Source organism: Mixophyes fleayi, chromosome 1, assembly GCF_038048845.1.
Source record: "Mixophyes fleayi isolate aMixFle1 chromosome 1, aMixFle1.hap1, whole genome shotgun sequence".
NCBI classification, from domain to species: Eukaryota; Metazoa; Chordata; class Amphibia; order Anura; family Limnodynastidae; genus Mixophyes; species Mixophyes fleayi.
Genome location: NC_134402.1, coordinates 306,515,727 through 306,582,128, shown reverse-complemented (window position 1 = coordinate 306,582,128; position 66,402 = coordinate 306,515,727). Strand labels below are relative to the sequence as shown.

Below are 66,402 nucleotides of genomic sequence, written 5' to 3'. Positions count from 1 at the left end.
GGCAGCATCAGGTAATTGAACATCATCTCCTATTTCATCCATTTACTAGGTAAATACTTTAATGTTGAAGAGTTAGTAGTAGTCAGGCCAGTAACCACCGAAATCCAGAAGCCAGGAACCAGTCAGGAGCCAGTACCAATGGAAATGCAGAGCCATGGATCAGGAGTCAGAGGTCACTGTAATGCAAGAGCCAGGATTCAGGAGCCAGAAGTCACTGTAATGCAGAGCCAGGGGTCAGGAGCCAGAAGTCACTGTAATGCAGAGCCAAGGGTCAGGAGCCAGAAGTCACTGTAATGCAGAGCCAGGGGTCAGGAGTCAGAAGTCACTGTAATGCAAGAGCCAGGATTCAGGAGCCAGAAGTCACTGTAATGCAGAGCCAGGGGTCAGGAGCCAGAAGTCACTGTAATGCAGAGCCAAGGGTCAGGAGCCAGAAGTCACTGTAATGCAGAGCCAGGGGTCAGGAGTCAGAAGTCACTGTAATGCAAGAGCCAGGATTCAGGAGTCAGAGGTCACTGTAATGCAAGAGCCAGGATTCAGGAGCCAGAAGTCACTGTAATGCAGAGCCAGGGGTCAGGAGCCAGAAATCACCATAATGAAGAGCCAAGGGTCAGGAGCCAGAAGTCACTGTAATGGAGAGCCAGGGGTCAGAAGTGGAAGGTACAATAAAGGAAGCTAGTGTGTAAAGAATATAACCAACAATATGAAGCTGGACAGGTGAAGACCTACCTCAGAAAGACCCCTTGAAGGAAGAGGAAGGGAACACAACTACAACAGTAAATAATCTGCTGATTGTCCCCAGATATCAATAAGTGGCAACATAAATTTGCATGTAAATGGTAACTAAAATAAGCAAAAAAGAATAATTAATATATGGCGCTCCACTTCAGAGCTGCTTGTAGCTACCTCTGGGCAGAAAGCCCCAAGCATATAATATAACAACAAATAATGAGGAACTGACAAGCGCTCCTATACAACAAAGAGATCTAGGGCAAATTAATAAGCTGTATGGATATGTAAAAAAAAACATAGGCAAAAGGTATAGGCAGTGAGAACCACATAAAACCCACAAACAATATTGTCCTCCAATAAATAAAGCTTGTGAGTATAATCTCTTCAAACTATTAGTCAAAGATCTGACGGTAGAAAGCATAAAACATTGGCAGTATGAACCACATGTAATCCATATACAGTATAGTCCTCAAACAATATAGGGCTCTAGATCTCTTTGTTGTATAGGAGCGCTTGTCAGTTCTTCATTATTTGTTGGTATAAATTTGCATGTACCAAGCTGGGAAAAGGATAAACATGGTCACATGCAAAACAGCAATAGTCTACAGAATTTTTCCCTCCTTCTCACATTTGAGGTAGCATGGATGCGGGTTAAGAGAGGATTTCATTCATATTTGGTGGATGTATGACAAAAATTCCATATTGTGGAGGGACGTACGAACACTGCTTCCAAGCGTGGAATAAAGAATATCAGTAGTGTCGAAGTCAGCAAATTGGATAAAGTCATTTCAATTAATATCGAGCAAACTTGATTGTCTTTGTCTGAAATTATGCGTAGAGCACGCTACAGCGTAAAAGGGCGTATCCAGCTGCAACATGTGGCAATAAGCAGTTTCTACACTTTTACACACATTCGCACAAACATAAGCATTTGTAAATAGTACACATTAATTGTAGTTGCAACACATAGTCATTTATGTCGAAATATAGTAGAATTCATGTGTAATAAAGAAGGTATATGCATACTAGTGAATCCTACGGTTCAGGTTAAGGGAAATATGTCATGTCTGATATCATATTAATCCCCTTTACATCAGCAGCTGTCCGGTGCATTCAGCAAAGAGATCGCACATTGCATACTCTAGTAATTGATGTTAGGGAATAAACCTTTAATATGATATTGACTGTGAAATGCTAATGGACTGATTGTAATTGGAGTTCTGGCGGGAAGAACAGAGCTCATCCCCTGGAGAGATGACCCCCACCTTTGGATTCCTTATATTGAATCAACCTATGATGTGCAACTCCCTGGACCTTTCTGAAGCCTGGACCAATAGAAGCAAGCTATACCATCTGCATTGTTTCACTGTATCTCTGTTTGCATATAAGCAGTAGCTCTCATGTAGTGTTCAGTCACCTTGACCACAGACTTCAGACCTGAATGACTGTACAGTGGATCCAGAGCGCCTGCGATAAGTAACGGCTGTACTTATTATTATTTCGCTTGATTTATTCTGCTATTTTTTGAGAATAAATATTTGTGCGTTGGAAACACAAATCGAGATTCGACAATCGTTATTGGATAGCGACAAAACGCTCTTAACAGTAGTCAATATGATCAGTTTCTGTCACTGTTCTCCCTTTACACCTCTTCCCTCGGTGAACTCATCAGCTCCTTTGGTCTCAAGTACCACCTCTATGCGGATGACACCCAACTCTACCTTTCCTCTCCCGATCTCTCTCCCTCCCTCCTCTCCAGGGTGTCCGCCTGCCTCTCTGCCATCACCTCCTGGATGTCCTCTAGATTCCTCAAACTCAATCTCACAAAAACCGAACTTATTGTCTTTCCCCCCACTCACTCCCCCTGCCCTTCCGATCTTTCCATCACCGCTCTCAACCCCTCTATTTCCCCTGTTTCTCAACTTTGCTGCCTCGGCGTCACCCTGGACTCCTCTCTCTCTTTTGTCCCTCACATCCTCTCTCTCGCCAAATCCTGCCGCTTCCAGCTGCGCAACATCGCACGCATTCGGCCCTTCCTCTCCCAAGATGCCACCAAAGCCCTTGTCCACTCTCTTATTATCTCCCGCTTGGACTACTGTAACCTCCTCCTTACTGGCCTCCCCCGCTCTCATCTCGCTCCCCTTCGCTCCGTACTCAATGCAGCCGCTCGGCTCATTTTCCTTTCTCGCCGCTCCTCTTCTGTCTCCCCCCTCTACCAATCCCTCCACTGGCTCCCCATCCCCTACAGAATCGTGTTCAAGCTCCTCACTCTTACTTTTAAGGCCCTCTCCAACTCCACTGCTCCCTACATCTCCAACCTCATCTCCATTCACGCTCCATCCCACCCTCTTCGTTCGGCTAACGACCGCCGCCTCTCTTCCCCCCTGGTTACCTCCTCCCATGCTCGCATCCAAGACTTCTCCGGCGCTGCCCCCCTCCACTGGAACCAGCTCCCCCGCTCCATCAGAACTTCCCCCAACTTGTCCAGCTTCAAACGGGCCTTAAAAACCCACCTCTTCCTTAAAGCCTTTCAGTCCCCCACCCATTGACCTCCTCCCAGTCTCCCCCTATCCCCCTCCCTCTCCTGTCCCCCTCCTACTTCCCTCCTTTTCATTCTCCTCTCCCCCCCCCCTCCGTCCCTGTCTCCGTCATCCACATTCCCTCCTCCTACCATTGTGTCTCTGTCCGTCCTACCCTCCCCTTAGATTGTACGCTCCTCCGAGCAGGGCCTCCTCTCCTTCTGTTCTCCACCACCTTAACTCTGCTCTCCAGCTCCTTGTCTCCTCCGTGAGGTCCTCCGGCCCCTGTCTCTACCCCGCTGGGGGCTCTCACCTCTAATCTAGCTGTTCATTGAGCTTCTGAGTTACTGTGATTTCTGTTAACTGTACTGTGCTGTCTCACCCTGTATCGTGTTTCTGTCTGTCCCTGTACGGCGCTACGGATACCTAGTGGCGCCCTATAAATAAAAATTAATAATAATAATAATAATAATAATATCTAGAAGCTGGACCAGTATTGCTTGTAATAGACTGAAAACGCAAGGAACCTGTATGTGGAATATAGGTAAATTAAGTGTAAGTGTAACAGTGCCTCTATAGGAACCAGAAGGAAGCACCTTCACTAATTGCATCAGGTTTATAACCAAAAATGCCTCCCATGGGCCCTTCAGCTTGAGGCATGACACCTGCAGAACAAGGTGCCCATATCCATTGACCACCCTATTTTAAGACTCAAGCTGGTCCACCACTGCCTGTAAAGATAGAGATGATGACTGAAGTGTTACAGATGCAGCTACGTTTCAGCATCTCATGTACACCAAGATTCAACAATGTTGAAGGAACACAAAGCCAGCTATCACCAGCCGCTGATGCACTCCCAAGCCACACAACCATAGAGCCAGGAGGAAGTGACTTAGTAACAGCAGGCTCTGAAGCAGCAAAGTAATCCTTTGTTCTGGAAGATGACCTGAAAGGAGAAAGCTGCAAACAACATGCCAGACTCATTGCCCACCTATGAAAACTATTAACAAAATGCCTGTCTTATTTTAAAGACTTTTGAAAGCTTTCCTGCCACAAGTGGGGGCCTTCAGAATCTCTGGACTCCATCCAGGTGGAAGCCTGGCCTGCCTAGACTTTCGTGTCTACTGCTTTACTAAACTCTGTACCCTGATGTTTGCTTTCTCTGCACCATAATTGCTTGCATATCCACAAGGTGAAAAAGGGGTACTCCTGCCTCCACTACGATCTTTTACTGAAAAGATTGTTGGACGTTATACCATTATGGGATCATGCCACAGAAAATCCAGTTGACCTCAATGACTGCTTCCTGTAGCTGATGTCCCTGCTTCTGTGTGAAGCACCTGGAAAGAAAAACAAGAATAATGTCCAGCGGCAGAAGGCTCTTATTGCCTCCACATGGATGTCACTTAAGAGGAGGCAGACCACAGCCCTAATATATCTCTAGCAGAAGGATGTACCACTCTTACTCCTCTCTCTGCCATCCACAAACTCTCAACTATTCCTATGGGACTTCCCAATGTCTTGTGGGATATGCTAATAACTGGATGTCCTATGGGTCTGGCTCCCAGACGAGTGAGACTTCCCAACCCTAGCGGAAAGCAGTGAAGAGCCCAGGACAAGTTTCCCCACTGCACTTATGTCCTGCTCACCTAATGTTGCAAGTTTCTTACCTTCATATGAAAGTGTATTATGTGCATCTTATGTTGACATAAATTCATTTTTAAAGTTCAGCCTTTGCTTACTGGACACTGCAACAATATCTCACTAAGCAATGGGGTCATGGGTTTTATTGAAGCCAGGGTTGTATCTGTGTGGAGTTTGTATGTTCTCTCTGTGTTTTCGTGGGTTTCGTCTGTGCTCCGGTTTACTCCAATAAATATTGGTACGTTAACTGGCTTCTGACAAGTGTGTATGTGTGTGGTAGGGAATTTAGAATATAAGCTTCAATGGGGGAGGGACTGGTGTGAATGATCATATATTCTCTGTACAGCGCTGCATAATATTTGGCATGACATAGAAAATATTTTTATTATTATCAATAATTGTATCGTAAGGGCGAATGCAGTATAAAGTGGAAAACATTTTAAAATGGTTTCCAGGGACTGTCTGTTCCTAAGCTTTGCATCTAACATGTTTAATCATCATGTCTAATCATCATGTTGTTTTTACTGGTTTTGGTTATAGCATACGTTTTGCATTTTATGAACTGCTATTTAATAAATATTTACTTATAAAACCAGGGACAAATCTTTAAAACCTGGGACTGTCCCTGAAAATTAGGAACAGTTGACAACTATGTAAATACAGTGCCCTCTTTTTATACCACCACCCTTTATAATGCCACACCTAGATATACTTTCCAGACAAAAGTACATAAATTAATAAAATATATATATAAATTCCATTATATATGTCGCTCTCTTTATAATGGCCGCCCCCACGTTATAATGCCAGTTTTTACCTGTGTTTTTAGCTGGCGGTATAAAGAACAAGCACTATACAATTGTATTCTTTTACAAACACCTTAATCTGGTTATTTGTTTAAAAATTCCTATGTCTATGCAAGTAAATGTAAACAAAGTAACAAATAGCATGTTGTAATGGTCTTATTGCCAACAGTGTACTTAAGGGCAGCAACTATGGGTATGACTTTCACAGATAGTCTCCCTGCAGTTTGTTCTGAATAACATCTTAACCAGAGCTGTGCTGAAGTTCAAGGAAAGTTAGGACTATAGAAGTCCTCATTAGAGCAGATATGAAAATAGTGGTAGTACCAAATATGTCTGATATTCACCATGTCTCAGAGAACATTTCTGGGTGCATTTCACCTCCGCACTCCGGGTGTCGCTATGTCTCAGCTGCAGAGTCAAAGTGTCACTTCTTGGGAAAGAGGAAGTCAGAGAAACAGAAAGCACAAAACAAGTAAGTGGGGCGGATTGTTAGTGGTTACACAATAGAATATATCTAAGGGGTCGTCAGTGGACACAATGGTAGCTGTGGGTAAATAGGAGAAGTACAAGGACCCGGAAGCCGCAATGAGGGGCTCTGCAGTATGAAGCAGCCTCTGCTCTTCCAGCTGCTGTAGAACTACACGTCCCTGCATGGCCTGTCAGCCGGCTTGTTAAGGGACGAGTCATAACAACAACCTGCTGTACATCACAAGACAGCATTTAGACCATTCTATAACGAGGTGCCGCATTCTGTAAAAGGAATACTAACAAGATAAAACTTAAAAGATATATATATATATATATAAAGCTTTGTGATAGTATTTATCTTTAAGCTAGTTTGTACAAAAGTCCCATAGTGTAGAAGTAATATGCAAGTACCCCCTCACCCTGCATGTCTCTAGGTATTGCATATACACACACTGTTCATCCAGAGCTTCTTACAGGGTCCTTAAAGGGCTCTCCCTGAAGGTGCTCATACAGAAACTGGTAGCAACTTTCTGGAGATTGCCAGCAGTGACGCACTTTGTATATCTTAGGGTGAGGGAGGGGAAGGACAAGAAAGGAAAAGCAAAATAGGGTAGGGGGGAGGTAAGAATAAGGGGATATGACAGTAATATGGTTAAAGGTAGAGAAGGATAGAATGGAGGGATAAAAATTGAGAAGAGAGCGTCAGTGCTTTATTTGCTCATTATAGCTATTGATACATGTAGGAAAGACATCCAATCCCGGATCATTGAGTAATTTCATTGTGATTGAATTCCTTATCATCATCAACATTTATTTATATAGCGCCAGCAAATTCCGTAGCGCTTTACAATTGGGAACAAGCATTAATAAGACAATACTGGGTAATACATACAGAGAGGAACCCTGCTCGCAAGCTTACAAATTCCTCCATCTCTTTTATTAATAAGCTAGCTCATCTTTGAACCCCCTCACACTCTTCTATGTCTTTCTTATACACAGTTGCCTTAAAGTGCATCCCATATTCTAGAAATGATTTAACGATTGATTTATACAATAGCAAAATTACATGTGCTTTTATATGAACAGTTTTGGGCATCCCAGGATATTTTTAGCTCTTGGAGCGACTGCCTGACACCTCCGTGCTGCTATAGACTTATTATCTACTCCTATATCTAAGTTCTTTTCCATTTAGGATCTCTTCAGTTGTATCTAATTTAATATGTAGGTAGCACAATTATTACTATGGCCTAAATGCTTTGCCTTACAGCTTTCTATTTCATCTGAGATTTCTCTGCCAATTTTTTTCTGTAGTGACTTAATGTCGTACTTGCCTACTCTCCTGGAATGTCTGGGAGGCTCACAAATTTCGTTAAATCCTCCTGGACTCTCAGAAGAGCAGGCATTCGGATTCCAGATGGAAGCTGGGATTAATGACGCCATTTGTGTTATTATGCCCAGCCCCCACAGTACAATACAGCCATTCATGAGAAGGTACAGGGCAGGTGACAGGATGGCATTGTCACTCCCCCTCCCACACTAACCACCTGATCTCCCTGAAGGGAAACAAGAATAGTTGGTAAGTTTGCTCAATGTCCTCTATGTTAATAACCTCACACAACTTTGTGTCATCTGCAAATATGGACAGTTTACTTCCTAGATCTTCATCAAGATCATTATAGAAACAATGTAAAGGATTGTAACCAGTAATTATCCCTGAAGCACCAATCTAATAACTTTATCTGAATATGTTCCATTTATATATCTGTTTTCTGTTGTCGGACAGTTATCTACCCATGTAGCTATTTTACCCCTTGTTCCGGTGCTTTATATTATGTACCAATCTGTTAGGTGGAACTGTAACAAATGCTTTCACCCCACCATAAATTCATTACATTAACTGCATTGCCAAGATACAGTTAACAACATATTCCTCACAAGTTAACCCGTGCATGATACTCATGCATTCTAGTCAAATCAAGCTACTTAAGGTGTTAAAAAGGTTCTTGTCATGCATTTGGGCCATAGCCCAGGCCTCAACCACTCCCCACTGTCACCCCCGGTAACCACCAACCACTCCCAACTGTCACTTCTCCTTCAAGAAATATATATATATATTTTAAATCTTTATAAACACTTTTAACAATTAACAAATTAAAAACATCTTAGTATACCAAATTTCAGCCCTTTCTGAATTTTTTTTCCCACACACACTAAGAATTTAGTACGTAAGTGTATAACTCTGCTCAGCAGGTGGCGCTGCAGCTTGGTTTTATTTTTTCCACACAGACAGACAGACTAACACACGCCACTAGACATTTATATATTAGATACTAAATGATCAGGTTGGTTTGGCATGTCTGGCCCCTTAAAAAAAAAAAAAAAAGTTGAAACACTGTTATTAGTTTATCCTGAGTATATTTCTATTTTCTGTATATCTTATATCTTAGAATTACTTCAAATATTTTTCCCACCACTAGTTTTTATTTTTCTAACTGTTAAATATTGGGACCGCATCTGTTTTCAGCTGGTCTTATTGTACTGATCCCTTATGCAGCCCGTAAGTATAGTCTGGAATATCCTTTACTGTTTTTATAGTGTCTTCATATTAGGCAACGCTTTACAGAGAGTGTTTAGTCATTCACTGATCAGTCTCAGCCCTAATGGATGCTTCCAGTCTAGATTCTCTACCACATGAACATTAAGCTTACTTTCATCATAAGCCCATTAATGTTTTGGACTGTGGGAGGAAACTGGAAGACCCGGAGGACAAATATGTGAAGAACATACAAACTCCACATAGACAGTGCCTTGGTTGAAATAAAAAACATGGTCCTAGTCTAGTGGGATGAGACAGAAATGCTAACCACTGTGCCACTGTGTTGACCTTCAACACATGTTGGTGGATACCATCTGGACTAATGCTTTTATCTTAATCTTGTTTAGTTATAAATATAAAGTACCTCCTCATATATTAGACCACTAATGCATAAGGATGTGTAAGGGATATTGCAGCCGATTTTATTGGCTAAGTGGTTCGTCTCAAAGTCCCAGCTGAAAACTGGGGCTGTATAACACTTTGGCTTGAGGTGTGAGTAGAAGGACCTATCGGAAGCCTCAATTACTGTGACATCATGAAGATTGCGGCTTCTGGTTCATCATATTACTCGCGCACCCTCTGCAGCCATTTATAAGTGGTGAACAGAAATAACTCACACGGTCATCTTGGTGAGCAGATTTACATAATAACCTCTCTGTACCTTCTACTTTTACCAACACTATGCACTCTTTCACTTTTTAACTTTTGAAACTTTTTTATTTAGCCACATCTGTTCTTTTTATTTCTAGAGCTTTATACGGTATATATCAGGACAATATTTCTCAAGTTAGTCCCATTTTCTGTATGTGCTCTTCTGTGAAATTACAGAAGCCAATCAGTGAACTTCAATGGCTGTCTGAGCCCTTAAGGAAATGTCAGTTTCTAAAATTCATGGTAATGTCAGAAGAATACTGTCACATCCAAAAACATGTGTCATTAAATCTAGGATTGTGCGGTAAATATTGTTTACATATAATTATGTAAAAAATAAACAAGAGCAAATCAGTTATATAAATTATACAATATAGTGTTGTCTGTTATCAAAGAAATAGATGTATCTTATGTGGAGTTTTAAAATATGGGTTGTTGTGCTTGAACTTTTTTTCTGATTCATTAATACATGATTGTGCAATTGGGGGGCAGTATGTTGACTCTATGCTTTTCTGTGGTCACAGTCTGCCTGAGAACCGCCAGCTTGCGAACGGCAGGTACATTATAGTGAATTTCATTCTCATGAATATGGTTAAACACAAAAAGTGGCTGCCACCACTGTGTGTGTATGTAGCATTAACTCTTTAGTACACATTCAGCTAATTACACTTTTATTTAATGTGTTAAATATTTAAACGGTTCTTTGTCAAGTGAAAGTAAAGCAGTAATGTTTATTTTTCCAGGGCTATTGATGTTGGTGTTATTGTCCTAGGTATGGAGAAGGATAAGCTCAGGAATGTTCTGGAATTTGCTTTAATTCACCAACCAGACACTGTCACAAGTGAGCTACTTGACACGTTGCTAGAGGTCCCTTTGAGTGACCGTTATCAGAGACTGGACCTACACACTCTGCTACCAAGGGGAGCACAGGTGAATAAACAACAAAAGAGCTGATATACAAGAATTTACTATGACCATTTGCATTATATTTTTTAATTTTATATCCGTCCGTTCCCATCCCCAAATACGACCCCGACCACACCTTTATACTTCTTTTATACTACAAACTTCCAAGGAGGGCACACATGTAAACTCTGCACTGACTTCAACAAGTATGTTAGTATTCTTATAACCTCAATCTGTTCCTTTCTAATCACAGGCACCATCTCTGCGGTCTGTAATCACAGCTCTCAATATCCTAGAGAAGTATGGAAGGAACCTTCTTTCACCTCATCGCCCTAAGTTCTGGAGAAGTGTCAAGTTTAACAATCCTGTTTTTAAAGCCACTGTGGATGCTATTGAGGTAACATGTATTTATATATCTGCTATTCTATTTAAAGGCAGTTTTCTTTCCTTGGCTTTTTATAGAGAAATATAAAGGGGTTGTACAAAAGTTGTCCCACTTTAATGAGTTCTGCTCTGTATGTATTTCAAATTGGATCCCCGTCCCCCTATACCTGAATCTGAGAGCCGACTCACTTAACATTATGGGTAATTCAAAAACAATCAAACCGGATATAAGTGCTGTGGATGTCTAGCACCTGATGTTGCTGTATTGTGCTAGATGCTAAGAGTAAGGTGAACATGTTTATGCTTTTCTGTTACCTTATTAATTAATCCTCTGAGTATTTTGTGAAGAACTGTCCCTTCTTGTCCCCTAGGGTGGGCGTCATGTGTTGACCTTATATGGCTACACACACTCTCTTCAAGATGGCCTTGGCTTTCCAGATACTGTTTCTGAACCAGACACTCCGGCTGTTGCTGCTGTAACTGCTGATGTCATCATCCTCCATCATGAGTTGAACCTTTTAATTTCGGTGAGTGCTGCATTACTGGTCGGTGATATAACTAATCCCCAAGTGCAGCCCATTGCTGACTTGTTTTCCTTTCAATCTCAGAATTGTCATCCACACCAGGAAGAAGCTACACGAGAACTGTTTGGAGCAAACCGGCAACAGGTAGGGTGCTATAAGGATGGAGATTATGTTATGACATCATAAGTGGTTTGGGTACAAGGGATGTACATTTAGTACATTCTTCTGCCTAAGAGTCCTGTGAATAATATGTTTGTTTTTTTATTTTAGCCATGCCTTGTAACAGACTCTGTTGCCATCTCCCAACCCACCCCTTCAGGTAATGAAATGACCATTCTCTCACTTACAATAAAGAAGAATTTTATTTGTCATTATCATGTCATGTTTGTCCCACTGATTCCTAATATTGTCTACTTCCTTTTAAATATTTCTTGCTGATTGCTGTTGCTCCTTTTGTAAACTACACTAGAAAAATGACTGAATCTGAATGGTTACTGTTCATAACACCACAAGTATCTGTGTATCTGTGAATGTCCCTCCTTCCTTGTTATGTGATGTATGGGACAGTAGCTGTAGCAGAAAGATGGAGTATATATCATAAATTGTGGTGTACAAAACAACATTGAATAATGTGTTCTGAAATAGTAGTAATGTAAAATTAGAACTCTCCAAACTTGTTTGCAAATTCTTGGTGTGTGTATGGAGTATTAAGGGTTGGGATTTTGTAATTATTTTCTGCTCGTGTGTGTGCACATTAACTCCTTTTTTGTTGTAACTCCTCAGAAGGCTTCTGTTCTACCTCCGATGGTTGTGGTCTCTGTGGCATGAAGAGTGTCTATGTATTGTGTTCTCTCTGTAACGACAAACTGTGTGTGGCATGTGATCAGCGAGTACACTCTCATCCCAATCGTTGTCATCACCAGCGCTCCCTATATGGCATTGCAGGTACTCACAGGTACTGGCCAATTTATTTATTTTATTTTTATTTTTTTTACTAGAAGACTGGTAAAGGAACCATTCTCCGACTAACTCGATTTTTTTTTTCCTCCTTAAGCACTAGGGAAAATGAATTTCCTTCACCCCTTTCTTCTCGCCCCCCATGGCATTGTATGACTTGTCAAACTTTAAATAGAGGAGGTTCAGTGCTGTGTGTGGGATGCGACCGTCCCCGTGGCTGTACCAACAACATGTCTAACATGTCATTAGAGGCTTCCTTGCAGAAGGACACATGGGAATGCCAGGCTTGCACTTTTCAGAACGCGTCCTCTGCTGTGTTATGCGAAGTGTGTGACCGTCCTCGGCTAGCCAGAAAACCATCCAGAGAAAGCCATGAATCCACTGCATCCTCCTTAAAAGATGGCAAGTGCAATGTGGACAACTACAAGACACCAGCCTTTCCTGGGAAAGGTAGCCTGATATCTTTGTCAGGGAAAGAGACTCACAAGCCAGTTGAGCTTGGTGTTGGTGATATCCATGACAAAACTGAGAGCGTTGAGGGAACAAACCAAAAATATTGTTCTGTCCCAAAGAAAGACAACTTAGAGTGTGCTTACATCTTTGAAACACCCAACAATGGATCGGTTGGTATACCATTGAGAAACAGCTTAGCATATAAGCTTGAACTTCTAACTGGAGACCAGGATAAAGGAGTGAAAATGACTAGATCAGAGGTAATGTGTGACAAAACAACATGGTATAATATTATTTTTGTACTTTTAAATATCGTATTGCTTACACTGACTGTTGTCATCTGAATCCCAGGTTTGGCAGTGTTCCCACTGCACCTTTAGCAACACATGCAATGGACGTGTCTGCGAGATGTGTGACCGGACAAGTGAAGGGACAATTCCTACAGGAGGGAATAAGACACAGGACATACAAAGACAGTTAAAATCCAAGGAGGAGATGAGACAGAAGCGATTGAAGGAGGATGGAGCAAAAATAGTGGCATTGATTAAGGTGGAGGAAATGTGGCATTAATTCTGGGATATTATACCATGCATGTTGCATGCTGTGTGTATTGCACACATTTGTTATTTTGTATTTATTAATTAAGCACCATCTTATGTAAACCCAATGTTGTTGCATATTATCTAGGGTAGTTGGCCATGTTTTATTTGTTTTTTATTTTTTTTAAACAGTGGTCAGGAGACTGAATTAATGTCTCCATCTGCAGTAGGGGACAAAGACAATGGATTTTGTCTTACATCTTGGAGGCAGGACACTAAAAGCATTGGCCCCTGTCCCTCCTCCTTCCTATAACTTGTGCCTCTACACCTTGGTTCTTTTTCCAGTACCTTGCATAGGAGGTGGGCACAGTGCATTATAGCCTTCCTTACATTATGCTATTTACTTTTATTCTATTTATTGTTTAATTCAATATTTTTGTACTGCTAGGTGGATAGCATTAGCTCCCCCAATCCCACTTCTGTCCCCAGTCTCAGCCATGGTCAAGTAGACCCTTGGACATTTACAGTGAGGGGGGTCATTCACTACTATGGACCCTAGCAGCATTGCCTTTCCTCCCATCTAAGTCAACACAGTCCCAGCCAAGGGACTGAATGGCGGCCATTGTCTTCTCCCCTCCCCAATTCACCTTAGAGGAGTTTTCTCATGATTGTAACACATCACAGTTTGTTCATAATCTGGTGAGAAGAAAAACGTCTGTTTCATTATGTCAACTCCCAGGGACTGTAGTAATTTGGATGCTTCATTCTCTGAATTGGCCTGGGCGAGGTTCCTAATTTAGTGTATCAACATTTTGAAGAGTACCTGCAGATTTCCAGTCGGAAGTGTACCTTGGACAGAGTGTAGAGATAGGTAACAATGTGGAAGATAACTGATAAGGCCCAAGACAATTTAACAGCTCTTCTTGAATTTGCCTGAATTTTTGTTCCTGAACATTTAGGTCAACCCAGGTGCTTCCTGTTTAGAAAGCAATCCTATTGGCCAGAATTTTTTTTCCCCCCAGACCAGGTTTTTAATGAGATTGTAGCGGAGTGGGTGGATTCAGGCAAACGCTTTTATGCCTTGCTGCATTTTGGATCCTTTTGCCCTCTTGTTCAGGGAGCTTTGCAGTGGGACTCCTCACCATCTATGGACTCTGGTTTCACAGCTATCTAGGAATGCCAGGATTTCACTTCTGAACATGGGCTCCTTAAAGGACCCCTCGGACAAGAGGTTAGATGGTCTCACAAAGAGACTATTTTGCACCTCTGGTTCAGCGCTTAGGCCATTCTACAGGGCGGAAGTGACCATTCCGCCAGGTTTGCAGCAAGATCCTTAGTTCAGTGGTGGCGAGTCATTTGGCTCAAATCCTGGTTATCGGTCAATACATCCAAAAGGTTTATGTTTAAGCTGCCTTTCTCTCACATCCCTTGGGGGACACCGGGACCTTGGGGTATAGAGTAGGGCAGGCGAATGCTGGCACTTTAACTTTCAGTTAACTAAAACTCTGGCTCCACCCTCTCTATACCCCACCTCCTGCTAGAGGCCAGTCTAGTTCAAGTGCCCGGCGAAGCGGACTATGCAGCCAGTTTTACTTTTTTTTTTCTTATTTTCTTATTTTAATGATAGCGGAGACTGTGTCTCCGAGTTCTGACAGCCGGTGGCAGGCTGAGCCGCGTAGTTGGCTGTCACTCAGACCCTCCACTGCAAAGTCATTCATTCACCTCTCCCGCGGCTGCGGCCGGCGAGAGAGTGTGAGGCAGCGATGGGAGAGGTCTGTGAACCGCACAGCATGGACGGCTGTGCGCTGGCTGCGGGGGGGGGGGGGGGAGTGGAGCGGAGGTGCCGTGTAGGTCCTCCTTGTCTGCCTGCTCCCTCTACCGATTATTTAACCCTCCATTGGAGCCAGACACAGTCGGTGGTGGCTGGGGTCTGTCCTCCTTGTACAGAGAGCATGCTGTCTGCACACACTGCGTCTGGAGGGTTGGCAGCAGGTAAGTGAAACTCTCTCTCAGCATAGTGCTGAGAGAGAGACATTAGAAATTGCAGTGGGTTCCCTGAGCTGGCTGTTTTTTCCTAAAAGCAGTCTGTTTAATTGGGAAGCAGACTTCCTAAGTCGGCAGACTCTACATCCAGGGGAATGGTCTCTCCATCCAGAGGTGTTTCAACAGTTGGTGATGAAATGGGGTCAACCGGATGTCGACATGATGGCATCTCGGTTGAATCACAAGGTTCCCCGCTACTGTTCCCGTGCGAGAGATCCCGGGGCAGTCGCGGTAGACGCTATGTCCGTTCCTTGGAAGTACCGCTTAGTGTACCTTTTTTCTCCGATAGCCATGCTTCCTCGAGTATTGCAAAAGGTGAAGAGAGAGGGTGTTCCAGTGCTTCTAGTAGCGCCGGATTGGCCGCACAGAGCTTGGTACACCGACGTGCTCTTCATGGCAGGAGGTCGGTCGTGGCGGTTGCCAATTCGCCCAGATCTTCTAACCCAGGGTCCCCTTTGTCATCAGGGTTTGCATCGTCTGGCTTTTACGGCGTGGCTGTTGAAGCCAGGATCTTAAGAGCTAAGGGATTTTCGAGGCGGGTGGTTCAGACCATGCTTCGTGCTCGAAAGCCGGCTTCAGCCAAAATATATCATCGGGTTTGGAGGACATATATTGGTTGGTGCGAAAAGAAGGGGTATCCTACATCTTCTTTTCGTCTGGCCAGGTTACTGAGGTTCTTGCAGGCAGGCTTGGAATCAGGTTTGCGTCTTAGTTCTCTTAAGGGTCAGGTGTCAGCTCTTTCAATTTTCTTTCAGAGAAAACTTGCTGTTATATACCTGATGTGCAAACTTTCGTTCAGGGTGTTCTTCATGTTCAACCTCCTTATATTCCTCCGGTTCCACCATGGGATTTGAATTTGGTGTTGAGGGCTTTACAGCATCCTCCATTTGAACCTTTGAATTCAGTAGATTTCAAATTTCTTACTTTGAAAACGTTTTTTCTTTTAGCCATTTCAACGGCACGCAGAGTTTCAGAGCTTGCGGCTTTGTCTTGTAAGCCTCCTCTGCTAGTGTTTCATGAGGATTGGGCAGTTCTTCGAACTAAGCCATCCTTCCTTCCAAAGGTTGTCTCTAAGTTTCATCTGAATCAGGATATTGTCATTCCGGCTCTAACTGATTCCTCGTCTTCTGATAACGATGACTCTATTCGTTATCTTGATGTGGTTCGTGCCTTGAGAATTTATGTTAAAAGATCACAGAAGTTTCGTAAAACTGAGGATCTTTTTATTCTTTACGATGCTCACAAAAGAGGCTGGCCAGCTTCTAAAGTGACCATTGCTAGGTGGATTACGGCTGTTATCCGCCAGGCTAACAACGGGGCTGGGGATCCTGTCCCTGATAATTTACGGGCGCATTCTACAAGATCTGTAAGTGCTTCCTGGGCGGCCCGCCATGGTGCCTCCAGTGAACAGTTGTGTAAAGCGGCCACGTGGTCTTCTGTACACACTTTCACAAAGTTTTACAGATTTGATGTGTTTGCCTCTAGGGATGCAAGTTTTGGGAGAAAGGTACTTCGGGCCGTTTCTTCTGAGCGTTCTATCCCGTGAGACAGCTTTGGGATGTCCCCAAGGTCCCGGTGTCCCCCAAGGGATGTTAGAGAAAATGGGATTTTTATACTTGCGTAAAATCCGTTTCTCTTAATCCGTTGGGGGACACCAGGCGCCCACCCTTAACGCTCTGTTTTTTCCTTCTGTTTGACATTTTGTTTGATTGTTAAAGAGAATGTTATGTGTTAAGTTTATTCTCTTTTCTTTGGTTCTCTCTCTATCTCCCTTTCTGCGGGCTTGGTTAAACATAGACTGGCCTCTAGCAGGAGGTGGGGTATAGAGGGGGTGGAGCCAGAGTTTTAGTTAACTAAAAGTTAAAGTGCCAGCATTCGCCTGCCCTACTCTATACCCCAAGATCCCGGTGTCCCCCAACGGATTAAGAGAAACGGATTTTACGTAAGTATAAAAATCCCATTTTTTCAGGTAAGACCCTCTTTGGGTTGGAGCTAAAGAAGAAAATTAAAGGTATTACGGGCAGGTAAAATTTCCTTATTCCTTAGAATAAACCCAAGATTTTTAACTTTTGCCGCAATAGCTCACTTCTCTTCTTGGGCATTAAACACACTTGAAACTGATTCCTTACACCGCAGACTGCCTTGTCAGAAGCAGTGCCACCCACAAAAGAAACTATTCTGAACTTCCAAAAGGGAGAAAATTACTTTTGACAGTTGTAGGTTCTGACTTCTGGCTAGGTCTCATGGGCGTGGAACACTCTGTGTCTGACCCCAGGGAATACCGGATCTCTTTGTTAGGGCTTCCCCCTAACTCAGTGATGGCTAACCTGTGACACTCCAGATGTTGTGAAACTACAAGCCCCAGCATACTTTGCCAGTATATAACTAGCTGATAGCTGGCAGAGCATGCTGGGACTTGTAGTTTCACAACACCTGGAGTGCCACAGGTTAGCCATCACTGCTCTTCCTCTGACAGATACTCAGAGCGCAAAGATACTTTTCATTTGACCGTGCAGTCATCTACCATGTGCTTGCTCATCAGAGGGGTATGGTGTTTATTCCAATTTCTTTATCATACCTAAGTGGGGTGTTTTCTTTCACTTTGTGTTGGATCTGAAGGTTCTCAACAAATTCCTTTGCGAAAGAACTATAGGATTACTTTGCTCTGTGATTCAGTTCCTGGCTTTCCTTGATATATGGATGCATACCTTCATATCCCCAAATTAGAGAAGCAAGAACCACCAGCACTTCCTCAACTTTGCTGTCTATAAAGCTTCCAGATTCCCATTTGACGATGGGGAGACTTTCATTCACTCCAGTGAGGCAGGTCCTGTCTACTACTGTCACTTTTCCATCTCCTTGCTGGACTAATTGTAAACTGAGTAGCTGAGAGTTGTAGGGATAAGAGGAAAGTTTGTTCTGTTTCCAGTGCCCTGCCTCCTAGAGGTGAACCTTTTAATACAACATGTCCCCTTATAGCCTTGAAGAAAGAGACACACTCTGGTTCCCATTTATTGTCGCCCTTTGAACCTCAAATGCAGTGTGTGTGTGTGTTAGTCTGTGTGTGAAAAAAAAAACACAACAAGCTGCAGCACCACCTGCTGGGCGGAGTTATACACTGACCTACTAAATTCTTAGCATTATCTAATATATAAAAGTAAAAGCCTAGCGGCGTGTGTTAGTGTGTGTGTGTGTGTGTTAGTGTGTGTGTGTGGAAAAAACTATTTTCTCAGAAAGGGCTCATCCAATTGACCTGAAATTTGGTATACTGACATTATTTGACAAAAAAATTAGAATAGTGAAATCAGTTAACTTCCATCATCCCCCCTTCCCCCCGTGGGAGGGGTAGTAAAGGCTAAATTTACGAGTTGAGGGGTCAAACTCATTTTCGTGAGGTAATTTTACCTCATGAACACACATTAAATAGGGCGCTTGCGTCGGGAAGTAACGCTCTTCCCCTGAGGAGGCCTGGACTAGGCCCAAATGCATGACAAGAACCTTTTTAAGACCTTAAGTAGCTTGATTTGACTAGAATGCATGAGTATCATGCACGGGTTAGCTTGTGTGTATATATATATATATATATATATATATATATAATGTGTGTCTGTGTATAATCACGTACAGATACAATGGAAATTATGATATGATATTGGAGGCTATAGTGAACCATAGCAACTAATAGACTTTAATCAGTTTAGTCCAAGGGAAGCAATTGGCAAAATATTGCTATAATTGATTATGAGTTTTTGAAATTTGTCACTTCAACACCCACTTTGTTTATATGCATATCTGAGATTATCTTGGAAAAGGGCCATCAAAACATGCTGTTGGATGTTGTTTTGTCATTGATGTTGAGGTTTTTGGAACATTTTTTTAGCAAAATTTATTACAGCTGCAATATGACAATGTGTTGAAATGCATGGTGATCCTTTGTGTACTTTCAGGAAGGGGAAGCATGTGGTGTTCCCCCTGAGGAGGTGTACAGTGCGATACAGTACTCTGGTACAGAGGTGCCTCTATCCTGGCTGCAGTCTGAACTACCGTATGTGTTGGAACGAGTGATTGATGCTGCGTCACAGAGAGCAGGACATGAGCTGGGTGCTTTCACAGCAGAGGAAGCTCGTAGTGCATGGGTTTCAGGTGGCGGAGATATGGAGGATGCAGTGAATTTATGTATTATACAAAGAAGGAGCAAGGTATAGTTAACAACAAAGAAATACACTACATACGATTACTAATGAAAGATTAGAAACCCGTGGGAAATATGAGCGACCAAACATTACTTTTACTTACACAGAGTCAGTAAAGTTAGAGGTTTTGTTTTTCTGTATTTTTTATTTTTAATCAAGATGATTGTTAAAAGTCACGTAAACATTTAATTTTTTTTTTTTTAATCTTGTAAGGTGACTGCTTAAAAAAAAATCTTCCATGGTTCACTTACTATGTCCTTGTAGGCTGTAGCATATGTTTGTCACTGGAAAAGATTTGTAGGTTTATAGGTTTTTGAGAGCCCAGGTTATGGAACTGCAAAACATTTGTTGGTAGTATGGTGCTTTTGTGTCAATTTTCCACCAAGACAATTTGTGGCAGTTAATGCCTTCCTCATTACTGACTATACATTTATATTGAGTGACTGAACAGACAGCACACATAGTTTTGTGACACAAGCCCTCATTCAGTTTTACCAGTGAAGGCTCATTGAAGTGATTGAGGTATATTTACTAAACTGCGGGTTTGAAATTGTTGAGATATTGCCTATAGCAGCCAATCAGATTCTAGTTGTCATTTTGTAGAATGTACTAAATAAATGACAGCTAGAATCTGGTTGCTATAGGTAACATCTCCACTTTTTCAAACCCGCAGTTTAGTAAATATACCCCTTTGAGTGAATTGTAAAGGAAGCTTTGTAACCTTTTCTTTTTGGCTCTGACTTATAGGTGGAAGAACTATGTGCCTTAGGTTTTCCGGATCGAGATAAGGTGGTTGCTGCCCTCTATGAGAGTGCTGGAGATGTAGGACGGGCACTCTCTATAATACAAGCACCTCTTTTGGAGCCCTTTCTAATCCGTGTATGGGAAGATAAGCAAGAAAGCATACAGTTGGATTCCAGAGACAGACAAGTATATATGTGGCAAAGCTTAGTGTGTATGATAGAGTGCGTCCACCTGATAGTTTGAAGTTTGCAAGTCTCTGTATTGCAACTTTCTCTTTCATCCTATCTGGGGGACACTGCTACCATGGGGTTGTGTGAGGGGAGTGGAGTTTGGCACTTTACTAGCTAACTTGTTAATGCATCATGCTGAAAAACCCCTCTCCTCTGCAACACCCCTGTAGCCTCTTCAGTTTTAGTTGAGTGCCCAAGGGAGTTGGGCTCACTTATGCTAGGTAGTATATTTTTTTAGTTTAAAATACTTTATTTAACTTAATTTTCATTTTTTTATTTTATTCTCTACAGAAGTGTGCTCTTTCCTATAACACAGAGCACACTCGTTCAGGGAAAGGAGCAGCTGTCAAGACAGAGCTGGACGGCTCTCACTGACAGCAGAGAAATTTTATCAACTTCTTTCTCAGTGCTGACAGGCGCGCTGTCACACTGATCGTTACCCGATTACCTGCGCTGCCACGAGTGGTAGAGAGCGTCGGTAATCAATACCGTTGGAGGCTGCCATTCCTGGACTATACCAAGTCCCCTCCTCAGAAGGGGGGGGGGGGGTGGGGATTTGGTCTTTACCTATAGCAGCCACAGTGATAAGGATTGGCGATTACTGCTTAGTGAAGAAGTAAATCGCCATTGCCAGCACTACTATTTAAAGAGGAGCAAGTGCAGGACGGGGAGAGCTAACGATAATAAAGCTCCTCCGCCTGCAGAGAAACTTTGGACTTTCCCAGGGTGCCAAAACTGCCTGGGAAAAAGGCAGCAGCTACTTCTGAGGTAAACAAGCAGAGCTGCAGACAGACCTCTCCTGCTCCAGACATCACTGAAATATTTTCTATACTCACTTAAATAGATAGGGGTGTATTAGGAAAATTAATCGGTTAAACCATTTCATGGATGCGCCAAGACCTTTACCCAAGGAAAAGCGACACAGACCTGCTAACCCCCTTCTGTCCTCTGATTCCGAGAGATCCTCAGGAGAGGAGGGCGTGCTGATAGAGTCTTTTGATTCCGCACAGATTACGGACCCAGAGGAATCTTCTAGATATTAGGGGATTGATGACCTGGTGGTAGCAGTCCGGCAGGCATTAGGTCTTCTAGACCTAGAAGGAACTAGAGCTACATATCAGAGTCTCTTTAAAAAAGTCAGAATACGGTTGATCCGCTTTCCTCAATTAGTGGAGCTGAAAGAAATCGCAGAAGCATCTTGGAAAAACCTGATTGTAGGTTCGTTATTCTACGAAGGTACCTGACTCTGTACCCCTTACAGGAAGATGACCTAAACCAGTGATGGGCAAACTTTTTCAGGACGGGCCAAATAAAAAAGAAAAACTTTAGGCGGGCCAATATAATTTATTAAAAAACTCAAATATCGAAATATATAATACAAATTTTTGAATGGGACGGGAGGGTGTTATATAGCAGTGTTACCTCTATAAGTGCAGCGATCGTACAGAAACAGCACTTATTTCAGCAGGTTGTTGCAGATCCGTCTTTCTGGTGAGCCACTAACTGACAACACAGCAGCCAATCGAAATCCGCCTTAGTATATGGCCCAGCCCATCTCTTCTCACATGACTGTCAGCCATTAGGGGCAGGCAGGTGTTTGAGTGATTGACATATAAAGTGTCCTTTTAGGAAGGAGGATGGAAGTGTAATGGAGGAAATAGCTGGGAAGGCATAAAAATGAAGGTTCTGACACACAGGGTCAGCCCTAATAATTTTTTGCATATTTTAATGATTTTTTTTTTAAATATTAGCGGGCCGGATATAACCTCTAAGTGGGCCGGATCTGACCTAAACCATTGGGAACAGGTCCCAAGGATTGATACACCAGTGGCACTCTTAGCTCGCCACACCACACTCCCTGTTTCAGGGACAGCCACTCTGCAAGATCCCACTGACTGTAAGATAGAGTCTTTCTTAAAGTCCATCTATATTGCAGCAAACATTTCATTTAGACCCATGTTTTCATCTGCATGGGTTCCCAGGGCTATGGAAACATGGGTTGAGCAGTTGGCAACAAGTCTGCAAGATTCATACGTGCTTCCCCTTGCCCTACATCTCAAGGAGGCTTCAGGATACTTATATGAGGCTGCCCAAAACGCAGCCATCAATCACCTCCTCAGTCTCCGCAAAGGCAGTTATGGCCAGGAGGACCCTATGGCTGAGGTCCTGGGACGCTGACACTGAATCAAAGAAATCTCTGGAATCTCTCCCATATTCAGGTGGAATACTATTTGGGCCTGAATTGGACAGCATAATATGCAAAGCCACATGAGGCAAAAGTACCTTCCTCCCGGTCAATGTCCCAAAGCCTAGGTCACTAAGGTTTGGCTCATTTAGACTATCTTTTCAGGAGGGCTCTTCTGTTCAGGGCCAGACACACAGGTCTAGACCATCTGGCAGCAGAGGACACTTGCGCAGAGATAGGTCTTCATCCTCCACCACAAACCGTCCTCCCTAACTCCTGCATAAGCCGACAGTTTGACATTCCCCCTGCCTTCTCGCGGCGTTGGGAGTTGGAAGACTTCTGCTTCTGTTCAAAGATCAGTGGGCAGAGTCCTCGGAGGACCGTTGGATTCGTGGGATAATGACGAGAGGATACATAATAGACCATTCAGGTCCAGCCCCTCGTCGGTTTTTCGTCATCAACTAATCCCGCAACCTACAAAGAAGACTGGCAACGTTCCTCTGTGTGTCTCTTTTTTCCAATGGAGTAATCTGCAAAGTCCCAGAACACCAAAAAAGACGTGTTCTACTCCAATCTCTTTTTGGTCCGAAAGCCAGATGGCTCTTTCCGTCCTATTCTGAACCTAAAACAGTTGAGCCTACACCTGCAGGTGGACAGATTTCAAATGGAATCTCTCAGGTCGGTTATCAATGGACTGGATGCAAACCAGTTCATGGCGTTAATAGACATCAAAGACACCTATCTCCACGTACCTATCTGGAAGGCACATCAGGCCCTCCTCAGATTCATAGTGTGACCTTCTCACTACCAGTTCAGAGCTCTCCCATTTGGCCTTGCAGCAGCACCAACAGTGTTTACAAAAATAATGGCAGTAATGGCAGCTTGTATTCATTTCAGAGGAGTGCAAGTTGTACCCCACCTGGACGATCTACTATTCAAAGCTGCCTCTTCTCACCTACTAGACCAGCATCTGCAGATCACCATCAGGATCCTGGAGATGCAAGGGTGGCTCATAAATCAGTCCAAATCCCAGTTAACACCTTGCCAGAGAATGACCTTTCTGGGACTAATAATGGATACCAACAAACAAAAGGTATTCCTTCCAGAGGACAAATCCCGATCCTTGCGGGACGCTACGAGTTCCGACCTGTCGCAGACCATCGGTCCTTTTATGCATGCACCTTCTAGGAAAGATGGTGACGACCTTCAAGACTCTTCCTTATGGTCGACTTCACTCTCGCTGCTTCCAATGAGACCTCTTGAAGAAGTGGTCAAGATCCCATCAAAAATTAGAACGCCAATTGATACGCCTGTCTTCAGAGGCGAGACAATCCCTCAGATGGTGGATGGTCCAGGGCAATCAGGCGCCCCAACCATCCTTCACGGCCGACCGGTTCGTCTGCACTCAGACAACGCCACGGTAGTGTCTTATGTCAACAGACAGGGGGGACCAGGAGTGCAGGAGCAATGGAGGTGGCAGCTCAGATCTTGACCTGGGCCGAAAACCAAGTTTCCTCCAACTCCAAGGTATTTATTCCAGGCATCCAGAACTGGGAAGCAGACTATCTAAGCCGGAATGCAATTCTGTCGGGGGAATGGTCTCTTCAACCGGGAGGTCTTCCAGTTTCTGGTTGTTCGATGGGGGATCCCGGACCAAGACCTAATAGCATCTCGTCACAACCGAAAGGTCCAGCACTTTTGCTCAAGAGCAAGGGACCCCTTGGCGGTGGCCATCGATTTAATGACCATGCCCTGGGACTTCAGGTTAGGGTACCTGTATCCTCCCATTTCCATGATTCCCCGTGTCCTTTGGAGAGTCCAGCAGGACGGACTCCCAGTTAAACTGGTGGCTCGCCGCGGATAGTCTGGTATGCAGAAATCCTGTTAATGGCGGTAGGTCCAGGTCTTCGGTTACCACTTCGAGAAGACCTTCTACTACAAGGACCATACCAACAATAAGACTTACCTCAGCGGAATTTAACGGCATGGCTGTTGAAGCCAACCTTTGGAGGTCTAGAGGGTTTTTTCCAAGAGCAGTGCACGCTCCTTCGGGCTTGAAAACCAGTCTCTGCTCACATTTACCACCGCATCTGGCGTACCTATATAAGATTGTGTGAGAGCCGACCCTGCCACATGGCTTCTTTCTGCCCCTCAAGGGTTCTTTCTTTTCTCCAGGAAGGCCTGGATGGGGGCCTTCGCCTGGGTTCATTAAAAGTGCAGATCTCAGCCCTTTCTGTGTTTTTTCACCTTCGCCTGGCAGACATTCCGGACGTCAGGACCTTTCTGCAAAGAGTCCTGCATATCCAACCGCCATATATTCCGCCCACGGTACCCTGGGACCTTAACCTGGTCCTTAATATGCTTCAAGGACTTCGCTTTGAACTGCTACATATGCGGAATTACGGTTCTTAGCATGGAAGGTTGCGTTCCTACTAACTATTGCGTCAGCTCGTAGAGTTTCCGAGCAGGGTGCTCTCATGTCGCGAACCATATCTCGTCTTTTACGATTGTTGGACGGTTCTCAGAACAGTTCCTACTTTCCTGCCAAAAGTGATTTCCCGTTTTTATGTTAACCAAGAAATAGTGGTCCCAGTGTTCACAGGGGACTCACAGTCTTCAGGAACACGTTCTATAAAGTTTCTGGATGTGGTCAGAGCTCTCGAATCTATGTCCATAGGACATCAAAGATCCGCTGCACGGATTCCTTATTTATTTTATTTGACTCCTCAAAACGAGGATGGCCAGCCTCCAAGCAATCAATTGCTAGATGGCTTATGGTGACTATTAAGCAGGCTTCTATCAATGCTAACCGACCTGTGCCAGATCGTATTGTTGCTCACTCTACCCGCTCGGTGGGGGCGTCTTCGGCAGTGCGTAATGGGGCCTCAGTGGACCAGTCATACAGAGCAGCCACTTGGTCTTCGGTCCATACTTTTACAAAACTTTATCAAAACAATGTATTTGCTTCGGCAGACGCCAGTTTTGGCCGTAGTGCTCTATGTGCCTTGCCGTCAGAGCAGTTTCTCCCTTAAGGGGGCTGCTTTAGAACGTCCCCATGGTAGCAGTGTCCCCCAGATAGGATGAAAGAGAAAAGAGGATTTTTATACTTATGATAAATCCGTTTCTCTGATTCTATCTGGGGGACACTGTGTTCCCTCCCTTCTGCTCTTCTGCTGTTTGGTCTCTGATTGCCTGATTCCCCTTCCTTGGGGCTTTATACTTAAACTGAAGAGGCTATAGGGGGGATGCAAAGGGGAGGGGTTTGTTAGCATCATATATCAACAAGTTAATTAAGTGCCAAACTCCACTCCCCTCACACAACCCCATGGTAGCTGTGTCCCCCAGATGGAATCGGAGAAACGGATTTATCGTAAGTATAAAAATTCTCTTTTTCTTGTATTCCCACAGGCAGTTCTCCGGAGATTACTTGCAGAGTATGCTCTGCACAGTTGGGGGCGTGCTGAGCTGGCTCTGTCACTGCTTCAGGAAGGCGAAGGGCGTTATGACCTTCAGGATGTTGTGGAAGCAGTGAGAGAGTCACAAGATCGTGATTTTATCAAAAGGATGTTAACTCAGGAGTGTGCAGTCTGTGGATGGGAGCTTCCCCGCAACAAGGTGATTTTCTCTCTTCATTTGGCACAAAGTCATCCTGTATCACCCTCATAATAATATCACAATGTATCCACACTAGCCATTTACACTTTTATGCAAACAAAGCAGTGGTCAAAGTGGACATTTAGACGTGGCGGTATGAAAGATGTAATATGAAGGGAATTTGATAGCAATGAAGGCAGTAGGAGAAGTAGCGGTATGGCGTAACACCATATACACCCACACTTCCACCACTGAAACAAAACCAAACAATTTCAAAATGTTAAAAAAAAAAATGTAAAACTACAATATGCTCACTAAGGAAATTTATATTTAAATTCAGTCATCTCCAGCAAAGCTAAACTTGCCCACACTAGTTCGTGCTCTGTCACCTAACTACATTATTTAATGATAATATTTTTATTTACACATGAGCCATCAGTGGTTTTCTGCTGGCCACGCAAGATATTTTATTTTGTGTTAGCGTTCACTGTTTGTGGGCCATTTTGTTAAAAACAAGAAGCCAAAATTTGTGCATGGTCAGGTATTTCACTGAACTTCCGTTACAATTCCTGCAGTTTTCATGTTTGCTAACAGAATGATATGATTTTAATTAGATCTCCGTAATAATAGTGTTTTCTGAAATTTTAAACTGTTAACTGAATCTCAGTAGAAGAAATCTTCAGCACTTTCCTTGCACTGTTATTTGTTTATCAGCTTGTTCCTACGTGGAATTCCTCTGTAGCTCTCAGGTGTTCTTGCATGGACGGATGATCAAACTTGCTTCATTTCACAAGGGACAAACAACCTTCAGCAATCCACTATTATTTAGATACAGACAGTGCCAACATGTGTCCATTTCTGTTAAACAATCTTCATCTTTCCCTGTGGCATAAGTGCAATTACAGTAATGTCCTTTGACTTTGCTGTTTTATGTTGTCTTTTTTAGATGCGGTCTCTAACCTCATGTGAGTGTTGTATCTGCCCCGATTGCTTCCGGATGCACTTTACAGTAGCAGTGAAAGAGAAGCACATCAGAGACATGGTGTGTCCAGCATGCGAGGAACCAGAGATTAGTGATGAGGGTGAACTCTTGCATTATTTTTCTACACTGGATATCTTGGTGAGTCTACTTAAAGTGGTTCCCCTAATCATATGACAGCCTCCCAGGCCCAGATTCGCATATTTTACCCCATTGCCAAGACATCTGTATATAATAAATAAATGGAAATAATTTAATCCTAACTTATCCCATGCGGAATTGTTTATACTGTGTAAATGGTACTTTATTAATACAGAAATACAGAATATATAAATATGATAATATGAAAATTGGACAAATGGGGCCTATCCTCAAATCCGGGCCTGCACCCTCTAGTAGTAGTTCTTTCAGGTCAAGAGACCATTGCTACTCTGTTCCACATCATTCTAAACTCTTTTGTACATCATTACCTTTAATCTTTAGATAAAATATGTTTTTTTATACGTTAAATCCTTTTCTCCGAATCTATTGATGGACACTGGACCATGGGATATAGAGGCTCCTTTAGGCACAGTATAATGTTTTTGCTCCTTCCTCGTCAATACCCTCATCCTGCATGGAACTCTGTTATTTTTCTAACCAAGCCCCGCAGGATGGAAACTAGAGAGAGAGAGAGAGAAACACCATCATCTCTAAAAAAAAATAAAATATAAAAAAATATCTGAAACTTGCAAAAAAACAAAGCAACAATTAGTGTAGTTAGGGAGAGTACTTAGTGTATCCCAAAGGATGCAGAGAAAAGGATTTACCGTACAAATAAAAATCCCACTTTCTCTTTCATCCTATGGGGGGACACTGAACCCTTCGGATGGTACGTATGCTCACAGAGTTGTGGTGCACAGCCCCTTCTGACTAAAACTCATCTTTGGCCACAAAAACATTGAATCTGTAAAAAGTGCATTTACATTGTAAGGAACAGGTTTCCCCACTCCCAATATAAGCTTATCAAATCACACAAGCAATCCGTCTAGCTATTGTCTGTTTTGAAGCAGGCCAACATCTTAAATGCATCATAAAGGACCAACACATCATCTGTTTTCCTAAACTCAAGTATCTTATTGACATATATCTGCAATGCTCTAAAAATATCCAAGTAGTGAAGAGATCATTTGTTCTTCTGTAGAGTGATACCTATACAGTAACGGATTAACAATGTTCTAATTTAGAAGAATTTTAGAAACATCTGTACCTCAGGTAAAACTGCTAACTTCTTCTGGAAAAAAGACAGAAAGATCTGAACACTTAAGGAACTCAATTTTAAACCCTTATCCAAACCTTCTGCAAAAACAGATGGTTTGGTGAATGAAAGACGTAGTTGGGAACTTCTGCTTTTCACACCTAGAGACATTAGGCTTCCAGACCTTATGATTCCTTACTGGGACACGCTTTTTAGCTTTAAGCAAGGTCTAAATCACTGTATGAATAAAACCCGTTTTCTTAAGGTTCATTGCTTCAACAGCCATGCTGTTAAACCCAGTTGTGCTAGTCCCTGATGGTAAAACAGTGCCTGGGTTAGCAGATCATTCCTTAGGGGAATACAACATGATAAATTCACCAACATCTTGAGAATGTCTGTGTACCACAAGCACCTTAATCAATCTGTTACCTCCAACACAACACAGACCCCTTCTCTGTCTTTTTGAGAATACAGCGCAGCATTGCCACCAGCGAGAAGAGATAGATCAGTTGAAAATCCCATGAAACAGCAGTGTTCTCCCTAGAAAATTTTGCCAGCCGGGTGGCATTAAGAAGTAGCCGGGTGGAGGCACTTGTATTACTTAGCAATAATATTGAAAAATGTTGGCAGTTATTGCCCACACCTGCTATGACTGGTCAGACTGGTGGTCAGTGGTCTAACACACACTGCTGGCTGTAGTTCTTACGTATTGTCTAATCTAATAGGAGAAACAATGGTTTATTCTATGATAATAGGACTTTGTTGGACTACAAGAGCCGGGTGGCAAGTAAAAACAGACAGGTGGAGCACCCGGGAAATAGTTGCTGGGGAGAACACTGAACAGTCATGGAGTCTACAAGAAACACCTGCTGATTCTTGGTCCTTGACCAGAAACACTATACCTTGTAGTTTAGCCGAGACACCATGATGAGATGTTGTGAAAAGTGTCTTTGTTGAGATACCAGTTTCCAGGATGCAGGACGTGCCTTCTGAGATAAGCCAGTATTTCACCCTGGTATGAAGAGTGACGATATTGTTGAAAAAAAGTCTTTCTGACCAGTGCATGGTCTTGCCAGTCTCCTACTTTGCGAGGGGGCTTTTTGCACCTGATGGTGGTTGTATGCCACCACAGTGGCATTGTCTGACTAAACCCATACGGGCTTTACCCGCGAGAAAAATTCTACCTGATCTAGAGTATTAAGCAGTACCTATAACTCAAGGACAATGATTGGAAGCACAGACCCTGAAACTGGCAATAATGGGTGACCGCGGTTGGAATCTGTCATTACAATAATCTATTCCATATGACAGAAGGACGACCCTGAATGAGGTTATTCCCAGCCACCAAAGAATTTACCAACGCGTTTTTTGGGATAGACTGATGACCTGTCTGTTCAATTGACTTGTTCACCCTTGATTGAAACCTTTCAAACATAACTGTTTTGAAAGTTGACACCATCTTCCCCAGGACTTTCATGCAGAATTGAATTGATGTCTGTCTGAGAGCCAAAAAACACTTTACTAGTTTTTTTTAAAGTAAATCTTGTCCCTTGGAAGAAACACTCTCTGCTGTTGAATGTCAAGCTGCAGACATAGAAACAATTGCTTCTGGGAATGAACCAGATTGGATTTTAGGTTTCTGCGAAAGAGGTGGAGGGATGTTTACCTTCACCTATCACCAGACAATGCATGGCAAACTGTGTAAACTTCGCAATAGACTGCACTAGGAATTTAGCCTAAGTTGCTTCTGCCAGATCATTGGCTGATCTTGCGGACATCTGTGACAGGCGGGCAGATCGTGCATAAGGTATATACCTGTCTGACGGTCCACTGGGCAACTTAGCATGACATTTTAAACAGGTATAAAAGTCATGGATGGAATCCCTTCAGTCTTAGACCTGGAAGTAATCCTTTTTTCAGACATAATAGATGAAGAAGACCTATAACACCTCTAATTACCTTAACCCCTTAGGAAGTTGAGCCATAGTACGCAGAGCCAGTATTTTAGCATTAACTCCTTGAAGCCTCATTTAACCATTCACCCATAGTGGCTCCCAGGTTCACGTGATCCTCTGTGCCCTCATGTACTGGCCATGTGTGATGTGATCACTCCTGCATTGGTGTAATTGTGCATGTGTCACCTGAACGATTGTCGTATGCTCTCTGCAAGAGCCACAAGAGGAAGTCCCGAAGGACTCCTTTGCAGCTGGCCATTGGTACCCTCTGGGCTCAGACCAGAGTGTTCAGTTCTTCTTGAGCGAAATGTCATTGAATGTCTGCAGAGCAGTTTAGCAAAAAGGCCACCTGGTCATCACTGCATAACTTTTCCAAAGTAGGAAGGTCCTCCTGTTCATTCGTAGACATTCCTCTTCTAACATTGAGAATGGCTTTGAGGACCCCACCATCTGTATCCCCCTACTGCTGAAGTGAAAAGGGGATTTTTGCACCTGCTATTAAATTGTTTTCTCTAAGGGTATAGGGAGACTCCGACTAACCCAAAAGCATATCTCTGATTCACTTGCACACTTTATTGTCCTTATTAATTCATTCCATGCTTCTTCTACTTCAGTGGACAGTAACCACCAAACAAAGTGAAACAAAACAAATAACAAAGCTTCCCCAAAAGGTCTCCACTTTTATCTGAAATATATCTAGTTCTTGCAAATATTTGAAACATCTGCATATATATTTGTTAATGTACACACAGGTTGCATTTCAAATTTAGTAGCCATTTCAGCAACCATGTACTGCCCATTTTAATATTTATAGGGAAATTTTCGTGTAAAATATGTACCATTTCCTAGAAGTTTTCTAGTTTGGGGACATACAGTGTTACAGTGCCTTATTTTGTGTTCTCCAGTTACGGGACACTCTAGAGGTGGATGCATACAATTTGTTCCATAAAAAGCTGACAGAGAGAACACTCATGAAAGATCCAAAGTTCCTTTGGTGCACTCATGTGAGTATACGCTGAATAAATAATAATTATATGCTTAGTCAGAGTTTAACATTTCTCCACTTGGAACATGTTCCTAAAATATACTAATCACAAAGACATTGTTGATTGGCTTGATTCTTCATTCTTGTTAAAAGAATGACCTGCATATAATATATAATTCTGTTTATATGTTACGTTGTATACTTTATGTCCACAAACTCTTGCCATGGGAGTTTGTTGCTACTCTATAAATCCAACAAACTAAGCACAAATAGTTTACTTTTGGAGTAGATGTAAGACATAAAATTGAGAGCCACCTTTACAACCTAACCAACTTTTGCTATAATATGTTTGGCTTTCTTTGTGTTTTAGTGCTCATTCGGATTTATTTATGAACGAGATCAACTAGATGTGAAGTGTCCCCAGTGTGAATGCAGCTTCTGCAGGAACTGCAAACGGCCAGTAAGTGTTAGAGCACTGAATATGTGGTTATGAGGTTAATTTGTAGTGGAATTATACAAGTTTAATGAATGTAAGTCCTATGCAGTACAGTGTGTGAGCAAAATATAGCAGAAGAAAACAAGCTTAGCTCCGGTAAACATCAATAACCAAATTGAACAGTCAAAAAGATAATGAGACAAATGGAAGGAACGAGGGAAAAGGTTTCTTAAACGGAGGACCTGAAGACCATCTGGGAAGGATGACGTGACAAATGCACTTTAGGAGCTTGGAAGTCCATTCCAGGTCAAATATGTGTCGGAGTTGTTCATCTAATGTGGTGTTTGCCACTTCTTCAGGAAGGCAAACTGCAATAGTGCAAAATAAATACAGGATTGTTGGCAAAAATATCAATTTAGCTGCAGCAGATTATCAATTTGTAGTATTCTTTTTTTTTTATCCTTTTGAATAAACATTTTTATTGAATTTTACAAAAGGAAATGCAAGACAAGAAAAAAAAAAACAGAGTCATGCATACATGGGCAAGATATCAAATGTAGGAGAATAAACAATAAAAAAAAAAGAGAGAATAAACAGATGAAAGGCTTCAAATACTGGCAGCAATGTTATGCCTAGGCGATACGGCAGTGGCGGAAAGTGATCGGAGAAGGAGAAAAAGCTAAGTAGAGGGAAGAGAAGGGAAATGGGGAAGTCTCTGTTCACTATTGAGCGCGGTGGTGCAAGGGAGCGATATAAGAGGAGTATTGACTATCAAAGGGGTCAGAAAAGTTTGAATGCCAAGAGTGATCCATGGTATTCAGTCCAGGGGCTCCAGACAAGAGTGATCCATGGTATTCAGTCCAGGGGCTCCAGACAAGAGTGATCCATGGTATTCAGTCCAGGGGCTCCAGACAAGAGTGATCCATGGTATTCAGTCCAGGGGCTCCAGACAAGAGTGAAGGGGGCAGGGGTGTGACACAATATGCTTGTAATGTATTCCATGTGGTAAACCTGCCAGATGTGATTGACAATGGAGGGGAGAAGAGGGAGCTCTGGGTTTTTGAGTATGTTTAGGGACATCGGGAAGGGAATGGGTAGTAAGGAGTTGGAGAGAGAGGCAGGGAGAGAGATATGAGTAATGTTGGAAATGATCAGTTTTGAACAGTCCCACCAAATGTGGGACAGGGTACTCGCCTGACCACACAAGCGCCAGCATAGCGGTGAGACGCCAGGGTAGATAGTGTGGAGTCTATGGGGAACCAGGAACCATTGATATATCTTCGAGGGTTTAGCTAGATGAAGGCGATTTTTTTTTTTTTTCCCCAGTCCTCCGGTGTTGGTATTTCCCCCATGTCCTCCTCCCATTTGAGTTCGTGTGGGTCCTTGGGGAGGGCGCGTTATGTTGCAAAATAAGGTGATAGAAAGTGGAAATGAGACCTCTAAAGGAAGAGCGGAGGGGGCAAAAGGACACTAGTGGGGAGGTCAGGTGGATGTTAGTCCCTGTACGTCTGATGGTGTCATAAAAATGGCAGGGTTGAAGCTTTGAAAGAAAAGGGACCAGGGGTTTCGGTATTGTATCTGTAGATCGCAAACGTGGGGAACAGTTGAAAAGGTGCTACACCATTATGAAATTTAATGTCACAACGCATCCAAAATCAGACGGGTGGATTTCAGGAGGGGAAGGAAGGGTTATTCCGCAGGGGTGTCATACGCCAAGCATTGGGAGCTAGGTCATAAGACGTCACAGTGTGGGACCAGCTCAATTTGATACATTCTTATATCATTTCTCAGAGAGTCCTGGGGCAAAAGATTGAGCTCTTGAGTTTGAGCTGTTGATTTTATATCCTAAATTCCCTTGAAAATCTATTAATATCCTCATGAGCTTTTGGAGGAGACTTTGTTTGTCACAAACAGAATTATATTGTTCATGTAGAAGGATGTTTGTGGTACGTTGGGCTCACCATTCCTCATTTATCTGGATGGTGCTGTGGGGTTGAGGGATAAAGCAAAAAGCAGCTCTGTAGGGGGGAAGAACAACCTATACCTATTTTACGATGCAATTGATTGGACCACCATTAAAAAAAAGAGAATCAGATGGAAACAGTCAGAGAATTTGTAACATCATCATCATCAGCAGCTATTTATATAGCGCCACTAATTCTGCAGTGCTGTACAGAGAACTCACTCGCATCAGTCCCTGCCCCATTGGAGCTAACAGTCTAAATTCTCTAACGTACACACACAGACTGAGACAGACTAAGGTCAATTTGATAGCAGCCAATTAACCTACCAGTATGTTTTTGTAGTGTGGGAGGAAGCCGGAGCACCCGGAGGGAACCCACAAAAACACGGGGAGATCATACAAACTCCATACAGATAATGCCATGGTTGGGAATCGAACTCATGACCCCAGTGCTGTGAGGCAGAAGTGCTACCCACTAAGCTACCGTGCTGACCAATATATAAAGCCAATTTAATCTATTAAATGTTCTCTGGGATTCTAGCTAAAACAACAAGTCATTTTTTTATTATGTTTTAACAATTTCTTCTAATAGCCTTGTGTTTTTATAAAATAAAGCTTCTCATATATTCTAGCTTGTTTATTGTCCAACAACTTGCTGTGATAGGTGAATAAACTGCTCTTACAACGGTGGTGTATATTATTTTTAGGTGTTGCAATTATCATAGAAAATTATTAAAAAATTCATAGTACCACTGTACAATCTAAGGCTCTTTATTTGGTCATATTTCAGTTTTCCTGTTTTATGTTTTTTATGGTTTGTGTGTTGTTATACTAGTTTGTTTTTCTTTGAGATCTACAGGAAAGTTTCTGTCCTGATTTCAATTTCATTGCAATTATTTAATGTCAGAATGTTTTCTTATTATTATTCTTAACTTCTATTCATACAGTGGGAGGATCAGCATCGTACTCTAAGTTGTGAAGGTTTCCAGAATTGGAAGAGAGAAAATGATGCTGAATACCAGGCACAGGGGCTGGCTGTATATCTACAGGAACATGGGATAAGTGAGCATACTACACACTTCTTATATTTTACTTTATAATTGCTGGAATATGTATATGAAGTGTATATATCTCCTTTCCTCAGCCTGCCCACACTGCAAATTCTCTTATGCTCTTGCGAGAGGTGGTTGTATGCACTTCATCTGCTCTCAGTGTCGGCATCAGTTCTGCAGCGGATGCTACAACACCTTTCACCCCAAAAATGTGAGTTGGTTGTTTCACATTCTAACCTAAGATTGCGTCTTTAAAAAAAACATTGAATTGTTAGTGATTGGTTAATTTACCAGGAATTTTTTGTTTGAAGTAAAAATACATCATCTCTATAAAGTGGGTAGACCTCTCGTGTGATACGGAATTTGCTTTTCCCAGTGACACCAGTTCTTCTTTATATATGTGCTTTTCTGCATGTTATGTCTACAGTGATTGACAATTGGTTGTATTTTGTGGGTAACATCTTCATCAAGTAATGCAATGTAAACACTTTGAAGGCACATTCCAGTATATGTTATTCTGTATCTCTCATAGAAGTGCACAGTACCTTCCTGTACAGTGAGAATGTCTTTGCATGCTCATCATCCTAGAGACTGCTTATTCTACCTACGAGACTGGGAGGTGTCTCGTCTACAAAAACTTCTCCAAGTGAGCAAACATTTATATATCTCTGTTTTTTTTGCTTTTTACATATTCCTAAAGAAATCCTAACTTCTCCTCATATCCTTATTCATATTGATAACTTGTGGTAAATTAAAGTGTACATTGAGCTGTCCAAGTTTTTTTTTCTACATTCATTTCTCCTCCACCTGTAGTAGACTAACTCTATCTTGATGATAATAATGTCCAGCACCTAAAATCCACCGACACACTTCAGTGGCACACTGCTGTCACATATACCTAGACATCGCGCTAATTACTAAAGGCCCTAAATTGGACAGTCTTTGTAAAAGCATACATTACATATATTACATAATTGCATATTGATAATGTTACTACTGATCATTTCTGCTCTGTAAAAATAAAAAAACAAGTTGTAACTATGCGTCATTAGTTATCCATTTACTTTGTGTGAAATCCAGATTGTTAAAACTATAGGTCTTTTATGAAAAACATCAAGATTTATCATTACACAGCATAATATTATCTACACATGGCCCAGATTAGCTAGAGTAAGGCTCCAGTTTTACGTTCCTCTTCCTAATCACTTTTTCTCAGTACACGTCACCTTACCTAGTCTCCTATCTTGACTTTCAACCATAAGCTTTGTGTGTTAATGTACAATAGTGTACTGTTCTATTTCACCATCAATCTACAGTGGAAACCTCTTTTCCTGTTTCTCACACTTTGCATTGTGGACACAGAAACAGTGGGTATAGGCCTAGTCTCCTGGAAGTTGGATACGAACTAAGAAAACGTTGAATCTTCTTTCCTCCTCCACTGTTTGGATACAGATGCTTAGGTTTCTGAAGGGCCGGAAGTCTTGTAAACTCCACCAGCATAATTCTATCCTGCTACTTCTCTTGTCTCTGTGACCCCTTGTTACCATGACTAACCCTTCTGGGGGACAGAGGTATGAGGCTTCACTCTCTTTTTTAAGTGGTTTAGGTTTGCACTTTCCTTCGCTCTACCTGCATACGTGCATATGACACTCCTGTCTCTGCATGCACACGTGTGTTTGTGTGGCTAATCATCTCTGAGCAAGGCACCCTTGCCTGACTTTCGTATTTTACTTATAAGTGTTGCAAACCTAAACTGTCCTCTAACCAAAATAGACCACTTTACTGTGTGTGCTCCATCTAACTCTGTGCCTGCTGCATATTACTCTGACTCTACTTCCACCTCTTCTGTGACCCCAAGCACGTACGAGCCAGTCTTCGCTTTCGCATGGCCTTCCTAAACAATCCCACTCACTCACCCGGGTATTCGATTAAACGGTGTCAGTGTCCCCTCTATGCAGTTTTAGCTCTTTAAAATACTGATAACTATTCAAAGGTCTCTGTTGATGTGACTTATGGCCTAATCAATGGCCGTCAATATTCCCCCGTAGACACAAATTCCCAAGTTCTTACAAATGTCCACCCAGGATCTTTCTCCTCCCATGCCTTTTGAAGTTTTTGTAGTGGGCCATGATCTGGGCCTGAGCCTTAACTCTATTAAAGTTCAGATCTTAGTACTTGGTATTTTTTTCCATCATCCTCTTGCTTCTCTTACTCACATGGATTTCAAGACATGACCCATGTGGCTCCTTCATATTGCTCTCCAGCCCTGGGATCTGCACATGGTGGTACGGCAACTGGGCCCTGCATTTCTTCCCAAGGTGATTTCCCTGTTCCACCTTAACCAGGACCCAATGCTCCCATCCATTTGACTGTCGCGCTCACAATCTGTGGCAGGTGGCATTACACTCCTTGAATGTGGTTACAACCAAAGCCTCATTCAGGTAATCTGGCTCTCTTTTTGTCCTTCCCCCAGGACCCTGCAAGGGTAAGGCGGCTCCCAAAATAAACCTTTCATGCTGGATAAGTCAGCCCCCTATTCAGGGTGTATTCCATCAAGGATCCCTACCTCATGGTCACAGCTAACTCCACCAGAGACTCAGTACATCCTTGGAACATCAGTAGTAGTCAGTGATGTAGTCCTTCACACTAACCTTCACTAGGTTTTATAAAATCCTTGCATAGACTTCAATAGACGCAAGATGTTGCAAGCTGCAGTGTCTTAGTTGCTACTGGGCGTAGCAGCTTCTAATTGCCATTGCTCTTCTTGTTCCCATCCTGTTGATTCTGTAGCCTGATTTGGAATTATCATTATCTTTATATTTTTAAAGCGCTGACATATTACACAACTGTGTAGATTGAGGAGATCATGACATGACACAAACACATTACATACAATGACATGAAACAGAAGGAAAACATGGTCCTGTCCAACTGAGCTTATGATCTAGGAGGTGTGGGGGATACATGATACATAAGGTAGTGGAAGAACAATTGTATTTGCTAGTGGGGAAAGTGCTGGTGGCTATTGATGGAATGATGGGGTGACCGTACCCCCCCTTCACCCCCCAATGAAAAGCATAAGAAAAAGGTACTTACCATTAAGTCCTTTTCACTTGTAGTTCATTGCTTTACCTTGGTTGTTTGTGTTTTTTTGGGTGTGGGGGTCGTTTTATGTGGGTGGCAAACTCTTGTTTGCTGTTATTGTTTACTCTGGAGTGTCTGGATAGCTAGTGTCATGCTTGGCTTGTTTGGGAGTATAGCATGAAGGGGGATTAACATTTCATACATGATGTCTAACTTCCAGACAGCAGGGCCTATACCCCACTGTTCCTTTATCTCTCATTCAACTACTAGAGAAAAAGATTTAAACATAATCCTGTTTTACCACTATGTATTTTGATCTCCTTCTTCCAGACTGTTTACAATTCCACTGTTTGAAGTGTGACGTATTTTCTATCTTTCTGTCAGATGTCTAATGTGCAGTTCAACACAGATCCACCTGCCGGAACACAAGCTAGTCCTGGAGGTGAGGTGGCTTGGAGAATAGTCACATATTTTTCCATAAACAACCATAATGTTTTGGGTAAATGTATTAAAGAGACATAAGTTACTGTGTGCGTGCCCTACAAGCTTTTAGTTGGCTTACAGCCAAAGCCTCTTCCAGATTATCTAATGCTCTCTTTTTGTCCTAGGGGTGGGGGCGGTAACTTTAGGCGCTCAATGTGTAAAGTGCAAAGTAAACAATCTGTCTAGTATTGGAGGTCTGCAGCTCACAGGGTAGATAGTGTAGTCACCAATAAAAATATATATCAAAAATTAAAAAAAAAAAAAATTACTGTAGCACTAAACCACAAACTTCAAAAGATATAGTAGAAATTACTCTATATATTGCAGATCAATTAAAAAAATCACAATTTATTAAAATAAAACAAAATATACCTAAAACATATTAACATTTTAGTAGCACTAAATCTCTTATCAATTATCAATCAATTCCAATGATACTGTTATACATTGTTCTTAAATTGAAGCCAGGTGGGTTATGCGTAAGGATTGGATTGGGTCCAGTTTCAGAATAAAGGTAAATGAGCTATAGCTGCATTCATTCCCTCCTCATTTCTCTACAGGATGTCTTAACCAGCTAGGAACTAGTTCTGGCTGATAAAGCTTGTAAGCGGTTAATACTGGGAGTGTCCATTAGTCATCTTGGCCTTGTCCTGTAATTAACCTGAGTATTCCCACATTGTCTCATGTTGTTCTCAACTAGACACCTTGGAGTCAATTCAACAGGGGACCAAGGGGTGTATAGGGATGAGAAGTGACAACCCTGTAACAACCACTTTTGATGAACAGCCATTCTCAGAGGATCCCACTATCTAAAGACTCGTCTGACTCAGGCCCTGAATCTTGGGAAAACTACAGGATATAGAGATAGGAAGAAGACCCAGGGGAGGTTGGTGCTGTTTTTGCTTTAAATCCTGGGAAGAAATTCAGCATTGAAGTCTAGGCTTCTGCTGGACTGAGCATTCTGCTGGTGCATGTGCAGCTCAGAATAATTCCTTGTTACGTGGTGGACTTGCTCTAGCACAGAGACCAAAGGCTTGACTCCTACCATCCTTGTAGAGGAGAGATTGTCAGGCCGACTGGCCGGAATTCAACAAGTCAGGACATCCAGGTGACTGTAACTCCTTAAGCTAGTGGAGTAAGAGACAGATAGTGTGGTATACCTGCCAGGCATTTATTTATTATTTGTGTTTAAATGTACTGTTGTACATTTCCAACTATATTTGCCGGATTCACTGTAGGATCCCCAGAAGGTTCTGCGTATGCTTCCCTGGCATAGTAAGGCACCTCTAGGTGGCTAACTAGCGAGAAATGAGTATAATTGGGCCAAATAAACCCGGTATCATCACAACAATGTTTCTCTTTCCTAGGTGGATGTCGGGTGATGGAGCAAAAAGAAGCCATAGATGGAATGAGAGACGAGGCCTGTGAAAAACAGACAGCCCTAGGAAACGCAGGGCTGTGTGAGTGAGTATCGTTCTACTCTTCATTTCCACCTCTTCTGAACACTGAACCTTCTACACTTTGTTCTTCGTTTCTTCTACTGCACAAACTTCTCTCCCCTCCTGAATTTATAACATCTGTTTTCTCTGCTTTTCTTTTCCTCCTAATTATATTTCTTGTGAATGCTCTAACTATATGTTTTCCTTGTACATTTGGCTGGCAAGGAGATGATTTAAGTGAGATGGTGAATCTGTCATTCTATATTGGCAAACAATTGTTAAAACATGTGCTATTGGAAAATCTAGCAATGATATATTCTGTCTCTTCCAGATCTCATTATAAGGAGTACTTGGTCAGTCGTATTAATGCCCTGTCTCTGGACCCTTGTGTCCTTTATAACTTGGATGAGACTATCACTGTATATAAACGCTACCTCTTGGTATGTCCACACCAAGAGGCCAATGAAGATGATGTCAATTACAGAGAGAACCTTCTAAGAGTAAGTGTCTGCCATTGCTAAAAGTGCATAGGATATATACGACTTGAGTTTTGTTAGTTTTTTGTTTGTTTGTCTCTTTTTTTGTGTTTTCCAGTTAACTGCTGTTTTCCTCTATATGTACTTCTGTTTATTTATTTTTTCTCTCAAACTCCTTATAGGTGCTGATGTCGGAGATCCCTCTGAGTTTAAATATGCAAAGAAATTTGCATTCATAATAGCTCCCTTCCTTCTTCCTTTAAAAGCAAAGCAGAATATTGTAAATGTGATATTCAACAAATGAATAAAGTTATATGATTTATATTATGCTCTCCATTACTTTAAAATCTTGCAAAGTGTTATTTCTATGAGGAAACGTATTATGTCATATCATATGTTCATAACTTGATCAAAGTCTCACTGGTTAAAAAAAAACATACACTTGTTTGCCCCTATAATTGCATCAAATCTTGAATAAACTACACAGAATTTAGTGCGATATGCTCTGGATTATTATAAATACATTTCAGGATACTTTTTTGGGGATTACTTTAAATATGTAAAGTAACATATGGAAAAGCATATATTTCATATTTTTGTTTTATTGTTCATAGCTAATGCACAAAAAAGTAAAAGTTATCTTGTTAAATATGTGACCAAACAAAACCACTTTAGGTCCTGAAAAATCAGTATAAAGTTTGCTTGGTTAGATTACAAGATTAACAATATATTCTTGCCAAAACTAATGCAGCTTGAAACTTTGAAAATTGGTTCTGGTCATAGATCTGTAAAACCTGTCAATATTAAAGGGGCTAAAGATAACTTGCTTTTTGGGGTTCTTTCAATAAATTATTTTATTGGCTTACAATTTTAAAAGCAATTAAATGGTTATACATTAGCATGAAGTACAAAATGCAACAACGTATTTCTCGTCAATAGGTTACAAGGTCATCTGTCACAATGTTACTAAACCATTACAATAGTAAAGGAAAGAAGAAATGTTTTAATCAAATAGAAGGAAGTGTTTAGGAGCAATCATTGGCAAAGAAAGTCTATCATACAACATTTGTTAATGTAGTGCAATACTAAGGTCAACGGTAAAACCAAAGAATGCCAGCTTGTTGCGACCACCAAGAGAGCATCCATGGAAATAATCTTATTTTCAGTGCTGAAAAACGCCTGACTGTGGAATATCAATTCCCAAGTTGAGATTACCTGGGATGATTAACCCTTCACAGATATAAACTGTAGACCACCAAGCCCATAACAGCTGAATACTGGGTAGTTTATTTTAAAAAAATTAGAAACTAAATTCTAAAAGTACAGATCTTTGGTTCATTCTTTTGGATATTAAACATTGTGGATTTATCACTAACCATTAATTATTCTGCAAAAGTTCACCCCAGTAAATGTTTGCATTGTTCGCACAATTTTAAATTGATGCTGCATTGATTTGTATTAGAAACCAGTCAAGCAGTACCTCACTAAACCAATTAAAACATTTTTTTAGAACATTTAAAGAAACGCACTAGATACTAATATGCAAATTGTCTGTCTCATGGTCTGAATGCCTAGTGGGCAAAGCATTGACTGAAAATACTGCCATGACAATGGCATATCCAGACACCTCTAGAAATGCAGTGAATTCATTGCAGACTCCTAGGAAGTTAGTCCAATCTGTCCCCAAAAATATCTTGTGTGGCCCATCAGTTTATTAATATATTTTTAGCAAACCACACGCTCTTATACATCAATAACTATTTTGTTTAATGGGGCTGTCATAGGAGAGGAGAGATGTGTTTTATATTTTACTTTTATATTTCCTGATCTGACTGTATGAAGGTCAGAATGTTTTAGCACCTAGTGCCATCAAAAGTCTTGATATTATTTTCATCAAAATTGGTTGGTCAGTTCTAACCACTTTATGAGGACTCCCCATACTCAATTGAAACTGATTTGGCATAGCTTAAAATGACACCTATCAGTCTGTGTGTGTATGGTCATTCCTTGACCAGAAGTGAAGAATGTTATATCTGCATTGTAATATTGAGTAATCATGGGCAGATTCCACCTGAAAGAGTTAGCTATTTACCTGGGTAACTGTCTTGGGAAATATCCTGGATAGGTGACTTACCGTATTTTCCGCACCATAAGGCGCACCGGATTATAAGGCGCAGTCTCAATTACAGGGTCTATTTCTGTACTTAACCCATACATAATGCGCACCGTATTATAAGGCGCACGCTAAAACATACGGTCTACAAAAAAAGGTAACGGAAGCAAAACAGTGAGTTTAGTTGAACTTTATTCTACTATTTAACAATACACTCACATTATTTTTTAATCAATCTTTAACCACAAATCCATCCATCCAAGTCCCCCTCTTCTGTGTCTGAATTGAACAGCTGGGCAATTTCGCCATCAAACATTGCAGGTTCCCTCTCGTCATTGTCGGAGTCAGTCTCGTTGTCAGGTGGCTGTTCAGCAAGGAAAGCTCGGACAACAGTTAAAGCAGATACCTTAGCCCAGGGATCCACAATCCATTCACATATGGTGGCGTAACTCGCACGGCGCTGCCTCCCAGTCTTAGTAAAAGGTGTGTTCGCCGTCTGTCTTCCATTGCTCCCACGCCGCACGCAACTTCACTTTGAATGCCCTGTTTACACCAATGTCCAGCGGTTGGAGGTCTTTTGTTAATGCTCCCGGAATGATGGCAAGCTCCGAATTCATTTGCTTCACTTGGTTTTTCACAGTAGCGGTGAGATGGGCGCGCATGGAGTCGCAGATCAACAGGGACGGTGATGCGTGGAAAAAACCATCCGGTCTCTTTACGTACACCTCTCTCCGCCACTCTCTCATTTTCTCCTCGTCCATTCAGCCCTTTTGATTGGCCTTAACGATGACTCCGGCTGGAAACTTTTCTTTTGGCAGCGTCTTCCTCTTAAAAATGAGGTGGTAGTTTCTGTCCATTACCGTGGCAACCAAGAACAACAGTGAAAGCCGACTTCTCATGCCCCGTGGTGCGTATCGATACCGTGCTGGTCCCCTTTTTCTCCACGGTATGGTTCACGGGAATGTCAAAAGTGAGGGTGACCTCGTCCATGTTGGTGATGTGGTTGAGCTGGATCTTTTTGTCGGTAATCTTGTTACTGCAGTAGGTGCAGAAGATGGCCAGCTTTTCTTTGTAATCCGTAGGCAGTTGCTGTGCCACGGTAGTCCTTGCGCGGATGGAGAGATGACGCCTTTTCATAAAGCGAAAGCACCAAGACGGACCTCATTGAAAGTGTTCGATCTTCATATCTTGTGCTATCGTTGTTGCCTTCAGTCGAATGGTGACTGTAGAGACGCTTCTCCCGGCTGTTCTTTGTTCAATAATCCATTGTTCAAGTTGGTCTTCTAACTGTGGCCATCTCGCTTTGTTCCCGCGGAAACTCTGTTTCGTCTTTTTAACTTGGCGCAGTTCATTTTCTTGCTTCCTCCACTTCTGAACCATAGATTCATTGATGTTGAATTCTTTCGCAGCTGCTCTATTCCCATTTACAACCGCGTAACTGATAGCCGGTAGTTTTAATTGTGCCTCGTAAGCATGTCTCTTCACTGGTGCCATTTTCGGGGGTCCTTAAACAAACAACTGTTCTCTGATTGGTTTATCGCTGCCAGCGTACGTAGTGTACGTATTACGTCCCTCTGTCAGCGGGAAATGGTCCGACAGTCAATCAAGCGGAGCGCTTACCAAAGTCGCACAACAACATTTTTACAGATTTTGGAACTCAGTGCACACATAAGGCGTACCGGATTATCAGGCGCATGGGCGATTTTTGAGAAAATGTAAGGCTCTTACGTGCTCCTTATAGTGCGGAAAATACGGTAACTAATTTCAAACTACCCAATAAAACAGAGAGAAAGAACAAGGGGAGATAGAAACTCACTACTATGAAGGAAGAAAACAGGACCAAAGAGCTGTACCCTAACACGAGACCAGAAACTAAACTTAAAAGAACACTAATGTCAACACTATTTTGTGCTTATTTGTACAGAGCCTACAGTATGCAAAGCATAATTTAGTTTGGTTTGTAGTTCCTCTGTTCAGTCTAAGAGCAAACATAGGAAGTTGTGTTTGCCACCTCTTTGCCATACTACTTGGACCTAGCATTGCTCACACATAGCCCTTATTATTAGACCATGCCTCCAAACTTTTGTGAGAGGATTATTACACCTTAATTAAAATGACAGGGGAGCTTTGAGAAGAAATAAGGGGAATACGGAGGAAATAAATGGAATTACTACAAATGTTTCATTATTTGGTATTTTTTGGTATTTAGCTATTTATTTGTTTGGTATTGCTAATGTGTATTGATTTATATGGAATGTATTGTTTTATGTGTTTCTTTGCCACTAACATAAATATTATTTGTGATGTTTTTTCTTAACGAAGAATTTTAATACAGCACAAAAAATAAAATTAACAGAGGACATCCTATCTAACTTATATACTTGTCTAACCTTGTCGCTGTTAGCATTGTACATTAGTACTTCATCAGCCATTGAAATCAGGAGACCATAGGACATCTAGCGATCAAGAATGTACTTTAGAGCAACATAATCAATTAAATAACCAACTAGATAGTGTCAATACTATAACTTTTAAGGATCTAAACTCCAAGTCAAGCCGAGTGAAACTGCGTAGGGATGAGAGCTAGTTTCCAAACTGGTGGATCCCCAATCCAACCAAATCATCCTGTTGAGAGTGAACAACAAATTGTGAATCATACTAGTTGCGCCTCACTTATGATAATTGTGCATGGTCTTTCTGCTTTTATACATGAACTGCTTATGCTTTCAGACTTCTGTAACTAGAGTGGTCCAATGGAGAACACTGGGTGGTTCGGACGCCATCCATCCCCTAGCAAGAATAACCTTAGCCAGGGAGTCCAGAGTAAGTATGTATTTGAAGAGTGGCTTATCTAGACTCTCTTCCATAGTAATACCAAACAGACAAACCTTGGGGCACAAAGGAGGGGATTGAGAGGTAGTGTGGTAGAGATACGCCCCCATATTTCACCCCAAAAGGACTGAACGACTTGGCATGCCAATAATAAATGCCAAAAAGTGCCCGCTACTTCATAGCACTTGAGGCACTCAGAGGTGATGCGTCATCCCATCCTGTGCAGCCTAGTGGGGTTAAATATACTCTATGTATCATATAGAAATGTACCTGCTGGAACCTAAGACAGAAGGTGGCATCTCTAGTACCCCCCTATCCTCATCTGAGAGAACACCAAGACCAGTCTCCCGGCTAATTCTAAGTGGTTCCAATCCACCTGGAGAAACTTGAGGTAACAATAAGGCATATAGTACAGATATTGTTTTGCAGGAGCCCACAGATTGCAACCAATTTTCAACAGGTGGGTCTAGAATCTGAAGCAAGTCCCTAGGAAACAGAGCACTCAGGGCATGTCTTAACTGCAGATACCGGAAGAACCAGATGTTAGATATCTAGAAGGCGGCTCTTAGTTGTACAAATGATCCTAAGTGGTTAACTGTAATGTACTCCCGTTCTCCACAGCACAGTCCCCTCTAGCTCCCTGAAACTAGAATTAAACCACACAGGAGTGTCTGGGTCTAGCCCTTCACCTCCCAAGAGGGCATGTGTCACTGAAGCCTGCCATATTATAGGAGCCACCCCACAGAGTGTGCCTAATCAACAGAACCTGCAACGATCCAAGGGACCAAATGTGTAAACTAAGAAGCCAGATAGTAAATTCTAAGATTAGGCAAGGCTGACCCTCCTAAGTTTTTAGTCCTGCACAAAGTGGTAAAGCACATTCTCACTCTCCTACAACCCCAGACCAGTGAAATTAGATATTTATTATTATTCCGGAACACATGCAATGGTAGGTACACCGGGGAGTAATGGAGTGGGTACATGTACTTCAGCTGAACCACCATTTTTTTTATGAAATTAATCCTGCCGGTGACAATAAGGGGAGTTTCCACCATTTGGGGCAATTATTTTTTAAGTATTCAGTTATTGGGTCAATATTAAGATTGACGTAACCAGACGCATGGCCCGTCATCCAAATGCCAAAATACTTGAACTTATTGGTACTCTGAAGCAACTGACTGGATGCTGCCACCCTAGTGGAAACACCACTGATTTGTTCCAATTGATCTTGAGACCTGAATATTTTCCAAAGCCCTCGACCAACTCTAAAAGGTGTGTCAAAGATCCATCAGAGTCTTCAAGGAAGATCAGCTTATCATCCGCATATAGTGCTATGCTGTCGGTGACCCTTTCCATCCTGATGCCTCTAATGTTGACGTGGGAGAGGACCAAACAAGCCAGGAGTTAAATTGCTAGGGCAAACAGCAGGGGATAGTGGGGAACCCTGACGAGTTCCCTGACTCAGACTAAACGTGGCCGTTGTGAAGCCATTGGCACTTATTATGGCCACTGGCGCAGAATAAAGTAACCGAACCAGACTGATAAACCGGGGGCCAATACCAAAGCTCTCTAGTACATACCAGAGATAGTCCCACTCAACTGAGTGAAAGGCCGTGGCGCATCAAGGGACACGACCACTGCCCTGTCCTCAGCCAATCGCTTCCTTTGAATCTTTGTAAATAATCTTCTGACATTAGTAAGCGTAGACTTGCCAGGCATAAACCCCATTTGGTGTGGGTGGACAACCTCATGAGTAAACCCAAACAGCCTTGTGGATGGAAACTTTGCCAGAATATTGGCATCAGTAGTGATCAAGAAGATAGGACAGTATGAATCTGGGTACAAAACATCCTTGCAGGTTTAAGTATAAGGATGACTGTGGCCTCAAGCATGGAGGGGGAATTGAACCATACTCCAGCATCTGGGACAAAGTCTCTAACAGCTTGGGAACAAGGAAATGTCTATATTGTTTATATATCTCTATTGGAATATACCATCAGTTCCTAGGGCCTTACGATTGGGAAATGAAGAGATGGCTGCTGCAATTTCCTCTTCAGTGATATGGGAATCCAAGAGATCAGCCGACTCCTGCAACAGTCTCTGGAGTTTAATGCCACTGTGGTAGTCGAAAAGCTGGATGGGTGTATATTGTGTTGAATATAGATTACTATAGTACTCAAAAAATACCCCCGCAATTTTTGCCCCTGTAATCCGTTTGACATTGGATTTATCTATGATGGCTGGAATTGTCCTAGTGGACAGCTCATCTCTCACTAGGCACGCCAAGTAAATACCCCCCCCCCCCCCCCATGTCCGCTTAAAAATATCGATTATGTCTGGAGAAGAGAAGTTTCTGACTGTTCTTGTCATATAAAAAGATGGACGAGTCAGACTGTCTGCAGCCAGTTCAGCCTATCACCAACATTACGTGAACCAATATACAAGACCTCCATGTCCCGACATCTCTGCTCCAGCCCTCCCTTTGCTTATTAAGTTCTTTGATTCCCGCTGTCTGATCTATAACGTTACCCCTCATAAAGGCCTTAAATGAGTCCCATAACACAGCCGGGCTCACCTCCACCGAGTTGTCCTTAAAGTAACGCTCCCAGAGGAATGCCAAGCCAGTACCCCACGTAGTCTGGACAGACAATGGGTATTCAGTTTCTAGAACTATAAACTCCACTCAGCCCTAAGGTCAAAGTCAGCCAGAATTGGGGAAACGTTACAGATGCCCCTAGGAAGGTAATCCACCCCAGAGAACAGATGGACCAGACTACGTGTTGCAAGGACCATATCTGTTCTCGACAAGGAGTGGTGAGTATGGGAATGACAAGAAAAGTGTCTAACATCTGGGTTCCTCAACCTCCAAACATCTACCAGCCCCATATCAACAACAAGTTTACCGTAAGTAGTTGGTCTGCTAGATAGTGGCAGAGGATCCTCGCAACATATATCCATAGTAACATCTATTACATTATTAAAGTCCCCTAGACACAATACAGATGTGTCCAGGGCTGTGGCAACTAACTCTGCCTTTTTGCAAATGAGGTCGCTACTGTACGGGGTGGGATATAAAGAGCCAGCATTGTCAGTGGGGTGTAATTAAACACGTTCCTAAGAAAAACATATCTGGGTCAATCTGTACTTGATCTAAGATGAATTTAAGTTGTTTTCTAACTAGTACTGAGGCACCTCTAGAGTATGTAGAATGAGTGGCATGGTAGGCCCAGCCCACCCAGGACTTCCTAAGAGAGAGAACCTTGTACCTGTAAGGAGGGTTTCCAGGAGACACACTACGTCAGGATTAAACTTCCTAACCTGATTCAACACCAGTGATCTTGTCATTCAATTCCCTAACATTCCAAGCAAGCAGACAGAGTGCCCCCTGTTGAAGTCGTATAATTGGATGAACGAAAGTATATTGGTTTAATATTGGTTTGCCGTGCGTATTGCGAAGTGTACGCCACGTGTTACGTGACGTGGTGCGTTCGCACGGTAAAATACGCACGCACACACTCGCATTACAACAGTTAGTTATTTATATAATTTCATATTTGTTCTGTTACACTGTAATTCAGGAGCAGATAGTATTCGGTTTATTATTAGTCTATATATATATATATATATATATATATATATATATATATGTTGATTATATGTACATTGTAGTGTTATTAAAGGTTTAGGTAATAGGAAAGGTGTCATGCCTGATATCATATTGAAGCCCTAATCATCAGCAGCTGTCCGGTGCAGTTGGCGAAGAGATCGCACATTGCATACTTTAGTTATTGATATTAGAGAGTAAACCTTTGTATGATACTGGCTATGAAAAGGAGCAGACCCCCTGGAGAGAAGACCCCCACCTTTGGATTCCTTAGATTGAATCAACCTATTACCTGTCTGGCCTGGACCCACCCAACGTCTGGACCTATAGAAACAATCTACATCATCTCTATTGTTCACAATGAAACACTGACTGTATATATATTAGCTGCATCTCACTGGGGCCTCAGTCAACTCTGACACAATATTCTATACAGAATATTGTCCATCGGGTCCCGTGGGTGCACAAGCGAGCGCAAGCGATTGCATTGGTATGTACTTATCTTTTGGTATTGGCTGTGCTGTACTGTACTTTATCATGATATAATAATGTATTGAATTGTTGACTATTTACATCTGTTAAAAATAAATCACTTTGTGCTTTGGACACACATTCAATTGATTGGGCAATGCTTATTTTAAAACGATAGAATTACTTTAATAATTTGGGGGCTCGTGAGTTAGGCGTTACGTTAACGGCAGGTATGCAACGCTTACGATATTCGGTTCCTCAACAAAGGGTGGATTGACGGACGCGTCGCATAAAGCAGGAAAGAACGTAATGCGTCTAATACCTGTGGTTCACTGTGTGTTGCGAAACCGAATGTCCATTGTTGCATAGACTGAAGGAACGCTAATTAGAATCTAGGGACAAGAAAGAAAAAATGTTTCTTTTTATTGTCGTTTTAATGGTTTAAAGTGTATTGCATTGCTGTGCGTATGTGTACTTCCTGCTGTGCGTACGCAAACTTCCGGTAGATTTGCCACGTGGTTGAACAATTGTTTTGATAGTTATTATATGCATAGTATAATTACTTGTGAAAGCCTCTGAGACATTATTACGGTTGTTGGGAACTTTCAATTTTCTGCGCAGAAAAGGTGTATAGTGTGCGATTTTGTAACGTAGATACACTGTTTATTGTTGAGGTGCTCAGTTGCTGTCTGACGAGGCGGATTGCCCAACTGAAGGACGGTATACAGGGCAGGTATACCGAATGCGAAAACCGGGTTTTCGCAAAGCGCTACCAATAGATCGCAAGGTTTGCTAATAATTAGTATTGGTAGGCAGTGCGATCCGATTGCACCGTTAGTGCCAATTGGTGAAGCAGCTAGGAGGAATTATACTGGAAAGGCAGGTTGATTGTATTAACTTGCGCTCCCAGCGATAATAAACTCAGCAGATTTTTGTGGTTGAGCCAGGGTATCGAGGAGCTGATAGCCCTTGGGGCCCACAGTGATATTTCTGTATTAGGGATCCTCGCCAGGGGCGAGAAAAGCGAGTGAACGCGGCTAAAGGAAATACATTCACCGAGCATTATAGATCTCTAGCGGTGAGTATAGCGACAGAGTTGAAATTATTTAGTGGAAAGAACAGAGCATTGCGGTGTGTCTGTTTTTCACATTTGGCCGGAAGGAACAGAGCATTGCGGTGTGTCTGTGTTCCGGGTAGAAAGTATATTGTGCAACATGGGTGCTAGGCATACGATAGAGATTGCCAATTTACTGCCTAAGGAAGGTCTTATTGAGTCAGCGAGATTTTTCATGTGTGCAAAATATGGTGCATACGCAACTGTGTATTGTGACACGTGGGTCGAAATAACCAAAGATTGTGATAGGCCTTTCCCAACAACAGGGAGTTTTAATGCAGAGGTGCTAAATACCGTAAAAGATAAAGTACGGTTGATTAAGTCAACGAAAGTGAGAAATGCACATAATCATTGTTTAAAATCGTGGCAAATGGAAGGTAACACGTGGCAGAGCAGCGAACGCACAGCGGAAGTGAGTGTAAGGAAAAACACGTGTTCAGCGGAAGTAAGCGTACCGGAAACAAGCATTCCGGAAGTGTGCGTTGCAAAGCGTGGCGAACTGAGCGCAAACACGCCCCCGATAAATTCGGTCGGGGCTGGAAGTACAGCCAATACCAAAAATGTAAAATCTGTAACTAGTAAGTTGTATGTTGTTTTAAGTAACGTTAAAAGTAATGTTTCAGGACAAAGAAGAGGAACGGTCCCACCAGCAGGGGCAGCTGCTGAAAGTGGTGAGAATAATGAAAAGGTTAACACAGGGGGAGACATCCATTGTACTGCAGCAGCAATTTCAGCAACTAGTTTCAGTGATTTGGTAGACTTACATCCTGTCTGCACAGCAGCAGTTCCCAATGGGAAAGCAGACAGGAATAGTGATGTTCCCTTAAAACATGTAGCAAAGCATGATCCATGCACTAGGTCTGAAACATTTTCAATTTTGTCTGATTTCCCTGATCCTAGGAAAGATTTGACCAAATGTCAGCAGTTTATTAGATATTATGGTAATGTGTATGAGCCAACTAATAACGATTGGCGAGTAGTAATGAAGACCTGTCTTCCTCTCAATACTGACATACAAAAGTTCATTAAGGATTGCATGTTGGAGGAGGATGAATCCTTAACCGAGGATGATAATCAGGACAATATTAGACATATAATCACACAGTTGGCCACATATTTCCCAGTGATAGTGGACTGGAGTAAAAATTTTAGTATCCAGCAAAAAGATAGTGAAAATGCAGCAGACTATTGTTGCAGAGCTTTGATAGCAATGGGCAAATATACGGGGGTACCAGACATAAAAGATAATCCATATTACAGAGAGGTTGCTGTTAAAGTTCTAATGGATGGCCTCAGGGAAAACTTGAAAAGAAGGATGCAAACTTCATTACCATACTGGAAAGGAACCACTGTAAGTGCTCTCAGGGAGTCAGCTATAGAACACGATAAAAGTATAAACAAACAGAAAGAGACACCAAGTGATAGGGTAATGATGATAAGTATCCCAGCACTAGAGGGACTGCACACACGACCACCAGAATACAACCCACATAACAGGAAACCCAGAATAGTGAGATGTTACAATTGCAGAGAAGAAGGACACATTAGGAAAGATTGTCAAAAGGAAGAGAAACAACACGAGTTGAGGAAGTGTTTTCAAGGCAATAAAATAGGACACCTAGCAAAACATTGTGCAGACATGACAGGGACGTGCTTCTACTGCCATAAGAAGGGACACATGAGTAGGAACTGTGTAGAGAGAAGAATGAATACCTGGGTTGGAAATCACATAGACATCCACAAAGGAGGCGTACACTTCTCTCAGAGGTTCCCCTTTAATTGATTGCACACTCTGTAACAACTAATATTCTGGGGGAGAAATATAGCCGACTCTAGAGTTAATCTGTGGTGAGCATTAAGGTGCAAAATGTAGAAAGAAACTTATTTTTTTAAAAGTAATCTTTGTTGATTTTGTTTGTTCGTTTTATGTTGTCACATGTTTGTTTTCCTAAATCACTAGCCGACGGCAAAGAATAGAAATGTTTGTTTTGTTTGCTGTTTTAAGATAACTATCTTGTTTTTCTTTTCACAGATAAAGGGGACACAAAAGAAGTATAGACAAGTGTTTAAAAGGGGTGAGATAGAGAAATAGAAGAATTACTCTTGAAAGACTAATTAACAATAGACAATTGGAACACTCTTTTGTTTTAGGCTGCAGTGACTCATGATAATTTGTTTGGCTGAGAATCATTATCCAACAATGAAGTATGTATATACTTTGCTCCAAAATATCGTTTTATGTATTTCAGAGAAAAATATGAGTCACTAAGAGTACATTTTTACATTTCTCTATTATAAGTTAGAAAGGTCCGTTGAAAAGGTATGTAGTCAATGAGATACCGAGTTCTTAATGAACAAATGACGGACGACACTGGATTGCACTGTTAAGAACCCCTAGTCAAGTATGGGGAGGGGTCATAGTTAGCAAATAGCTAAGGGGAACAGTGGAATGAATACAGCCATTTCCCCATAGAGTCAGAGTCCAATCCAGCTGTCATTTTGTTGTAAAAATCTCGCTTCCTACATGTATGTTTGTATTCAAACCTTTGTATTCCCATCATTCATTGCTTTCCTATTTCTCATTCTTTACACAAACGCTAGTCCCTCTCTCATAAGAGATGATAGGGGTATTCATGTTATTGATAATAGATGTATAATGTATGAGTAGTGGTAACAAATCACATACTTTCAGTTAGCCATAAACCAGTGTGAACATAAAGTAGTGGTACTCGGTAGAATGAATTGAATAGAATAAGAGTTGGAACTTGATTGAAGTGCCACTAGTTAATTCTTTTGATTATTAGCAGGTGACAGAGACTGGTTCAGGTAATGATAAGGAGGTGTTGGGGAGGAAGAAGTTAGTAGCATAATCAGTCCGGCCAATTACTCTATTCAATTCAGGGGTAAAGGAAAATTTGGAAACCTTGGAGAAAGTGCGAGGGGCTATTGTCTGAGTAGCATTACGTCCGTAAGTACGGCGACCCCATGGTTAGAAAAGAGACACACCCAGCGATGCCAGTAATATTCGGACTTGAGCAGGCATCCTTGAGAATGATTATCATTCTTGGGAGGGTAAGGTTTTAGACCAAACAAAGTGCTGGGCGTGCTCACACGTGCCTCAGTGATTATATCAAGTAGGATTAGTTCTCTATCCACTAAATATTCTTGAGGTACCCGAACTATAGGCGGGAGGTCACTAAGGGAAAAAGTAGGACACCTAGGTCCCTTAGTCTGAAGTCTCCCAATGCTTTGCAAGCCGATCACTGTTAAATCTGAGTATTGGGAAACTGGGAAGAACGAACAGACAATAGCCCGCCCACAAGTGTTGATGAAAAGAACTGGTGACATTATTAGATGTGTGTATATTAACGCAAGCTGAAGGAGATTGCATATGACATTATTGATAGACATAGGATGATGCTATTGATGAACATGAAGTGTTTAAATGTATTCTGAGCTTAAAGACATGCGTTGGACAGAAGAACCTGTTAAACTTGAAGAACTGTAGTAGAGAATTCTGTATAGCTGATACACGTTCTACTGTACCATGTACCTTTCCAAATAATGTATTAAGTATTTTATTGCACCCTTAAAGGGCATACAAAAGGTTATCTCCAAGCTCCAGAAGTGTACGGTTTATAGTAAAAGAAGAAGTCGTTTAGAGGATTAAGACTCTCTCTTATGATAACTTGTTTAGATCTACGAACAGCGTGGACATACACCAAGGGGGATTTGTATTACATAACAATGAAACGTGGTACTGAGATCCTGCTTTATAACATCTTTAAGGGGATAGTTTATTGTACTATCAAAGGGTGGACTGTTGAAGTCATATAATTGGATGAACGAAAGTATATTGGTTTAATATTGGTTTGCCGTGCGTATTGCGAAGTGTACGCCACGTGTTACGTGACATGGTGCGTTCGCACGGTAAAATACGCACGCACACACTCGCATTACAACAGTTAGTTATTTATATAATTTCATATTGGTTCTGTTACACTGTAATTCAGGAGCAGATAGTATTCAGTTTATTATTAGTCTATATATATATATATATATATATATATATATATATGTTGATTATATGTACATTGTAGTGTTATTAAAGGTTTAGGTAATAGGAAAGGTGTCATGCCTGATATCATATTGAAGCCCTAATCATCAGCAGCTGTCCGGTGCAGTCGGCGAAGAGATCGCACATTGCATACTTTAGTTATTGATATTAGAGAGTAAACCTTTGTATGATACTGGCTATGAAAAGGAGCAGACCCCCTGGAGAAAAGACCCCCACCTTTGGATTCCTTAGATTGAATCAACCTATTACCTGTCTGGCCTGGACCCACCCAACGTCTGGACCTATAGAAACAATCTACATCATCTCTATTGTTCACAATGAAACACTGACTGTATATATATTAGCTGCATCTCACTGGGGCCTCAGTCAACTCTGACACAATATTCTATACAGAATATTGTCCATCGGGTCCCGTGGGTGCGCAAGCGAGTGCAAGCGATTGCATTGGTATGTACTTATCTTTTGGTATTGGCTGTGCTGTACTGTACTTTATCATGATATAATAATGTATTGAATTGTTGACTATTTACATCTGTTAAAAATAAATCACTTTGTGCTTTGGACACACATTCAATTGATTGGGCAATGCTTATTTTAAAACGATAGAATTACTTTAATACCCCCGAGCAGGCTTGCTCATGTTTAAGTTGGCCATAAGAGTCTACAGCAGGATGAGAGATAAGGCAACACTTCCTCCTGAGAGTCGGGACTGGGGTTCTCTAGCCCCAACCAGCCCGGCTCAGCAGACATTCCATCACTACAGCAATATGTTTTTCTGGAATATGCATAAAAAACAGTTCAACACAATTAATTATATGAACACATAAGATAAAGCGACCTACAGTTATTTCAATAACTTTTCCCATCCCATCCTGTACATGTATTCTAACTAAGGCATACCTCAATCCCATCAAAAGATTAAACATACCAACGATAACCTAAATCCTAGCAGGATAAATCCTAGACCCCTACTATCTGTTAATGGTCGCGGCGGCTCCGGGCACCGCCGCGACACGCCTGCTGCTCCTAGTGACGTCCCGGCCGTTGCTACGGCAACCAGGGCGTCCCTTCCGGTTTCTGTGTCCCGGTTGCCTGGGCAACAACCGGAACGCCTTGGTCTCACTGACTCCGCGCCCGGCCAGCTTTCAAACAGCCAGGCGCGTGCGCATAAGTGTAGGTAGGGCCAGCCCTGCATGTCTCTCAAGTTCAGCCAATCAAGGCTGATTTTGGCTTCATTATGGCTGGCACTCTCTAGACATGATTGGCTGCAGGCTCTGCATATCCATTATACTGCAGCTGAGGACACATTCTGAACTGGGTTCTGATTGGCCATCTGTACTATTTAAGGCAGTGAGGTCTGCAGCCTCACTGCCGGTTATAGCGTTCTGTCCTCAGTCCTGCTGCCTGCTTGTACTATCCGTTTAGGTTCCTGCTACCTTAGATTTGACCACCCGTGTTTGACCCCTGCTTGTTATTATACCTGTGACCCTTCTCTTCTGACCTTGACCTTTTGCCTGAAATTCGGATTTTGCCTCTCTGCCTGTGAGTTTGACCCTTCGCTTGCCCTTGGATATTGCATCTGTGCCTGTGACCTTTGGACCTTGGATTTCTCTTATACTACAGTCCACCAATCACTCCACTTCTGGGAAACTCCTTTAAGTCAGTATACGCTACTCGACCCTCGGTCGGCCCGCAGCCCAGTCTGTCCCCACCACTCGGGGCTCCAGCGAACACCTGGCCTTCTGAGTAGTTCCCGAGTTTCACTGTACTGACTTGGGAGTTCCTAACACTATCTAAGCACAGACAAAGCATAACTCCTCTAGTACACTTTCTCCCACTTTCAGTAGCAAAATATATAAGTATTCCACATCTTCAGACCCATTGATATCTACAGTTCAAGAGTCTTGTTGCTGAGCAGGTGAATGTCTTTCAAACCAGTCCTCTGCATCCTGCAGGGTAACAAAGAAATGAGACCTGCCATCTGCTGTGACCCGAAGCCTAGAAGAACAGGATAAGCATGCAGTTAATTCCAAATGGCGGCAGTAACTGTCTGAGAGTCGACTTTTTCCACTCTCACATCCTATAGCTCCCCTGACTAGTTTCCGCAGTTTCCCTGAGGGTCAGGATCACTGGAGGTAGTTTAGAGAGCAGAGCAGTCTGGTGCAGAGATGCGGTGCCCGTCTCCCTCTCTATACCGCCAGTTTGATGGCACTCGGATACGGGAGCATGAAGGGGGGAACCACGGTTACACTCCTACCATGTCCAGGAAGGCAGATAGGGGGAGGCTCACCTATTGGATTTGGAGGTGCCCACAGCTACTGTTCCACAGGCCGTTTACAAACAGCACCGTTCCGCACGTTGTCAAAATGGCAGTGGCACCGATTGGGGGAGGGATGAGCCCTCAAGCGGTGTTTATAGGCAGCCGAGGGACACTTTTGGGACCTTCTATGGCTCATCCATGGGACCAGGAGGGAGGGCACCCCACCACCAGCACACTCTGTCCTCAGAGGCTGCACAGCAGCGGTGGTCAGTGTACTCCCCACACCACTCAGCAGGAGATTTAGACCCCAAAAGACAGGTGACTCTGGATCAGTTTTACGTTATTATTATTATTATCATTTATTTGTTAGGCGCCACAAGATTTCCGCAGCGCCGTACACAGTACAAACAGTAGACTATACAGGGTGAAACAGTACAGAACAATAAACAAAAATACCAATACTTCAGAAACTCCAGGCAGGCTGCTGCAATAAGCACGGAGCAGAAGAACAGGCGAGGAGACAGGAGGGAAGAGGGCCCTGCTCATGTGAGCTTACATCCTAAAGGATGGGTTCATTACGTTGAGGAACTGCAGCCAAGCTTTCAAACACATGACAGGAAGCCGTCCACAGACCATCTGGCACAATAACAGTAGATTTTCTGTACTGCAGATAGGGGATATAAGGATATTTAAACGGATAATGGAGGAGAGCTTAGGAGTACACTTCCTACTCCATAGCAAGCCAAGCCACCGCAATATAATATTTAACAAGAGTTATTAACGTCATCTTGCCTGTTGTTCTTTCTAATCCATAACATACTAAAAAGGCCCCAATCATGAGTCAGGTTTTTCAAAAAGCTAAGGTGGTAAATAAATGTCAAGAGTATAATTGATCCCTAATAAGCTGAACCCCATTGTGCCTTTCCTAATTCATACCAACTAACTATCAGACCCTGATAGCACTAGATGGATTTTTCTTGCTCTCTCCAGTTTCATAGAAGGTATTTGACAGTCTCCAGTAGGTTAATATCTTAAACTCTATTTCTCTGTCCTCCTATCTGTGGGTGCTACTACCATGGGGTATAGAACTGGCTTGCAGGAGCTAGGTACATAGGAATTAACACAATTATATCAAGATAGAAGCTCCTCCCCTCTGTGTACTCTGACCACTGGATTTACAGTTTTAACTAAGTGCCCAAGGAGTTTATTTTTTAGTTTTTCTGGTTTTGATTTTTTAAAGTAACAGAACCTATTAATTTTTTTTATATGGCTGCTACTATGTTGCGTGCCAGAATACGGGGAGGAAATTGAGCTGCATCAGGCTGCACACCTCTCTCCCGATCCTCATAATGATCAGGGAAGGCTCCGGTAAAGGGATCCCACGTCATTGTTTGGAAAGTAGTATAGCAGGATCCCGAATTAGCACTAGCACCGATTCCAAAAAGACAGGCGTGATTTGAAACAACAAGACAGCACAATTTTAATTTCTCCTTTATGGAGGGAAATTTAGTAGCAGCTCCCCCAGTTCTTGTACACACTAAACCGTGGTTGATTTGCCTCAGGTGGTCCCTCTTTTTGAAAGGACTGAGGCTGCTAGAAACACAAAGGTGTGGTGATCCATGCACCCTAATTTCCAAATATATTAAAGGCGCTACACTATTGTGACTGAAAGTGCAATACACATTCCATAAAACAGTTGCATGTGCACAGTTTAAACAGGGTTTCCCAAACCCAGTCCTCAGGGCTCCCCAACGGTGCAGGTTTTCCGGATCACATGTGACATAATTAAGACCACCTGTGGATCTGTTACAATGTGTCAGTCAGTAATGAATACACCCGTGCTCCAGCAAGGAGATATGGAAAACCTGCACTGTTAGGGAGCCCTGAGCACTGGTTTAGGGAAACACTGGTAAGCACTAAGATTATATTTATATATTTAGAGGCAGATATATGTTAAACTATGTAGTATAAACTCTATAATATAACCTTTAGAATAAACATGAGATTCACATTTTGATCAAGATGACCTCTTTCAGATGCAGGGGCAAACACAGGGTTTCTAGATGGGGATTTCCATGCCACGCTACCAGAGTGGACATTAGCTATAATTTTAAACAGTGCTAGACTTCTCTCCAACCCATTCCCATCCTTTTTAAATAGATGGACAATGCTGCGAGATCCTCTTTCACGAGCAGTGCTGTGTAGCAGGACTAATGTATATATATATATATATATCTATATATTATATATATATATTCCAGCTGTCTGCACTGTCTGAGGAGGCTTGATCTAAACCAGACCAGTGGTTTCAGATCCCGCATAGATTTCCTATTTTGTATCTGTTGCTATCAGACATGATCTCTTGTCTGAGAGTTACCACCTAAGTTATACACTCCAGCAGCAGGTCTGTAAAGTTGACCTTAATACGCATTCCAGGTACCGCTTCCATTGAAGAGGGAACAGACAGGTATTGTGAGGGTTCCTTAAAATCATTTTTGTGGAAGCTGGGGTGGCCTTAAGGCCCATGTTACCCTTTACTTGAGTTAACTAGGCTTTAGAAAATGGTTAGAATAAAGCTGCTCTGTTTGGTTCTGTGTTCTCGCTCTCGTAGTCCTTGTTGGGTAGACACTTTGGCTGTCTTAATGGGATGCAGACGTAGAGTGTAAGAGCCTTTGAGATCCCTAACTTTGTAGGCAGTTTATTTTTTGGTCCAAAATAGGACTAGAATTTTCAGCTAGCAAATCAAAAAGGACCAAATCTGTTCTATTCATTCATATTTAGGTGAAAAGGTCTGCCTCCAGATGACACTCCTTCACCCCATATGGGGAGTCCGCAGAGGAGAAGGTGGTATGGGCATCTAAGCCCCCAGGACCTAGCCATCTGGCACAGTGAATAAGGAATCATGCATTTAAATACAGGATTTCTGACAGAAACTTGGTAATGAAGAATCCCTTAATTGGTTTCTTTCCATAATAATGAAGAATGTTGTTTTTTTAATGTAATTGCTATTTCTTCGTCTAGGGCAGTGTTTCTCAAACCCAGTTCTCAGGATCCCACAGTGCATATTTTCCAGGTGTTAAGAGAAATAACTATATCACCTATGGTTTTGTTATAATGTGTCAGTCAGTAATGAATACACCTGTGCTAAAGCAAGGAGATATGAAAACATGTACTGTTAGGGGTCCTGAGGACCAGGTTTAAGAAACACTGGTTCTAGAAGAGTTTCATATTTGGGAGCATTGTTCTGTAGACCTCTTCTTCTAATATTGCATGAGGCTAGTTTCTTGTGTACTATGTCTTCTTTTCAAGGCGGTGCCTAGTTCCACTTTAATCAGGATATATTTATCCCTTCTCGGAAGTGATCTGGATCTTTGGGTAAGTAGGACCAGCTGTTTTTGCTGGATGTGGTTAAGTCTCTAAGGGGGGTATTCAATTGTTTGTTTTAACGCGCTAAAACCAAAAAAAACGAGCGCTCTAAAAAAACTTCATATTATACGGTAATTTTGCGCGCGTAAACAGTTAATACGCTACTTACTCGCTGCCAGCGGGCTGAATTTCAGCTCGCTGCTCAGGGAGCTGCGAGATGAAATTTAGCGAGTAATTACCGTATTAACGGTAATATTTTTAGAGCGCTCGTTTTTTTGGGGTTTAGCGCGTTAAAACAAACAATTGAATACCCCCCTAAATATTTACTTTGATAGAACTTCCAATGTTCAGAAGACGGATTCTCTTCTGGTTCTATTGAATGGATTGAAAACGGGTTAGCCAGCTACTAAGAAAACTTTGCTAGGTGGATCAGGGCTACTATTCACAAGACTTATACTAGTTCTGGGAAGCCGATCCAGGACATTTTACCAGCTCACTCTACCAGATCAGTGAGTGCTTTCTAGATGGCCTGGCATAGGGCCTCAGCTGAGCAGCTATATCTGGCATCCTCCATCCATATCTTTACAAATTCTAAAGGTTTCAAGTTTTTGCATCCAATGAGACTAGCTTTGGATGAAAAGTGTTGCACAGATTTTTCTGGGTGTACACTCCCCTAATGGCAACTTTGGAATGTCCCCACGGCAGCAGTGTCCCCGAGATAGATAGAGAAAAGAGGATTTTCAATTTCTCTGAGGAGAGAAGTTTCGGTCTTGAGATTGCTAACTCTTAAATGTCCAGCTCTTGCAAGCCAGCTCTATACCCTATTGTAGTAGTGTCCCCCAAATGGAATCAGACAAGTGGATTTGACATCAAGCAAAAATCATTTTATTCTTCTTAAAAAATGTTATGCTTTGCAGTCCAGTTCCATCAAATACATTGGTATTCCACTTGCTCTACATAGCTGAGACTTTTTTTAATCTCAATTCTCCATGTATACTATCTGATGTGACCTTACATATGTACTTATACTACAGTCTGTACTGTGTGTCTACATACAGCAAGCACTGTTTAGCCTGACCTCTGTCTCCAATTTTGTGTGTGTACCTGTCTCTCTCGTGTGCGTGTGCGTGTGCGTGTGCGTCTCCTGCGTGTATGTGCATGTGTCTGTGTTCTTTCCCACTCTGTGTGTGTGTCTCTAATTTTGTATGTTCATCTCTATGAAGCCAGCGATATTATTTTGACACATTGTGTGGATACAGAATTTTTTTACATGCTACATATCACCACGAAGAGCTGTTCATAATAAATACGTCCCTAAATCTTTGAACTGAATCTCTTGCTTTTAACAGAACTTAAGTATATAAAGATTCTTAGCCATTCTGATAACACTAGTTTAGACAAGCTGTTTCATAATTAATTAATAAATCTTTTTTTAAATTTAAATCAGTGCCTCCAGCTCTTCAGTGTAGAACTAAAAAGCACAGTATGTCCTGCACCATGGCTCCACTCTACGCCTCTGCATACACAATTGGAGAAGACGACTTTCTTGCTATTTCACCTTGGATTTTTTTGCTATATTAATTTGGATGTTTATTTTCATTTGGATTGAATGATTATATGGATGGGTTAACATATAGATATATATTTTATTGCACTATATAATATATTATATGGTTGGGCCATCATTCATACTCTGTGTTTTATATTGATAACACCTTTGCCCATAGCCTCTGATTTTATAAAGAAAAATGAATCTAGATAGTTATCTGCTGGCAACCTATGACTTGGGAGACAGCCTGCTCACGTGTGTAAACCCTTTCGTCTACATTACACATAAGGAAGGAGGTGAGTTAATTCAAATTAACAAATTTTTTACTAACCACAGTAATTCTAGTTTTACACACAATAAATACTTAAGATATTTACCCAACACAGTTAGACACCATTGTCTGAAATGGCGGGCCCTGGGCTGAGTGTTTTCTCATATCTTAGTGGGGTGGGGATAGGGAACAGGAATGTCTCCAAAGTCAGTTGAAAGTGATCAGCCTTGAGTAGTTTCCCGTGATCTGGTAAAGCTGCTACTAATAGTTTGTTTTAATAGTGTCAAATAGTGATGAAAGCTGATGTAGATCCAGAAGGATATTGCCTATTTGATGCTGTGATTTCAGGGACAACAGAGACTTTAATATTATCAATGGTCTAGGGATTGTATGGTGACACCACGTATTATGACGCAATCGCACGATAAATGCACACATACACTTACACATTTACTTGTAAATAATTCACCTTAAAATAGTTCCAACACATGGTTGTTTATGACCAAATGTAAAAGAGTTTATAATTAAATATAATAATGTTAAAAGCACTTTATTGAGATCTAAGGTTCAGGATACAGGATATATTGTTTGGTATCATTCTAATCCCCTATTTATCCTCAGAGATCCGTTCCTATCGGCTAAGAGATCGCACCTTGCGCATGGGAGTTATGGAGTATAGGGAATTAATGATCAGAATGGTATTGTGTGTGTGTGTAATGTAAATAGACCAGTTTCAGCTTTCGGCGGGAAGATTAGTATGCAGCTATTGGAGAGCTGACCCCCACCCTTGGAGGGCATCGTTTGAACTGACCTATGAACTGCATTATACTGGACTGTCCTGAAGCCTGAACCTATGGAAACATGCCAAATTATCTCTGTTGTTTTCAATGTAACACCAACTGTATATAAGCAGGAGTTCTGGGACCAACAGACAGTCTCTTTGACCACAGACTTCAGGATTGAATGACTGTATGCTGGATCCAGGGCGCCTGCATATGTAATCGGCTGTACTTATATTATTGATTTGTATCCTGCTACTTTTTGATATTAAATCTGATTGTACGTTGGAACCATACAAATCGCAGTGGACAATGATTATTGGCAGGTGATGAAAATACTTTAATAATCATTACAGTGTTAGTTGGTGCAAGTCGAACAGATATGTGATTTGGATTCTAAGTGTAGCTTAGAGTGACAGCATATGGCCAGTAGATTCTTTAGCTAGGAGTCCCAATATTACCACCAACTCCTGGGGATCTATCAAGTTTCAGATGGGCAAGCTGATTATTGTATTTTAAGAGTAAAAGATTGGTGACTTATTAAAACAGTCCTGTCACAATCTGTACTGAAGGATCGCCTTAGGATGCTGCTTTGTGGGCAGGTCCTGTTTCCTGGATTATTTTGGACTTTGTATTATTTGTATTAGCCTTACAGTACCTCTGACTCACCAAATAAGCTAATATTGTACCCTTCCCTCACTAACAGGGTTAAACTTCTTCTTCTGTTAATTGCTGCACCTGTTATCTGCCTATTTATACCTGCTTCTCACAGCTTACCTTTGCTGGTCATTGATGTTGTTGTCATTGTTACTACTACTTCTGTTTCCTTGGGCTACTACAGGCTGCTAGCTCTCATCCCTGTTCCTGGTTTCATCTCACTCAGCTAGTTCCCCTGTACCTGCTGTATTCTCTGTTATTACTTGATTCCAGTCACATCCAGAGATCCTGCACTATTCTGGACTAGGTTTGCTCAATAAACTGTTATGTTTTCACCATACTCCGGGCTCCATAGCGGTCATTTTCAGCCTTGACCCAGAAGTGTAACAAGTCCTTAGTTCAGATTTCACATAGACCCACACAGAGATTTTGAACCATGCTTGCCTACTCCCGAAATTTGGCTACTTCTCCTGGACCCCATAGAGAGCTGGCCTTTCTCCCAGATCCTGCCCACTAAGTAGTGAAATGGGTTGCATAGCAGTAAGCTCAATGACACGATTCACAACAATCTCGTTATTTTGGCCCCAGCACCCAAGGCACAAGGACACGATCGCAGCACTTCACACTTTACCTCTCTGCTAGGAGCTGCCAGTGGGGAGATTTGCAAAGTTGGCAAGTATATTTTGAACTGGTATCTGATTAAGGAGGAGCAAGATAAGTGTACTATTTATGTTGGACTTTTCAGTGGGGAGACCTGGGGTTTGTGTTTTTGAGTGCTGCGTATTTACTGTTTGAAAATGCCAGATGTTACATTTTTATGATGGCAGTAATGCAATAGTGAGGTGTAGCAGCACTAGGTGAAGTCTGCTATGAGTAGCAATAAGCCAGTTAAGATGTTTCTATTTTTTGCTACGCTAGGTAATGCCAGATGTACCAAAGGGGAGCTGAGAGGGGATATGATCTTATGCCTGCGATCCAGTGACTGCATGTGGTTTAGCCAGTTAAATGCAGCATCAGTGTTGGTTAGCTGCTCAACAGAGTATGTTGAGATGCAACAGGTAGGTGTCTTTGGCTCCGGTAGATGACTTCTTGGGAAAAACCCCAAAATTCTCTATAATTTTGTGAGGCTCAGTGTATGTACTCTATATCAGTGCCAAGCTATGCCTCTGTAGATCATATTATAATGCTATCAGAACCCTATTCCCTCTGGACATCTACATCTACTTCCGCTTTGGCAAGAATCATTGAAGTTATTTTTTGTAAAACAATTGAACCACTTTTCCATCAAGACACTCATGCCCTAAGACTTCCTGGTGGAAATATTGGGATAACTTTGATCCTGCTCCTCAACAACTTATCCAATTGCACCTAATATTAGCACACTGGAAGTACTAATATTAGGTGCACAGAAAGATCCACATTAGATTCATTATTCATCTCCTGTACATCTATAGGTATGTTTCTGTTCCTGCATTTTGTCATTAATCAACATGCAGCTACATTTTTTGTGTGTCACTTATTTAATTTATACTTACAAAACTTTAGGTTAGGTACACGCTACTGTGTTTTCAGCCAATTATCGGGCCAATCAGACAATAAGTGACTGATTGACCCGATATCGCAGTAGTGTGTTCTCTGGAACAATGAACAGTTATTGTTTCAAAGCACAGATCATCGTTTGATCTGATTTGTCGTACTGTTTAAAAATGTCATTCAGCTACAATGTCGTTCCAATTCTGCAGTGTGTGCGCATGGCACAGGAAAGTAAGTACACCATTTCTTCTCTTATTCATTTTGTCCCATTTTTACAGCTGCCCGACTGAATATCAAAGTAGGAAAAATTTTTGCAGGCTCTGTGCGACAGGCTTGTTGTATATATTATGAGTGGGCATAAGACTAGGTACACACTGAAGAATTTTCCGACCAACGTCTTATCTACAATGACTTTCCCTTCGACCGAAGGTCCGATCGCAGGGACAATTAATGCATACACACTAGTCACGTTTTAGACAATTAACGAAAGCCCGCCAGCCCGGGAAGCAACTTTTCACCGCCATATTGACGTGAGCACAGATTAGAAATTTGTACACACTTAAATGACAATGTAACGATATCCCCAAGAAATGTTAAGAAGGGGCAGAGCATGTTCAATTGTAACCACCCCAGACCTCATAAACAAGCAAAGGCAACACGTTTTCTTCATACATTCGTTAGCAAATGTAAATTGTACGTTCATTCTCAACGGCAAAAAAATTATATTTTTACTAATATGGATACTTTTGAAGAACGACACCCTTGACTCCTTCCTCTCTTTTACCCCCCCACATTCAATCCCTTGACCAATCCTGTCGCTTCCAACTACGCAACATCGCCCGCATCCGGCCCTTCCTATCTCAGGATGCAACCAAAACCATTATCCATGCACTCATCATTTCCTGGCTTGACTACTATAACCTTCTCGTCACCAGCCTCCCCAGCTCCCCCATCGCCCCCTTCGTTCTATACTCAATGCAGCTGCGAGGCTTATCTTCCTTTCTCGACGCTCCTCTTCTGCCTCCCCTCTCTGCCTTGATTTACACTGGCCCCCCTTCCCCTACAAAATCCTTTTTAAACTTCTTACAAGGCCCTCTCCCACTCAACTGCCCCTTATATCTTCAATCTCCTCTCCATGCACACTCCCACCAGGTCCCTGCAATCGGCCAATGACTGTCGCCTCTCCTACACTCTGATCACCTCATCCCACTGACTTTTCCCGAGTTGCCCCCCTGCACTGGAATGACCTCCCACGCTTCATTCGTTTGTACCCTAATTTGTGCTCCTTCAAACGGGCACTCAAAACTCAAAGCCTACCAGCTTTCCACTTAATCCTCTCTCCATGCTCGCTCTCAACACCTCGCTCCTCCTGTGATTGTTCCCCTCTTCGGATTCCCTTTGTACCAGCCGTCTGTTTGCCCTCCCTTTAGGATGTAAGCTCTTTTGAGCAGGGCCCTCTTCCCTCCTGTCTCTTTACCTACTCTACTGCTACAACTTCACTATAACTGCTTTGCCTGGAGC

At 42.1% G+C, this 66,402-nt stretch overlaps 1 protein-coding gene across 4 annotated transcripts; it reads left to right on the top strand.

Annotated features, from left to right (window-relative positions):
* The first annotated feature begins 6,099 nt into the window (after positions 1-6,099).
* RNF31 (ring finger protein 31) lies at positions 6,100-40,578 on the top strand. 4 transcript variants are annotated; one of them, XM_075211162.1, is made up of 22 exons: positions 6,100-6,170; positions 10,157-10,343; positions 10,573-10,716; positions 11,075-11,230; positions 11,312-11,371; positions 11,498-11,546; positions 12,011-12,182; positions 12,282-12,897; positions 12,989-13,186; positions 19,167-19,418; positions 20,160-20,342; positions 25,980-26,186; positions 27,112-27,285; positions 31,242-31,340; positions 31,692-31,781; positions 34,668-34,782; positions 34,865-34,983; positions 35,305-35,418; positions 38,241-38,298; positions 39,707-39,803; positions 40,110-40,278; positions 40,437-40,578. In XM_075211162.1, exons 2-22 carry the CDS (start codon positions 10,188-10,190, stop codon positions 40,491-40,493), a joined length of 3,285 nt encoding a protein of 1,094 aa, XP_075067263.1. In that variant the 5' UTR covers positions 6,100-6,170; positions 10,157-10,187; the 3' UTR covers positions 40,494-40,578. The 4 variants fall into 4 exon arrangements, with proteins under 4 accessions (XP_075067263.1, XP_075067265.1, XP_075067264.1 ...); XM_075211164.1 differs by having other exon boundaries at positions 6,152-6,170; positions 10,186-10,343; XM_075211163.1 differs by lacking the exon at positions 6,100-6,170 and adding an exon at positions 6,202-6,438.
* Positions 40,579-66,402: the final 25,824 nt, after the last annotated feature.

Coding starts and splice junctions, on each gene's coding strand:
- RNF31 (XM_075211162.1), top strand. CDS start 10,188: ATGGAGAAGGATAAGCTCAGGAATGTTCTGGAATTTGCTTTAATTCAC. Junction 12,183..12,281: donor GGCATTGCAGGTACTCACAG/GTACTGGCCAAT, acceptor TTCCTCCTTAAG/CACTAGGGAAAATGAATTTC. Junction 34,783..34,864: donor TCTACAGGAACATGGGATAA/GTGAGCATACTA, acceptor TCCTTTCCTCAG/CCTGCCCACACTGCAAATTC.